Below are 67,042 nucleotides of genomic sequence, written 5' to 3'. Positions count from 1 at the left end.
TTTTCAGGTAATGTCAATAGTTTGGTTGCGGGTACCACTTGGCCGACCCAGCTTCCCCCAGGCTGGACCATCGAGTGGGATCCTTCCCCGGATGGCGAAGGAAGGAGTTTTTGATGTCATGATCGGCTCCGTCATGATGTCATGTATCGACGTTTAGCTTCCGCTAGTTTTATTTGACTTCGAACCTTGCAAATTTCGGTCTAATTTTCAAAAACTCTGATGTAATAAATTGTTGAACTATGTTGTCTTGATGGAATGTTGTAATCTCTGTGCTACTCACCTTCGCGTGAGCGATGCTTCTCGATCCTGTTATGTGGTTTATCGGAGGAAATCCGACGGTCGACCAAGTTGACTTGCTTAAAGTGCATAATCGCGTGTCAGGCGACTTCAATGCATTTTAGTCAGGTAAATTTGGGCGGTTCCGCCACAGGCGGCAGCCGCGCCTGGACTTCCCTAGCGACGACGGCAACAGGCATTCCCCGAGTTGCGGCGGCGGCAGGTCTTCCCCGACTGGCGGTGCCAAGTTTTCCCCTGCGGTGGCGCCAGGTACTCCCCTATGGTGGTGCCAGGTCAACCCCGAGTTGCGGCGGCGCAAGTATTCCCCAACCAGCGGCGGTGGTAGGTCTTCCCCTAGCAGCAGCGGCGACGCAGAGGCCTGTAGAAGGAGCCGCCAATGTCAAGTGCTCCCATCCGGCAAGTTCAAGATCGGCGCGGCGGGCAGAAGATGCGTCGGGTCATGACCGTTAGCGGCCTCAACGACCAATGGAACAGCGGCGTCCAAGATTTCCAGTTTGCCGGCGGTGAGTACCTTGGCCGGACTAGTGGAGGTGAGATCCGAAGTGAAGGGTAGGGTCGACGACCACCATGTCCTACGATGGAAGGCCTTGCCGACGATGATGATGATCCCCTGGCAGAGCATTACCCTGGCAGCGACGCTCCCTATGCATCCTTTGAGCACATGGCCAACTGCAATAATTTTCTGAATGGTATGGTTCTCATAACCTGTTATCCTAATTCGTCAATCAAATTCATGTTTTGTTCTTGGATCCTTGGTTTCTGTAAAGAGTTGAGGTAATTTTGCTAATGTGTTGTGATACGCCTCAAGGTTGTAGCTTAATTTGGTATTCTAGTATCATGTTGTTGAATGAATACTCATATGTCTGTTCCATTAAGCTGAGTACCAATAAGATCAGATGATGAAGTGCTAACATCTTGTCTGTGTAAATTAGTTATGCCAAAACCTGGATAATTCCAAAATCAGTGCAAAGTCAGGATAACTCCACATGACAACAAATCACCATTGCACCATTGTACCTTCATCTTCAAGGACCTAAAACAAAGTTGGTGCAAATATTCAAACCATTGCATTCGTTTGATTCAGTTTGTTGTAGCATCCATCATTGATTCAATTTGTGAAGTTTCCTGGCATTACCTGTGGTGCAACATAGATTGAAGTTCCACAAGTTGTGTGCAGCAATCCATCATCATGAACAAGATAGCAGTCATTACTTGATTTGCTGAGATAGCGCGCTCAGCCCAAAGTCAGAGACCTTCAGGTTTCCATGTGAATCGAGCACTAAATTTTCAGGCTATGAGTACCATAGGTTAGATTCAGAAATAGATTGTTGATTAAGGAAAAAAGCACACAAAATAAATGAGCTCACTTTTAAAGATCAGCAATTGCCTGCTTTATGAATGGCAAGTTTGTCAATTTGGATTGTTTTTTCATGCAAGAGTACTTTGATTAAAATTGCTAGTGCCTACTACTAGTCATTGACTGAAAACAGAATGCTCATTATTGTGAACCTGAGTTATAATTCAACATATGTACTAATTTTGCTCAATTTTATTCTGCAATCAAGCAGTTAGCAATTGTTCACCCAGAAGAATCAACAGTGAAATCATTATTGCACCCTATGATCTTACTGGTGCTGTCATTGTAAGTTTGTAACGCATACCTGGGCCATAGTTCACCTTCTTAACCATTTCCCAAAGGCTGAGAGTTCTTTCACTATAGCCGGTAGGATTGTGCTATTTGTGTGCTAAAAACAGCCCATTATGATTGAAGCCAAAACAGTGAAGATTGATGGATTTATTTTACTTTATTGATGGATTTTGCCAGAACAGAATAGTCCATAGGTGAACTATACATATGTGTGCCTCTGCTCATGAGTCCATGTCATATATGCTTGTGTTTGAGATGTCAAGGTTATATATATTTGTTTGCCATTTAAGCCTCATTACTACTGCTCTATGTGTTGTGTTCATTGAGCTTTGACAGAAAACTTATTAGTGATTATATGCTTGCAGGAAATGGATATTTTTCCAACATGATTATAGCAACACATATGCTGACCAACAGTCACAGGCAATTGAAGAAGTTCCAAAAGCATCAGCTGCGAGGCCAAACCATAAGAGATCCAAGAATTTCAGTGATCATGAAGATGAGGTTTTAGTTTCAGGGTGGCTTAATGTAAGCTTGGATCCGGTCGTAGGCAAAGATAAAAAAGGTGACAAGTATTGGTCTTGTATCTATGAGTACTTCAATGAACACAAGACGTGCCCCTCAACGCGTACCATGAATTCTCTCATGCACCAGTGGGAAACCATACAAAAATATGTGAAAAAGTTTTGTGGATTTCTATCACGGATTGAGTTAAGATGTTAGAGTGGTACTACAATACAAGACAATGTACTTACTCACTATGCAATGGATGTTTCGACTATTTTATTTTTATATATCATATATTAATATCCATTGGATGTTGGTGTGTGCATGCTGCAGAGGCATGTGCTTTGTACAAGTCCGAAGACGAACATCAAAAAGTATTCCAGTTCATGCATTGCTGGAATAAGTTGAGAACACAACCAAAATGGCTTGCTAAAATTGATGAATTAGCTGCTAGTAAAACATCTAACAAGAAGCAGAAGACAAGCTCAACTGCTGACCCGAGTGCAAGTTTACCAAGTGAAATAGGACAAGGTGAGGTTCAAGGCCTAGAAGATAATGCATTGATAAGGCCAATTGGTAATAAGAAGGCAAAAGCAGCACTGCTGCAAGAGAAGAAAAAAAGTGTGACAGCAACCTTAGAAAATATGTGGGCACAGAAGAAAGAAACTGATGGAGAGAAAGAGCTAAAAAAAGAGAGGAGAGGTTCAACAAAGCATTTGCTCTTGAACAGGATTGAGTTGAAAATGAAAAACTACTTTTTGAGATGAGGAGGCAGGAGGTCCAGTTGTAGAAAAGGAGGGATGAAAAGGAGGGTTGAAGAGCGGATTATGACCATGGACCTGACTGCCATGCCAGATGATCAAAAGAAATACTACATGTTCTTGCGGGCTGAGATCATGAGCCGACTATCAATGCCTAGTACTTAATTACTATAATGTTTGTGTTCTTTTAATTTAGGAATTATTTTGCAATTTCAGACTTGTTTTACTTTCTTTGACTATCTACCTATCACTTTAAACCTATCGAGATTAATAATCGATGTTGTATATATCGTTCATTTATATTCTGCCAATGATGATTTGGTTGTGTTTGATATTCATCACTACAGCATAACTTCTTTTCTCGACATGCACAACTCATGCTAGAGTATGAGAATGTAGCGGCAGCACAAGAGCTTCAGGTTCCACATGTATATAAAAGGGCAACCAATAAGTTTCAAGCATTTTAGACCAACATCTGTATCTTTGATGGTAAGAGTTGTAGTACACTGAACTCTTCCAACATCTTATAAATGATTTCTAAATGATGTATACAATTGCTGCCAATTAGAAATAAATTTATAAAGTAGCAAAAATTATTGAAAGTAACAATTACTATAAACTATAGGTAATCATTTGTAGAGGTCTGAACGATATTGCCACAGGTGCTCAATGAGGTCATCTTCAAGCTGATTATGAATATCTTTGTCCCTTATATTCTTGTAATTTTTAATAAACTCCTGAAGTTCAGGTGCTTCATCGTGAGAAATCTTCACCTTTTCTCCTACCCCATCATGATTTAAATATCTTCCTCATCGCGCTCATCCTCAACTATCATGTTGTGCATAATGACACAAGCCCTCATGATTTGTCCAAGGTTATCTTGATCCCAAAATTGAGCTGGCCCCCTAACGATAGCGAAACAAAACTGTAGAATCCTAAATGCTCGTTCCACGTCCTTCCTACAAGTTTCTTCAACAGTTGCAAAATATTTCTTATTGTTACCTTATGATTCAGGTATGCTCTCCACAATTGTGGCTCATGAGGGATATATGCCATCAGCAAGATAATAACCCATTATATATTCGTTGTTGTTAATGGTATAATTCAACTTTGGAGCTTGACCTTTAGCTAGCCGTGCAAATAAAGAAGACCGGTGCAAAACGTTGATGTTGTTGTGGGAACTAGGCACCCCAAAGAAAGCATGCCAAATCCAAAGATCTTTATCTGCAACAGCTTCAAGTATAATTGTAGGCTCATGCACATGCCCGGTATACATACCTTGCCATGCCGAATGATAATTTTTCCACCTCCAATGCATACAATCAATCGACCCAAACATACCAGGAAAACCTCTACTCTCTCCAATGGCAAGTAATCTAGCAGTATCATCTTCATTAGGTGATCTCAAGTACTCATCTCCAAAAACCTCAACAACAGCATTGACAAACCTTCTCAGACTCTCAATAGCAGCACTCTCACCAATACGGACATAATCATCTGTAGCATCAACTGCTGCTCCATAAGTTAACATCCGAAATGTTGTAGTAATCTTTTGCAAACTAGAAAAGCCAAGTACACCGGCAGCGTTTCTTTTCTACACGAAATATTCATCGTGTTCCTCTACGGCATTCCATATGCGTACAAACAGTGTACGCCTCATTCAAAACCTGCATGTCAAGAGTAATGAGACACATGTATAATATGAATCTTTTGAAAAAAATGATCCAAATAAATCTATTGTTTACATATCGTCATCTCAAATAACTATGTCCGTACATAGCATCATCTGAAAAATAATCTTGATGTAACCTTTGATGCCCTGCCTGTCTGTCTCGCCAAAGTACTCGATGACTTATGATAGAACCACGATGTTTTGTTTCATCATCGGACTCATCCGCATTCATGACCACATGAGTAACAGAGAGGAAGAAATTATCATCGTCATCATCTGATGACGAATCCAGCACCAGATGCATCGAAAGGCTTCGTCGACTCATAGCAAATCTTGGATGGCTGGCACCAGACGCAGGGGCTGCCGGCATTGCACGGCGCAGTGCGCAGGGGCCTTCCCTGAGCAGCGTGACTGGGAACCGGATAGAGACCCTACGTAGGGGCTGCCGGCGTTTGGAGAACGCCGTGCGCACCTGGGGTTTGGCGACGTGATCGTGACGATGGCCTGGGAAATAAAATGCTTGGCGACGCGAGGGTTCCCATGCTGCTTCGCAAAAAAACGGATTCTAAAATGAGCCCAATACGATGACGTGGCCTGATTTGAAATATTGGGAAGCTAGTTTTTAGCATTCTGCTGTGAGTTGATATGTTTTTGGAGGGAAACTTTTTACATAGCCCTCGATACCTCGTTTTGAGGGAAAAAAAATTCAAGAACTCTTGGAGTTCCTCTTAGGTAACATATTGCAATTACAAATAGGAATATACCTCACACCTGGGCATTATTCCCCCTCTCCCACACCCGAATGTTACCCACACGCCATCACGCATTCACGCGTCCTTGACCCCGAGATCGAGCCAACCACCGCCGCCGCCCTCCGGCTCGCCCCCCACCATCCCTGGCACCGGCGGAGGTTCACTGCCGTCCTGGCTCCGGCGAGGTCCCTGACTGCCTCTTCTTCCTGTTTCTCTACTTCCTTCTTCCTCAGAGCCGGAAGAAGCTAAAAGGATCCAAGCAATCGAGACAGAAATCCAAGAGAGAAAAGGGGAGAAAACAGTGGCGGAACCGCCCAAATTAACCTGACTAAAATGCATTGAAGTCGCCTGACACACGATTATGCACTTTAAGCAAGTCAACTTGGTCGACCGTCGGATTTCCTCCGATAAACCACATAAACAGGATCGAGAAGCATCGCTCACGCGAAGGTGAGTAGCACAGAGATTACAACATTCCATCATGAGAACATAGTTCAACAATTTATTACATCAGAGTTTTCAAAAGTTCAGACCGAAATTTGCAAGGTTCGAAGGTCAAAAGAAAACAGCGGAAACTAAACGTCGATACATGACATCACGACGGAGCCGATCATGACATAAAAAATTCCTTCCTTCACCGTTCGAGGAGGGATTCCACTCGACTGTCCAGCCTGGAGGAAGCTGGGTCGGCCAAGTGGTACCCGCAACCAAAACTATTGACATTACCTGAAAAAGATTAGCCACAACAAGGCTGAGCAACTAGTACTCAGCAAGACTGACCCGTCGGGTGAAAAGCTCTACCAAGACCTAGACATGCAAGGCTTTCTGGCTCTGGGGTTTTCTTGCCAAAAGCGTCTAAAGTCAGTCCTTACTTTCAACATTTTAGCTCATGTTCTACGTTCTTTATCTAGTCTAGATTAGCAACTTATACTAAACAAGCATGATTTCCAAGCAAGTACTTAACAAGCATCAACTTTAATCTCATAATCATGTTTCATCTTTACTCAGTGCGGAATAGCGATCAAGTAGTTCCAAACTGTGAGAGGCAGACGAATCGATTCGAATTTAATAATCATGCATGGCAAACCTAATCTCCCGACATCCGCGCACCACGAAGGGTCGCTTCATTTGTCAGCCGTCCCCATCGATCCCTTAGGCACGTGTTAGGGCCAACTTCCTTTGGCATGCAATGCTCCACAGTCCCGGCCTATTGCTGCACTGTGACCGCACTTGCACCCACATGATGCACCATGGGAACGACGTTCCAAGGACAGCCGGAGGGTATGCCACGCCCCAATTCAATCAGGTACTAGGCTTCCCCATCCCATACTAGGTATGAGATTAGTACTTTCAAACACTTGATCACGAACGCCGACACGTTTCGACCTTAGTCCATTTTCATTTCGACAGACGGGGCAATCCACCAAGTGTCGAACATAAGCCTGACCCCGTCCGTCGTCCTTATAGTTGCGACATAACTGAAACATTCAACTCCTATAACTCGCGAGTGACAGGAGATCACTCGACTTTTACCGCAACCTATTAAGCAATGCAACTACTCGGCCTTAGCAACTAGTATTCAAAAACAAGGTACTAAGTTTATGCATCTAAGGTTCCATTACAACTCCTCGAAACGTAAATGCGCAATCAAGTAATCAATAATATTGCATGAACTCAAGATAGGGATTTATGCTCCGGGGCTTGCCTTTAGGAAAAGCTTGCGGGTCTTCGGGGTCTTGCTCTGGTTCGGGCTCTCCTTCGAAGGGATGCAGTTCTTCGGCGGGGTCTTCTTCCGGTGCCGGGTGAAGCTCGTACGTTCCGTCGGCGAGATTCAACTCTACACGGAAATGCAATGCAGGGGTTAAACATTTTAGATGGTTATTTCAACACACTCATGTTTTAACACGGACACTTGTAGCAAAGCTACAGGAAAGGTGGGGGAGTTCAACTTCTGTTGGTGGAGAGCAGGATGAGAGGGTCGGGTTGGGAGAAACTTAGGGTCTGACCCTCAGGTTTAAGGAAAAACCGTACCGAGGTCCTCAGACTCAACACAGAGGAATTCCCGAAATTATTTCACCGATACCCTCGGGTCAAAGAAAAAGTTACAGCCGAGCCCTCGGGCGAGGCGGACAAAGGTTGGCGAACTGACAGGGTCGGCGAGGCGAAAGGAAGAAGGTCGGGCGAGATGAAAAGAAAAGGGGTCGGGAGAACCGAAACAAAGGGGTCGGCCTAAACGAAAAGGAAGGGTCGGGCGAGACGAAAAGGAAGGGTCGGGCAAGACGAAAAGGAAGGGTCGAGCGAGACGAAAAGGAAGGGTCGGGCGAGCCGGACAGGGAGGTTAAGTAGCTTACCTCCAGGTCTACCGGTGGAGCCTTGGGGTCGAAGGAGTAGACTTGGGCGGAAGGTTGTACGCACTAAGGCTTGGCGACGGCGAGGCTTCGACGGTGCTCCTGCGGTGGCGGAGCTTCTGGTGGATCACTGGCAAACTCTCTGGTACCGCGCGGAGGAACAGGCAGCTGGTGGGTTGGGAGAAGCGGCTTGAGGGTGGCGGCAAAGTCGCCGGAGTGTGGGGTGGCGCAAGGGGGTGAGCTCCACGGAAGCTCAGCGGCGGCGCGGGGAGAAAGCGGTGGTTCAGGTACGGCGGTGGCAAAAGGGTGGCATTGCCGATGAGGGGGTTCCCTTTTATAGGGCCGTGGTGTGGCGGAGGGTCGAGGCGGGGCTCCGGTGGGGAAAGGATAAGGTCGGGTGCGGCGAGTGCGCGGGCAAGACGGCCATTGGCCGGCGACGCCATTGGGCAGAGGAGGCGGAGCTCCAGGTGGTCTTCGGCGGCGATTAGCCTTGGGCGGCGCGCGCCTGGGGCTTCCGGTCTGTCGGGCGGGCGAGGCGGAAGGGCTACCGTGGGGGTTGGGCGAGCGGGCGGAGGCGCGGGACGTCGGGGGCGTGCCAGCTTTCTCGGTGGACGGGCAGAACAGGGTTGGCGGAGCAGAGCCGTGGCAGGCGGAAGGCGGCACGCGCGCGGCCGGCGGTTGGCTGGCCAGACGTTCGCTCCGTCCTGTCGCGGGCGCGGGTTGGGCGCCGTGGCTCTCGTCCTGTCGCTATCGCGCTGGTGATAGGGCGCCGGCGAGATGCCGGTGGCCGGCGGCCGCGCGGCGCGCGAGCGAACGTGCTCTGGCGCGCGGGCGTCAAGGTTCCCTTCGGGCAGCAAGCCCGACCAGCTTTGGAGCGATCCTTCTCCGAATCTTTCGACACAATTTCCGAAACTCCCTTAAACAAACTTGCTCAACTCTGATCGTTCTTCAACTTTGTTTAAGGTGTTGGTTTTGATTGTGAGAGGATTCAAAGATATTTTACGCCAAAGTTAGCCAAAAATCTGGAATTCCAGACTTAGGATTTAAGGCATCCGGGGTGAGTTGACTGGTTTACCTCACTTTGACCGGGATTTTGAACAAGTTCGAGTCCGATTTGGATCTGGGTCAGTGTGACAAAGTTGGAACACACTCGAGGTACTACAACTTTCATTAAGGCTCTGACTCGAGTTTAGATAAGGAAACGGGAGATGAAAGCTTGCAAGATGAGGGAAAACTCGAATTCCAGGACTAGATTTTCAGGGTCCTTTAGAAAAACCAGCTTTGGTTGCTGTTTTTGACTTCCTTCCACTCCGAATTAGTCAAAGTACCTTTAACAAAAGTTGTTGGAATTAAAAAGTTTTACAACTCTTATTTGGGCAGAAACTTAAGTTTGTATATAAAATTTTCAAGCTTTAATTCAAACTCCAAAAAGAGCTTCTTAAGTTTATAAAGGTCATTTCACTTCTTAACTTAGGGATTTTATTTATCACTGGTTTATAGTTAAAAGTACTTAATTTAGGTAGAGTTGTTACAGCCTACCCCCCTTAAAGGAATCTCGCCCCGAGATTCAAGTGCAGAAAGAACTAGTGTGGCTGGTGCGACGTACCTCCTTGATCGAAAAGAAAACCGCGGAAGTTCGCGTTGAGATATTCTTCCGTCTCCCAGGTCGGTTCGTCTTCCGTATGGTTACTCCACTGAATTTTGTACATCTTGACCATTTGCCGACGAGTATGTCTTTCCTTGCTGTCGAGGATCTTAACAGGATACTCCTTATATGATAAATCGGGTTCGATCTCCAATTCTTCCGGGGGAATGATTTCAGTTGGAATCCTGATGCACTTCCTGAGTTGCGAGACATGGAAAACATCGTGTATCGTTGCAATCTTCTCTGGAAGTTTAACTCGGTACGCTACGGGTCCACACGCCTCTACAATCTCATAGAGACCAATATAGCGCGGAGCTAACTTAGCCTTTACTCCAAAACGTTGTACACCTTTGGTCGGTGAAATCCGTAGATATACAAAATCCCCAACCTTAAATTGGATGGGTCTTCTTCTTTGATCGGAATAGCTCTTCTGTCGAGATTGGGCGGCCTTGAGATTTTCGCGGATGACTCTCACTTTTTCTTCGGCCTCTATGACCAGGTCAGGTCCATACACCGTTCGCTCTCCGGGTTGCGACCAGCTCAGTGGGGTCCGGCATCTACATCCATACAAGGCCTCGAAAGGTGCCATTTTCAGGCTAGCTTGGTAACTATTGTTGCAGGAGAATTCCGCTAATAGCAAACACTTGTCCCAGTTCTTGTCATAATGAATAACACAGGCACGTAACATATCTTCCAAAATCTGATTAACCCTTTCAGTTTGCCCGTCGGTCTGAGGATGATATGTGGAACTACGGATCAATTTAGTGCCAAGTGAAAACTGCAACTGCTCCCAAAAGCGTGCTACAAACTGACTACCTCGATCAAAGATGATCGTTTCAGGTACACCATGTAAGGAAACAATTCGATCAAGCTACAGTTCTGCATATTTCTGTATGGTGTGGGTGGTGTGTACTGGAAGGAAATGTGCCGTTTTGGTTAGTCGGTCTACTATAACCCATATGGAGTCATGCTTGCGGGAGGTATTGGGTAGTCCGACTATAAAGTCAATGCTTATGTCTTCCCATTTCCACGAGGGAATGGGCAGCGGCTGCAAGGGGCCAGCTACCCTCAAGTGGCTTGCCTTGACTCGCTGACAAGTATCACACTCTGAAACATAGCGTGCAATGTCGGGTTTCATCCCACTCCACCAGAAATTTTGTCGGAGGTCGTGATACATCTTGGTACTGCCGGGGTGAATCGAGAACTTGGAAAGGTGTCCTTCGTCCAGAATTTGTTTCTTAAGTTCGGGATCATTTGGAACTACCAGTCGAGCTTCATAAAGTACCATTCCTTTCCAATCCTGTCGGAAATGTTTATATCCCTCGTCCTTCTGTGCAAGTTTCCCTTTGATAAGGTTTATCTCTTTGTCCTCTAGCTATGCTAGAATGATTTGGTCAAGCAAGGTGGGCTCTAGAGAAATATGACTTAAGGTGCCGTGGGGAACAATCTCCAAGTTGAGTTTAGCCATCTCATGAAACAGGGTCTCGGCATAATTAACCGCCGATAAGCAGTTACAATCGATCTTGCGGCTGAGGGCATCTGCAACTACGTTGGCTTTTCCTAGGTGATAAAGCACTTCTAGGTCATAATCCTTGATTAATTCTAACCATCTCCGCTGACGCATGTTGAGGTCTGCTTGAGTGAATATATACTTAAGACTCTTGTGATCTGTATAGATGTTGCATCGGGTTCCCATGAGATAGTGCCTCCATATTTTCAGAGCATGCACGACTGCCGCTAACTCGAGATCATGAGTAGGGTAATTCAACTCATGTGGATGTAACGCTCGCGAGGCATAGGCAATGACTCGGCTGTCTTGCATAAGAACACAACCAAGTCCAGTGCTAGAGGCATCGCAATATACATCAAATGGCCTAGTGGTGTCGGGCTGAGCTAAAACCGGCGCAGAAGTCAATAATTGCCTCAAGGTGTGGAAAGCTTCTTCACATTTGTCGCTCCACACAAACTTACTCCCTTTCTTCAGCAGTTCCGTCATTGGCTTAGCTATTTTTGAGAAGTCAGGGATGAAGTGGCGGTAGTAACCGGCTAAACCAAGAAAACTTCGAATCTGATGAACTGAAGTGGGCGGCTTCCAGTCCATTACTTCTTGCACCTTGCTTGGGTCTACTGCTATACCATCTCCGGATATGGTGTGTCCCAAGAATTTAACACCGTCCAGCCAGAAGTCACATTTAGAGAATTTGGCATAGAGTTGGTGGTCTCTTAAGCGTTGGAGTACAGTATGTAGGTGCTCTGCATGTTCTTCTTCATTCTTCGAGTACACCAAGATGTCGTCAATGAATACCACGACGAATTTGTCGAGTTCGGGCATAAACACCGAATTCATGAGATACATGAAATAAGCTGGTGCATTAGTAAGCCCAAACGACATGACTAAGTACTCGTAGGTCCATATCGTGTAGAGAAGGCAGTCTTTGGAATGTCGCACGGGCGGATCTTGATTTGATGGTAGCCAGAACGGAGGTCAACTTTGGAAAACACTCTAGCTCCAGCTAATTGGTCGAACAGAACATCAATGCGGGGTAGGGGGTACTTGTTCTTTATCGTCACCGCATTGAGAGGTCGGTAGTCCACACACATTCGCAGACTATCATCCTTCTTTTTCACAAACAAGGCGGGGCAACCCCAAGGTGATGTACTTGGGCGAATAAAACCCTTTTTCAACAAATCATGCAACTGAGTTTTCATTTCTGCCAGTTCGGCTGGTGGCATCCGGTATGGTCTTTTTAAAATTGGGGCGGTACCTAGTTGCAACTCAATGGCAAACTCGATATCTCTCTCAGGCGGCATACCCGGCAAATCATCTGGAAACATATCCGGGTACTCGCACACTACTGGGATATCTTCCAATCGGGCTTCAAACACGGGATAGGCACAAGAAGTTTGGCACTCTCGGGGAGGTAAGTGTATAGTTGAGCGGCCATACTTGGGTGAATTTAGATGGATTGCCCTGGCAGGGATATCTAGGGTCACTTGGTGTCGGGTCATCCAATCCATACCCAAGATAACATCTATTCCTTCTATCCCTAGGGTAAGCAGGTCTTCCTTAAGAAGGGTCCTCCCTAACTGGATAGGTACTCTGCGGCTCATTTGGTGTGAAGCTACCTTTCCACCCGCGGTAGAGATGATGTAGGTACCTTTGGTGTGACAGAAATCTAACCCACACTTAGCACTGATTCTAGTCCCAATGAAACTATAAGATGCTCCTGAATTAAACAGAATAAGGACGGGTTGATCACAGATAGAAAAGGTACCCGTCATCACTGGTGCGCCCTCTGGAAGTTCAGCAAGGGTGGTGAAGTTCAGCCTGCCTTGTCGGACCTACACCTTTGGCTTCTTCCCCTTGTTGCCCAGTGTATTGCTCTGACCGGGTCGTTGATTCTGGTTGCGGGGGCAGTCCTTGGCGAAGTGTCCTGGGTTCCCGCAAGTGAAACAGTGGTTTCCAGTGACCGGGCGCAGCGACATCGGGAGAGCAGGGCGGGACCCTTACGGCTGGAAACCGGGGAAACGAGGTGCTGCCTACAGTGGAGGTCGAGCAACCCATCTCCCAGGCTGTGCGGGCCTGCGAGGTGCTTGTGGGGGAACCATTCTGTACTTCTGGGAAGGCGGGCTGGGTGCCGGCATTGGGGCCTTCCTTTTCATGTCGGCCATGAGGGCCCTCATGCAATCTTCCTGGGAAATTGCCAGGTTCACCAGTTCATTGTAGGAACCCATTTTGATGGGGTTCAGCCTTTCCTTGAGCTCCAAACTCAAGCCTCGGCGGAAACGGTCCCTCTTTTTCTCATCGGAGTCTGCATGGTAGCCTACATAGCGACACAGGTCATTGAAAGCCTGCGCATAGTGCAGGACATCGTGGCCTCCCTGGGTGAGAACCAGGAACTCGTCGAGCTTGCGCTCCAGGAGACCTTCAGGGATGTGATGGCCCCTGAACGCCGTCTTGAATTCCTCCCAACCGACGACGTGGTCGGCCGGCTGCATGGCGTGGTAGTGATCCCACCACAGGAGAGCAGAACCACGCAACTGCTGCGCGGTGAACCGAACCTTGTTCTCGTCCGGGCAGTGGGCGGTGAGAAGAGAGAACTTGGACTCGATAGTGCGAATCCAGGCATCGGCGTCAAGTGGGTCCTCCGTCTTGTGAAACAGAGGAGGCTGGGTCCCCAGAAAATCCTCATAGCAAGCAACATGTGGCTGATGATGGGCCCTTCCTCCCTGGGGCTGCTGCTGCTGCCCCTGAGCGATGTGCCTCAGCAGCTCGGTCTGGGCTGCCAAGATCGACTCGAGGGTGGTCAGAGGCGGAGGTGGGGGAGGCACCTCGCTGCCACTTGGAACAGAGCTGGAGCGTGTGCGATGTGCCATCTGCAAGATTCATCTTTCCATTAGTTCCATAACCTCAGAAGTATTCCAAAAATGTGGGAATGTATGTGTTAAATCCGCAAATGCAACTCTTGCAACACAACACATATCCTTATTAGGAGGTGCACATATCTTAGCTAGCAACTAGCCCGTTTCTGCAGCATCATTTTATCCTTGTTACCGATCGGAAAGGTATTTTGATCCACGTTTTGTAGGGTCCCCAAGATCCGGTTTCTCCTCGGTTGATCTGCACACACCCTTGGGTGAGCCAAAACCTAATCCCCGGGGTCCCACTAATTCCGACCTTTGGTGCCGGGGTCGGGCGAAATGGAGCTTCTCAACACGGGGTCGGACGAGGCGGAGACCTTTGAACACGGGGTCGGACGAGGCGGAGATCTGCCGCGAGGGGTCGGGCACATCCGACCTCGTGACTCGGGGTCGGTCAACTTTGGACAGGCCCACAGGAGACGGGTGTGTGGTCACAGCACCAAAACCCACACAACTTGGCATCCACGGCGTGTCGCAAAGGGTCAAAAGTCGAGTCAAGAGTGAAAGAAAAACAGGAACTGCTTTCACTAAGATCATTTCATTGCTGGTCTTAAAATACAGGAGGAGTACTCAACTCAAGGCTAACCTATTACATCATTGGCCAAAATATAGGTCGCCGAGGAGTAAAATCAAAAACAAAATAGAACCGCTCAACCTAGTTTGTCATAACTAGAAGTCGTCGAGGTTGCCCACGGAGGCAAAGCTAAGGACCGGAGAGTGAGCATCACCAACTGGAGGCTGCGGTGAGGCATTCTCATAGTCCATGCTCGAAAAGCCTTCGATCTCCTCATGCTCCTCCTCCTCCTGGGCCATCGGCTCATCCAGCTGCACCTCTAAGGCGTGGATGGCATTAAGCTCATCGTGATGCTCCTGCAGGTGCTCATTGGCGTTCGCCAGCTCCATGTTCACATCATAGAACTGGTCAGCCAAGATCTCCATATCGTGCTCCATATCCACAATCTCTTCCTCCAAACGAGTAATCTTGTCATGCATCTCAGCAATCTGAACATCCTTCTGTACCAGCTCGAGCGACTGGTCCACCATGCCACTCTGCACAGTAGACAAGGCAACCTGGTTAGCCACTGCCATCCCAATCACCGTAGCCATCGCTCGGCTCTGCAGCTCAACCATCCTGTAGAACACATTCAGGCAACGAGCTGAAACAAAAATCATGCGGTGAGGATCCATAAGCCCGAGCAAGTCCATATGCTTCATACGATCCAACCAGTCCGGGTCCCTCGTATCCCGGGCAGGGAACAACCCAATCGGGTCTAGCACGATCTCAAGAGGGTGTGCCCGGCAGAACTGGGTCAAGGTCTGCAAGGTTGCGAACTCCCAGGCGTCATGGAGCGTGTGTCCCTCAGCCACCACCTACAACGGCGGCCACTGTGGCTGATCCGGAGGCGGGGGTACCCGCACGTGTACGCGGCTCCGCGGAATCCCGTGGTCCTGGTACGCACGGCCCGCATAAACCGGCGGCGACTGGTACCCGAAAGAGCGCAGGGTGTCCCACAACACAGCTGGAAAACCCTCGTAGTGAAGGCACCATGAGTAGGTGGTGCCCTCTGTACCGACTGCCAAGTGCACGGGCTGCGCCATCTGTAACCAAGGGTCACGTGAGAAACGGGGTTAACACTTGGAAATCAAACAGATTTCTGGTAGTTAGAGAAAAGCTCATAACTCAGCAAGTATTCCTCCAAAATTTCTCAAATTTTTCCATCATGTTCTTTAGATAGCGCTTAACAAGTTTGGCATTCAAAGGTAAGGCTAAAACAGAACCTAACAAGGTGATAATCTCAGATTCCCATTAAGTGTACCTGCTGGAACTCTTCCGACCGAGTCAAGATAAACTGAATATATCTTCCAAACCAGAGACTTAACAAAACCGAAACTCTACCAGTAAATCCTTCACTAAGTTCTGAAAAACTTTGCTTAAAGGACTCCTCGCAGAAAAGGTCCTTAAGGTGGTCGAAACAGCAGAAACTCTACTGGTGTGCACTTTGGGCTAACAGCCAACAGGGGGTCACCAAACTGATCACAACTCTCAATCCAAATGGTAGTACCTTGTGGCAGTTTTACTTGGGAGATTTAACACAACTTTCTTATACAAAGTTTCTGGAGTTAGCATGGCGGAAAAAGGACAGCTAGACAATCCTTAACGCGGTGCATTACTTTTTACGACGTACTCGAGTTTGGTTTTATTTCTGAATGCATGCACGTCCTAGTCGTCCTCTCAACCAAAAATAATTGCCAAAAACCTTTGGACTTACGTGGTTAGTGCCGGTGGCAAGGCAACAATACGGCTCTCACTATAATAACTAGTCGAGTTACTAGGCATCGTTTCGAACGCAACGTTTGTTAGTGTACCTGCAGAAAAACACAACACAGCTTGAACCTTCCGTGCCAGCACTCACGAAAGCGTCCACAATCATTACCGTTCACTATAGAAACGGCACCCATGCGTTTAACGCTGCATGGACAGCGCAACAATCGTGGAAATAGGTTCCTTTGAATAGAATCCTATAACCCTTCGCATTCTCGTGATGCGGAATCATGCACACGTGTAACAAACGTGGGCGAACAACCGTGACGATAGGCTCGTTGGATTCGAACCATACCATCCTTCGCATATATTAACACACGGAACCTGCGCACGTATAATAGACGTGGGCGAAACAACCGTGATGATAGGCTCGTTGGAATCGAATTCCCATCACCCTTCGCATACTCGCGATGCGGATTTCGGCACACGTATGATAGACGTGGCAACAAGTACTAGAAGTTAGAAGATAACCAATAACTATTAGCCACCTTAAAAAAACAACCCCAAAATCCCCTAGGGCTCCTCGAACTAAACTCATCCTTAGCGAACTTATGAACTTCTCGAGTTTACTTCTTGCAAATTTTAGTTAGAAAACGAGTTTTAAGGTTTGTTGTTCTCCGTACCGTGCTTCGAGCTCTGATACCAGCTATGGCGGAACAACCCAAATTAACCTGACTAAAATGCATTGAAGTCGCCTGACACGCGATTATGCACTTTAAGCAAGTCAACTTGGTCGACCGTCAGATTTCATCCGATAAACCACATAAACAGGATCGAGAAGCATCGCTCACGCGAAGGTGAGTAGCACAGAGGTAACAACATTCCATCATGACAACATAGTTCAACAATTTATTACATCAGAGTTTTCAAAAGTTCAGACCGAAATTTGCAAGGTTCGAAGATCAAAAGAAAACAACAGAAACTAAACGTCGATACATGACATCACGACGGAGCCGATCATGACATCAAAAATTCCTTCCTTCACCGTCCGAGAAGGGATCCCACTCGACTGTCCAGCCTGGAGGAAGCTGGGTCGGCCAAGTGGTACCCGCAACCAAACTATTGACATTACCTGAAAAAGATTAGCCACAACAAGGCTGAGCAACTAGTACTCAGCAAGACTGACCCGCCGGGTGAAAAGCTCTACCAAGACCTAGATGTGCAAGGCTTTCTGGCTCTGGGGTTTTCTTGCCAAAAGCGTCTAAAGTCAGTCCTTACTTTCAACATTTTAGCTCATGTTCTACGTTCTTTATCTAGTCTAGATTAGCAACTTATACTAAACAAGCATGATTTCCAAGCAAGTACTTAACAAGCATCAACTTTAATCTCATAATCATGTTTCATCTTTACTCAGTGCGGAATAGCAATCAAGTAGTCCCAATCTGTGAGAGACAAACGAATCGATTCGAATTTATTAACCATGCATGGCAAACCAAATCTCACGACATCCGCGCACCACGAAGGGTCGCTTCATTTGTCAGCCGTCCCCATCGATCCCTTAGGCACGTGTCAGGGCCAACTTCCTTTGGCATGCAATGCTCCACAGTCCCGGCCTATTGCTGCACTGTGACCGCACTTGCACCCACATGATGCACCATGGGAACGACGTTCCAAGGACAGCCGGAGGGTATGCCACGCCCCAGTTCAATCACGTACTAGGCTTCCCCATCCCATACTAGGTATGAGATTAGTACTTTCAAACACTTGATCACGAACGCCGACACGTTTCGACCTTAGTCCATTTTCATTTCGACAGACGGGGCAATCCACCAAGTGTCGAACATAAGCCTGACCCCGTCCGTCGTCCTTATAGTTGCGACATAACTGAAACATTCAACTCCTATAACTCGCGAGTGACAGGAGATCACTCGACTTTTACCGCAACCTATTAAGCAATGCAACTACTCGGCCTTAGCAACTAGTATTCAAAAACAAGGTACTAAGTTTATGCATCTAAGGTTCCATTACAACTCCTCGAAACGTAAATGCGCAATCAAGTAATCAATAATATTGCATGAACTCAAGATAGGGATTTATGCTCCGGGGCTTGCCTTCAGGAAAAGCTTGCGGGTCTTCGGGGTCTTGCTCTGGTTCGAGCTCTCCTTCGAAGGGATGCAGTTCTTCGGCGGGGTCTTCTTCCGGTGCCGGGTGAAGCTCGTACGTTCCGTCGGCGAGATTCAACTCTACACGGAAATGCAATGCAGGGGTTAAACATTTTAGATGGTTATTTCAACACACTCATGTTTTAACACGGACACTTGTAGCAAAGCTACAGGAAAGGTGGGGGAGTTCAACTTCTGTTGGTGGAGAGCAGGATGAGAGGGTCGGGTTGGGAGAAACTTAGGGTCTGACCCTCAGGTTTAAGGAAAAACCGTACCGAGGTCCTCAGACTCAACACAGAGGAATTCCTGAAATTATTTCACCGATACCCTCGGGTCAAAGAAAAAGTTACAGCCGAGCCCTCGGGCGAGGCGGACAAAGGTTGGCGAACTGACAGGGTCGGCGAGGCGAAAGGAAGAAGGTCGGGCGAGACGAAAAGAAAAGGGGTCGGGAGAACCGAAACAAAGGGGTCGGCCTAAACGAAAAGGAAGGGTCGGGCGAGACGAAAAGGAAGGGTCGGGCAAGACGAAAAGGAAGGGTCGAGCGAGACGAAAAGGAAGGGTCGGGCGAGCCGGACAGGGAGGTTAAGTAGCTTACCTCCAGGTCTACCGGTGAAGCCATGGGGTCGAAGGAGTAGACTTGGGCGGAAGGTTGTACGCACTAAGGCTTGGTGACGGCGAGGCTTCGACGGTGCTCCTGCGGTGGCGGAGCTTCTGGTGGATCACTGGCAAACTCTCTGGTACCGCGCGGAGGAACAGGCAGCTGGTGGGTTGGGAGAAGCGGCTTGAGGGTGGCGGCGAAGTCGCCGGAGTGTGGGGTGGCGCAAGGGGGTGAGCTCCACGGAAGCTCAGCGGCGGCGCGGGGAGAAAGCGGTGGTTCAGGTGCGGCGGTGGTAAAGGGGTGGCATTGCCGATGAGGGGGTTCCCTTTTATAGGGCCGTGGTGTGGCGGAGGGTCGAGGCGGGGCTTCGGTGGGGAAAGGATAAGGTCGGGAGCGGCGAGTGCGCGGGCAAGGTAGCCATTGGCCGGCGACGCCATTGGGCAGAGGAGGCGGAGCTCCAGGTGGTCTTCGGCGGCGATTGGCCTTGGGCGGCACGCGCCTGGGGCTTCCGGTCTGTCGGGCGGGCGAGGCGGAAGGGCTACCGTGGGGGTTGGGCGAGCGGGCGGAGGCGCGGGACGTCGGGGGCGTGCCAGCTTTCTCAGCGGACGGGCGGAACAGGGTTGGCGGAGCAGAGCCGTGGCAGGCGGAAGGCGGCACGCGCGCGGCCGGCGGTTGGCTGGCCAGGCGTTCGCTCCGTCCTGTCGCGGGCGCGGGTTGGGCGCCGTGGATCTCGTCTTGTCGCTATCGCGCTGGTGATAGGGCGTCGGCGAGCTGCCGGTGGCCGGCGGCCATGCGGCTCGCGGCGCGCGAGCGAACGTGCTCTGGCGCGCGGGCGTCAAGGCCCCCTTCGGGCAACAAGCCCGACCAGCTTTGGAGCGATCCTTCTCCGAATCTTTCAACACAACTTCCGAAACTCCCTTAAACAAACTTGCTCAACTCTGATCGTTCTTCAACTTTGTTTAAGGTGTTGGTTTTGATTGTGAGAGGATTCAAAGATATTTTACGCCAAAGTTAGCCAAAAATCTAGAATTCCAGACTTAGGATTTAAGGCATCCGGGGTGAGTTGACTGGTTTACCTCACTTTGACCGGGATTTTGAACAAGTTTGGGTCCGATTTGGATCTGGGTCAGTGTGACAAAGTTGGAACACACTCGAGGTACTACAACTTTCATTAAGGCTCTGACTCAAGTTTAGATAGAGAAACGGGAGATGAAAGCTTGCAAGATGAGGGAAAACTCGAATTCCAGGACTAGATTTTTAGGGTCCTTTAGAAAAACCGGCTTTGGTTGCTGTTTTTGACTTCCTTCCACTCCGAATTAGTCAAAGTGCCTTTAACAAAAGTTGTTGGAATTAAAAAGTTTTACAACTCTTATTTGGGCAGAAACTTAAGTTTGTATATAAAATTTTCAAGCTTTAATTCAAACTCCAAAAGGAGCTTTTTAGGTTTATAAAGGTCATTTCACTTCTTAACTTAGGGATTTGATTTATCACTGGTTTATAGTTAAAAGTACTTAATTTAGGTAGAGTTGTTACAAAAACAACAGCAACAAGCAACAGATCGAACAAGTGCAGTACTAGCAGTAGTATTAACGATGGACAGGGCTCAGATACAGGAAGAGGCCATGACGACGCCCGTGGACTACTGCTAAACTAGAGTTCGATCTAGGGTTCAGATAACCAGCATATCCTCTCCCAGGGAAGGTGTCCTGCTATTACAAGCCATCCGACAGCAAAGCAAAAGTAACGATACAGAGTTACTATTTCCGATCTGTTAACCAGGTGAAAAGCTACAGCTATTACAGAAACAATAGGAGCCGTCCGATGCGCCATCGACACTTCAAAAGAATCCCGTGAAATGACCACTTCAGCTGCCGACTTCACTTGGACGCCTGAAACGTTATCTGAATGGCACATTCAGAGCTTGCTGCGTACAAAGTCCTGACAGGAGCTCGCCCCACCGCCTCTGCCTCCGACAGGCTCCAGCAGCGCCACCGCCGCCTCCCGCTGCCTCCTCGTACCGCAATTGCGGTGGCGGCGGCACGTCGAAGCGGACACTGTGGTTGACGGTGCTATTCCTGAAGCGCTGCAAGTTGGCCATGACCTTCTGGAAGTAGAACTCCGCGGCGTCCAGCGTGTTGCTGAAGTACATGAGCAGCGTCCGGGGCAGGTTGTCCGGGACATCATAGAGACAATAGAGGAGCAAACATAAGCCCCGCCTTATCATAGAGGGCCATCATAGGGAATGGCAGGATATCAGAGTCGGATGCTTCGGAGCATCACGCAATAATGTAATCACATCACAGTAGGATAGACTGATTTAATACTTACGAATGCCGACTAATCGAACTTACAGAGTTGGCCGCACAGTTCTTGGACGAACTCGTACTCCCTAAACTTAATACTTGATAGTGAAACTCGGCTAAACATGATAAATGAAGAGCTATTTTGGCACTCCATTTAATTTAAGATAATCGAATCGCCGCCCATTGAAAGGACTGCAGTGAATATATGTTTTGTTGTCATCCGTAACGTAGACGCAATTATAGGGCTTAAGTTCGGGAAATCCTGCGCATTAAGCATGAAGGAGGGTTGAAACCAATGAAAAGCATGTGGACACTCAGGTTTTTTATCTGAACAACTTTTTGCTCAGCAAGATCCACCGTGTGAACCGTTACTTTGTCAACATCTATAGGCTTGCAATTGGAAACATGGGCTTAGAGCTTGAGGTCTTGTCTGGGTTCTGGCCCAAATAGACTTCTATATCAATACTATCTAAAGTTTTCCAGCCCAGTTCAGCTGCTACAGGTACAGGGCAGAGCGGCGAAGGAGGCAGGCCTAGCAGAGGAGTGGCAGCCGCAGATCGGCTCGATGCAGAATTGCCGACGCCATCGGCGGGCAGAAGCGGAGTGGGATCGAGTCATCGAGCGAAGAGGTTGACGAAGAATCGGGGATGGGTGGGAGAACTACAGATGTGGTTCGACTAAGAGATTTGCATCTGTAGTGTTCCTGTGATTCAAGTTCGTGACCATCGCCTTCATATTCAGGATTCTTACAAGCCTGCCACACCCTCCGCAAGAGACGAGGTATGGAATGGGCATTAGAGGCATTGAGACATTTGGGCACGGGGAAGCACGGTGTGCCCACAATGGCAGGTGTACTGGTTTACTCCCAAGTGAAGAAGATGACGCAACAGCAAACTAACTACGCGCTGGTAATAGGTAACGTCTTACCCATCGGGGCAACGACTCGATGCGCGCGAGCTGCGGACACACCACATCCTGACGCCTGCCAAGCGCCACCTTTTCCCTTCCGTGGTCCAGCTTGGATACTTGTTTTTGCTGTGATTTCTGCTCACTAATTAGCCACGTGCAAAATCAGCAACAACGGCTGTTGCAACAGCTTTTTACCATATAGAAATGAGCGCAGGTTCCAAGGGGACAATACAGACTTTATTGCTATACTTTCCATTGTACACATCAGCAACTTTGCCTACATGGAAAAACCACAAACCTTGCAGTTTCAGCACCGTTCCGAAAAATTCCTCAGACTTGTCATCGAGACAAAGAAAAGGAAAAGAAAGAAAGAATGGGCCCCAAAAATTCTTTTCACGACTGCATGTGTCGAGTATCCACAACATGGTCTGCGTCCGGAAAAAATGTCAACCGATAGCAGCACTTGCTTTGCCCTATGTACTGTGTCAAGTCGCAAGCAGGAAACACACTGGAATCTCATTCGATTTCCTTAACCACCCTCTAAACCTGTGTCCAGTCACCAGACTGAATACATCTTGTCTTCTGCCGTCATGTTTACGCGAGCTTCTCCATGAAACTGCCCAATCACAACAAGGAATCTGAAGAGGCACGGCAAGGATAAACCAAGCAATGCCGAGCCAACTATGTGGCATCATTCTGTAACCAACAGATTTCCAATGGCAGAAGCAACCTGCCAACAGTTGTGACGATCTCTCGATGACATATGTGGATTTCCATTTAACGTATACGAAGTATAGGCTGAAGATCAAGGCTCATGGTACCATGACTATGAATCATATCGAACTCCAGATGTGAAAGAAGAGAAAAACCCAGCTGCTGGTCCAGGAAGAATGTCACTTAGCTTACCGACCTGACCATCAGAAAGCATGGACCCCCATCTCGATGTGTTCTCCCCAAATTTGCTCCCGACCTGATAAATAGCAGACATGAAGATACTTAGGTGAATATTCATATCAGTTAAAGAAGCATTCCAGGTTTAGGTTGTGTCAATAAGGTTCGCGAATGGGTGTTGACAGAACATCAGAATTTGAATTTCGTTAAAAGAAAAAAAATGTCTTCCCATTTCCAAGCTCAAGGACTACATGAAAAAAGTAAAGACAGGACAATGTTGACTTCAAAACGAAATGTTATGTCCTAGTGATAAGAACAAGGTATAGAGCAGTTAGTGCTCGATTCATTTTGCCTGTTTCGCTAGGATAGTTTCCTAAGCATTTCCTATCATAATGACCAAAAACTTCCCAACCAAGCGGAATGAATCTTGATGGACAAATTTCATGATTGTTGATTTGTTTAGCTTATGAATTGAAGTTAAAAGTATATGAAATTGTAGCCAGTTACTCACCTGGGTAACAAATGACTTAAACAATGGAGCAGCACCAACAAGACTTGCATTATCGTCAAATTCTGGTGCAGTAGATCTATCACCATTTGAATATGATTTCCAAGGACCTTTAGATGCGTTGTCACCAGAGGGTGACTGTAGTGATGTTTTGTGTGGTCTTGATGATATAGCTGGGGCACTGCAGGCAAAAAGACAAATAAGAAACTGGTTAAAATCAACAAACTAGCTAATGCATTCTTCTTCTTCACAGGCCACCCAAAATCCCTCTTAGAAATTAGAACTCCTAACATGGGTTCCTAAACGAAAAGACTGTCTTGGCATTTAGCAGATTAACGACTGCTATCAAGATCACTGCCTGTTACATGCTCCAGAATAATGGCATAGAAATACATCAAGTTTTACTACCATCCATGAATATCTTATCAACAAATAATGTTAAGCAAACTTTTTCTTTATTACTTTATCATAGATATTTCCGCTGATTGCACTGGTGGGTACAAAGCTGATAAGTTAGTTTGAGCATGAAAGTAGCATCTTTCAAACTTGCCTAAAGAAACACGCACTTAGCAATGATATAAATCTATATTTAGTTACTTATACATGACACTGATTATTTACCTGATCGGTAGGTACTTGAATCTTGGAACCTGAGAGCACCTCATGATATTCGAATCTGTATTTGACTTTGTTGGTAATTTTTGTACAGTACCAGTGTACATGTGATTCAATTGGACCAAAAAACCAAAAAGAACAACATAGCGCTTGTAAGATTGCTTCTCGTTCTCCCACAGGTAAGGTTCATACCTGTTTCAAGACATTTTGTTTCAGTTGGTAGGAATCTAATGCAGGAGTCTTAGTTTATATCTCACATATTTTGATGACTTGACAGGTATAACAATTTAAAATGGAAAAGTTCTTACGTGGCCCAGTCTATCGGATCCAGTCTCTGTGAGAGCTTATTAATTAACTTGTTTATAGGCTCTATGGCAGCTGAATCTGCCTGTGATTGTGACTGTTTTCTCCTGAAGGAAGACTTGGAGATGGTGCTTGGTAAAGAATCCTGTTTTGTCTGTGTTTCAGTAGTGATGGTGGAAGAATTTTTGCCTCCAGATAGGACATCACCGACGAAACGGAGGTCTAGCAGTATTTGCAGAACTCCTTTCTCTGAAACCTGAGAATTCCCAGATTCAATAGACACAAGGAAATTTTCATAAATATTGATGACCTGCATACATTTAAATAAAAGTTAGATTCATTGATCATGTTACTTGAAAGACCTATACTGCCAGGTTCATATGGAATCAATCATCAGCACCAATTGAGACTGTGTCGTCTAAAAATCAAATTCACTTGGAAGATTTATGGAGCTCAAGTACTCATGCCGTAATACCTATTGTCTAGATGAAGGCACTAGTTCCAGTTTGGAGATAACATGGCCATCTAAATAGAAGAAGATTACTATTTATATTTTAAAAAAAGAAGAATTATTTCTTAAATTGCAATAGTTTGACTAATAATCTATTCCAGTACTGGACAAATACGAATTAGACTTTCCAGGACAAATAACGGAACAAGCCAAAGAATTTTGTTTCTTTTTATGTGGCAGTGTTGTTGTAAATTTATCATTCTAGTGTGAAACATCTAAAATCCAACATTCATCATGCTGGGTTCCTGGATAAAGAATCAGCAGATAAAGTTATAACTTCCAAAAAGTCGATTGTAACAAATTAGACCAGCTAAGAAGCTATTTTGTGGTTTATGAAGTCCCAAGAAGAAACATCTTAATTACAAGTAAATCAAAGAATGAACACTTGGATTATGACTAAAGGTTTGATAAAATCCTCCAGTTTTTGTTGCACCATAACTGTTTGTGGACTGTAACGGGGACATACCTTCTGCAGTAGCTCCCATGCAAAATTATGCAAAATAATTCGGTCCAGGATGTGCCCTCCAACTTTATGAATCTCCAAACATGCTTGATAAAGAAATGATATGATGTAAAATGAAGGCATTGATGGAAGAGCTATTTTCATCTCCAAGGGACCCTCAGTTGTTTCCTCTTGTTTGATGACTGTGACCTCCCAACCCTGACAAGGCAATCAAACCAGAATTGAAACCACTAGAATTCCACAAAACAATGGGATTTTGGTACACTAAATAGCTTGAGATTGATGGTGTGGCTAAAATAGTGAAATTTTGTAATTGACTTAGGCAAGTGCACACCAGTGGTGCTAAGCACCTGATAGCTCCTAAGCAGGCATAGCCACATAGGCAGGCTAGGTGGCAATTAAGAGATATGAATGATGGTATTGCGCCTAGTGATCTAGTCATTGCCTAAGTGGGCAAGGCGGCAGCCTTTTAAAATAGTGGCACATATTTTTCTATCTCCTCAATCAAACTCAGAGAAAGGTGCACCTTTAAAATTCACTCTTGGACATCTCATGGGACTTGCTCCCAAAGTTGCTGTTCGTCAGGCAAGACCAAAACCACATAAACTAAGGGGGTGTTTGGATACACCCCCATAAATTTTAGTACCCGTCACATCGGATGTTTGGATACTAATTAGGAGTATTAAATATAGTCTAATTACAAAACTAATTACACAGATGGAGTCTAATTCGCGAGACGAATCTATTAAGCCTAATTAGTCCATGATTTGACAATGTGGTGCTACAGTAACCATTTGCTAATGATGGATTAATTAGGCTTAATAGATTCGTCTCGCGAATTAGTATAGGGGTTCTGCAGTTAGTTTTATAATTAGCTCATGTTTAGTCTTCCTAATTAGCATCCGAATATCCGATGTGACCCCTCCTAAAGTTTAGTACCCCGCATCCAAACACCCCCTAAACCTACCTGCTATTTTCCTTAATTCCCCTAGTCTTTCTAGGAATCTAGGTACAATGAGATATTGCCTTCTATCTGTTCAGAGATGTCCAATAAGCTACACTAGATGTCCTTATCAGCATCTGTTGATGTCTTAATGATAATATGAATAAAATGCAGTTGTGTAATTCAACGCTACAGTGTAACTCTAACAATGATCAGAACAACCAGCAGGTTTGAAGGCATACCCTCAAGGGAGTTGAAGAGGATAGTGAGTCATCTTTATTGAGATCATATGAAAGAATATGAGATAATTCAGTGGACACCCATGCTATCCATACACTATGAGCCATGATGCAAAGTGACTGCAGGGTCTTGTTGAGTTCATCGAGTCTTGGGTTGGATCTATCCTCAGCTCCAAACAAAGATATGGCAGCAGCAATAGTTTGTCTCCTGGGGCTATCCGAGAATTGCATTCCAGGGCTCCTGGGACTATCAAATGTGCGCCTTCTGGGGGTAAAAGATGAAGAATCAAAAGATGCCCTTGAATGTCTTGGTGTAGGTGATGATAACCTGGCAAATGCTGCACCACCAGCCTCCTTCACCCACTCCCTTGGGGAACCTAGTATTAGAGGTACATGACTTGAGTGGTATCTCAATGCAAACAAGAGACGACCAATGAATAGAGCCCTCTCCGCTATAATAGATGCTGCAGGTATGTCATTATCCTCCTTTTTGGTCCCCAACAAAGCCGAGAGTTTTCTGAGCTCAGTTTCTAATTCTTTCAGCACTCCGGAGATGGTCCTGTAGCATTTCTCTTGGAGGTATGGCACTAATTCCTTTAGTCTTGGGGCTGAATTATGTGACTCCACAAAGCATAACAGATCATCCAGAATACTCTTGCATTTGCTGTCAATTGCATTCCTGATCCGACTAACTTCTGGTCCAAAATATGAGGTTAAGCAGCTGTGGAAATCATTCTCATCAGCAATTGGTTTCAAGTGTGCCAAAACTCCTCCTTTCTTGATCTTGGACTCTGAGAACCAGAAACCACCACCATTTGAAGATTTTCGCAGGTATGAAAGGAAATCTCCAGCATCCTTTGGATCAGCGTTGGCACCAATAGCATCAATCGATTCCTTCACATTAACACTAGCACACAAACTATCAAGGTCTGAATGCAAAATGTCCTTCATCCGCCGCACAAATGCTTCCTCCATCCAGTCCTCAAAAATATCCTTGCCGCCCTTCAAAATCAACCCACGGATCTGATCCCATGGCGATTCAATCTCCGACCCAAAGACGCTCTTAAGCCACTGTTCCAAACTCCCCTCCAATCCATCCCTCCCATCTAGCGCATCACGTACAAGCCTTTGCACTGATCCAAGTAGCTCCCCACTCCCAATAGCATCAACCAACTTTTGCCCCGCAGCAATTACACCAAAAATTTCAGCACAACATTCCTTGAGCCAATCTGTACAGGCACATGCTATGACATCTGGTTCAAGCAGCACCATTGTAGCCTCAAGCTGGTTCATGTGCTCCTTCCAAAATTGTGATTCCTCGTCAGGGTCTGGGAGGCCGCCAAACAGCTGCTCAGGCGGTGTCTTCTCAAGCACCGTCTTGAAGAACAGCGGCATATCACTGAGTGCAGGCAAAAACAACTGGCCAACGTGGCCAAGCGTGATACGCACGATCCTCGCTACATCGCACAGCACGGAGGTGTAGGATGACAGATCCGAGGCGAGCCCGGTTAGGGCATGGGTGATCCAAGCGCGGCGCGAGTTAAGGAAGAGCAGGAGCGCCTGGGGCGGGGCGAGCAACGGGGCGTCGATCGCAGCCACGGCCGCGAGCGCGTCCGCGTGGGCGGCTACGGGAAGGCGGCGGTCGGCGAGGCGCTCGCGCGCGCGTTGGGCGATCTGCGGCCGGAACGCCTCCACGAGCTGCGCCTGGTGCGTGAGGAGCGGGAACCGCGCGGCGGCCGCGGCGTCGCGGGAGAGCCGCCCATGCACGACCTGAGCCCGCAGGTACCGGCCCGCCGCCTCCAGGAGGAGGCCCTCGTCGAGCCGGCCCCAGATGTGCTCGGGCGTGTCGACCAGGTACTTGGCGCGCGCGGCAAGCGCGTAGAGCCTCGCGCGCCCTCCAGCGGACGGGGACGGCGAGGCGGCGCTTGCGGCGGGGGACGTCTCCGGCGGCGGCGAGAGCGACGAGAGGGAGCCGGAGATGCGGGAGAGGTTGTCGGAGATGGAGTCGGAGGACTGCTTGATGAGGAGGATGGAGTCCGCGGAGTCGAGCAGGTCGCGGTAGCTGCGGCCGACGAGCTGCCGGAGCTCCTCCTCCTTGGCGGAGATCTCGCGGCGGGTGGCGCCCTCCGCTGCGCGGATCTCGGGGATGCGCTTGGTGCGGAACAACTCCTCGGCGTCGGCCGCGCCGCCGCCGCCGGGGACGGCCGCCGCAGGCATCGCGGCCGCGCTTGCCTTCGAGCGCGCGGCGAGATCCAAGAGGGGATCGGGAGGAGGGGTTGGGGAGGGAGAGACTGACTAGTGAAGAGGCACGTTCGTTTGAGTTAGCAGGACGAGGTGGGAAGGAAGGTGTTTGGTGGGGCCGATCATTAGTCAAGCGTGGGCCCCGTAAGTCAGGGAGCAAAGGCGTGGTGGACCGAGTGCTGGGAGCCTAGTGGATTTGTGTTGGGGAACGGTGGGGCGGTTTGTCAGTGGGTGAGAAAGTGGCCGTGTTGGTGCCTACTGCCTACGTAGTTGGGTGGGCCGTTAGCATCAGGATTTTGAGTCGACGGTAAAAAGAGCTTCAGGATTATAAGTTATGTTTTATAATTTACTTCTTTATGTATTTTTTTCAGAAAAAAGGTTGTTTAACATTTTTATATAAGTCTCAATAAACTTAAGATATTTTGAGATAGAACAAACTGAGAAGTATTAATATTAGGAGCAACATGACTGCATGAGTACATTCATGTCCGACCAAGTGCCACATGAAGGAAATGATGGTTCGATTACTGACACGTGGGCATGACACCGTCACGGACTCACAGTGTGTCACATAAGATCGATACTTTCATAACCTACTTGAGGTTTCAATCGTATATGTGAAAGCTAATACCATGGTAAATTTTCAAACGGAATGGCATATAAGACGGTACGATCGAGGCTTTTATTGGTGCACGATTTTTCTCAAAAAGAAAAAAACACGTAGAGTGAGAGTATACATTACCTAGACAGTGTTAAAATACTGAAGACTTGAGACGGAAGGACCCTCCTAGTCTAGTTAATGCTCTCGTTATGCTTGTACAGCATGTGATGCAGATGCAGCTCCAAAGTCCAAACCATTTCCCTGAGAAGATTGACTTTGAACGTGCAATTTGCTTCAACATTAAGATTCATGGGCGTCAACTTTGGGAAAGTCCTCTTTCGTCTCTGAATTTCCTAGCGCATCGAACTTTTTATCCATGCATAAAAAAATTGCAGCATTGGGAACCTAGAAAACAGAATAGTTCACCATTTAAACCGTAAAAACCATGAGCCGGTGATGCTAGCTGGTGCAATTGGACCACTGCGAACCGGTTGGACGGCAGATCTTATATACTAGGTGGAACCGGTGAACCAGTTATTTAGTGAATCAATAATTAGGGGGTGTTTGGATCTTTAGTCTTGACTAAAATTTATGTCACATCAAATATTCGGAGACTAATTAGGAGGACTAAACATGAGCTAATTATAAAACTAATTACACAGATGAAGGCTAATTCACGAGACGAATCTATTAAGCCTAATTAATTCATCATTAGCACATGTTTACTGTAGCATCACATTGTCAAATCATGGACTAATTAGGTTTAATAGATTCGTCTCGCAAATTAGTCTCCATCTATGCAATTGGTTTTGTAATTAGCTTATGTTTAATACTCCTAATTAGTATCTAAACATTTGATGTGATAGGAATTTTAGGAGGTGCTAAAGAAACAAACACCCCCTTAGTCCGATGTTTAGACATTAGATTAGACTTTGGACATTGGAAAAAGTCACAGGTGGACATGTACTCCCTCTGTCCCGCAAAGAGTGCCCATTTAAGTTTGTTATAAGTCAAACTGTTGTAAGTTTGATTAAGTTTACAATGAAGAATATCAATATTTATAACGCTAAATATGTATGCTATGAAAATATATTTCATAACGAATCTAATGAAACTCGCTAGACATCAAAAGTATTGATATATTTTTATATAAACTTGGTCAAACATAAGATGGTTTGACAAACTAAAGAGATACTCTTTGCGGGACGGAGGGAGTACATGCCAAACAGCTATATCACGCGCAAGTAAACAGCTGGAACATTGTCACGCAGACTAAAACGCTGGGTGCTCACACAATGGGAGGAATAACCATGGGAGTAATCAAGCCATCTAGACTATGCTTGGCATCGACAACGGAGAAGCGCGGGCACAACCACACTAGCATGGACACGAATGTCGTAGCCGGTAAACTCCTACATAGCTCGGCGGGCACGGTTCCGACGCTTCGCCCCGGCACGCATAAGCAGAACCCCGGGAGGGCGGCGCGCGAGAGGGGCACGCCTGTTGTCGACGTGGAAAGTGCCCACCGACTGACGCTAGGTCGTCAAGCCCCTCGTACGCGGGCACGATCGCTTGAACTCGGGCGTGTGGTGCAAGACGCGCCCGAAAATGTAGACCATGAAGACTCCGGAGCGATGGCGCACGAGCACCAGCCTGTTAGGATGACGAATGATCACGTACATACGAGAAAGATTACACATCATGGGCGAGCGCGGAGGGCAAGTCCATCTGCATACCTTTGAATAAATCTAGCAAAATGCAAGTAACAGTGCCGAATCAAGGATTCTGGTGGGCAGGCTCTACCACAAGGAACCTTACCACTTGCACGCTTAGTTCATGTATGTGAGCGTATTTGCGATTATCTTTTAAAGTTTAACTAAAAGTGAGAAACATGTTAAAAACATCGTGTTCACATTATCAGGAGGATATGTAAGGTACAATTTAGGATAACTTAAGCAGCATCGATCTCCGACCATTTTTTATCAATTTGGAGAACCTTGAGAGATCATCCTCTCTTTGCTTGCCGAACATCCAATCAAACTCGAACTCTTCCTGCGAAAACAATACGTACCTGTCTAATAATCCATCGATCCCTACAACTACAAGGCCCCTGCCCCACCCGTCATTGACCCATCAGCGCAACCAGCCAACCACCACCCGGCGTCCCCGTCCCTTCCTCGAAGCCGAACCACACACGCACCGCGTCGGCTGGCTCGGACCGACCGACTCAACCCCACCTCCCCCGCCCGCGGTTAATAAAAGATCCCTCCCCCCACCCGCTCCCGTCTCTCGCCTCTCGCCTCACCACAGCGCGAGCGAGCCCAACACGCAAGCGGAACGCTTCCCTCTCGGCCCTCCGCCTTATCCGATGGCGTCCCTCACCACCACCACCACCTCCTCACCGGCCGCCCTCCCGGCGGCCACCACCGCCCCCGCGGCCTCGTCCGTGTCCCCCCACGCCGGCTCCAAGCGGCCGCTCCTCGCGGGCGACGACGCGCCCTGGCGCGCCACCGCTGCGGGGGGCCAGGGGATCCGGCCCGTCCCGCGCATCCACCACGCGCCCGTCCTCCGCGTCGCTGCGCAGGACGACTCCGCCGCCTACGCCCTCGCCGTCATGAAGGTACGTGCGCACCCGTCGTCGCCTGGCTTGATTGCGGTTTGGTTTGGGTTAAAGTTTGGTGGTGGGGAGGCTAATTCTGGAGGCTGGTTGGTTTCTCCGCAGCATCCGGATCCGATCGGGGAGGGGCTGGCCATGGAGGCGTTCGCTGAGGCAGCCGGGCCAGAGTGCATCGTACCCGGGCAGCAGGCGCCACTAAGGCTCATGGGCCTCAAGGTACATCTTGCTCCTAGTATGTTAGAAATTCCACCGTGATTCATATGTGATCGGTGTAGATATTAGTTATTCGATGGTCTTAAGGCTGTTTCGTGATGGTACTCGCGGCTGATTTCGCTCAATTACGTGCCCTGCTTGGAAGCCCTGACCTTCTGGGCTTGTGGTAGATCGTTGATTTCATCGTCAGTTGTCATTGATCTGATCATCAACTGACATGCCTTGCAACCTCGCTTGCTATTGGACAGGTGGTGTGGTCGATTTTTGTTGTTTTCGTCATAGTACATATAACGAGAAAGAAACGCATAATATAAAGCATTCATGGAGTCATGTGTCAGTTTATTTGGTTGTGGGAAACTACCTTCCTTGTAACTGATAACGGTTGATACTTGGTACAGCTTCGCAATTCTTCATAGTGTACTGTAGTTATTCTAATTCTATCTTAGAGAATAGAAACCTTAGTCCTGGGGGAGATTATTGAATGCTGATCGTGCATCTCACACTTTCATGATCATGTTTATGAAACCCGTCTTTCATTATCGAAGGGTGCTGTTCTAATTAGTAAGAAAACCCTGTTGTTCAGAGTGTTAATTGGCAAGTACATGGGTCATGTGAACTGCATTAGAGATGCAAAATACATTCTATAAATCAGTTCATATTATGGTGTTTGAGTACTGGAATACATTGCCTGTCCAGCCTTTTACATTTGATGAACTATAAATTTGTTATACATTATTAAATACCTTTTTTTCTTTATGCAGGTTTGGCCCCTTGATATAGATTTGAAGTTCCTAGAGCCTTTTGGACGGGAGTTACATTCTATGAAAAAGGTAAGACATAGCAGCAGACTTTTCCATACGTTTGTTTCTTTCTACAAATGCACTATTTGTTTGATTATTAAATACCCGTCTACAAAATCTGAGTTCGTGCTAATATATGTTAGGTCACTCTATAATCTTCTAAGTCTTCTAAATCGTATAACCTTCTAGTCCTCCCAGAGCCTTCTGTTCAGTATTTTCCTGTGCCTCTTACAGGATTCACAATGTGTAGGCACATGACAACTTATTTGCAATAACCCAAGAAAGATAAGTAGGACATGTAGTTATCAATGAGGTAGATACTCCATCAGAGCATTTGTGCAGTTGTACGTTAAGCATTGTAGGTATCATACATCGTCCTTGCGTGTTCTGGTGTTTTCAACATCCTGAGTAGAACAAACTTGTTGAGTGCCACGATGTATAAACTGGTCATGTCCTTCTATCTAGCATTTCAAGAGCCTTGTTTCTAATGGTATTTGCAAATTTGGGATTTAACTCTCATATGTCAAGTATTGATCGTGGTTGGAAAAGCCCTACGTATGTGGTCTTCGGCTCTTAAACTGTTGGCTCTTGTTGGGCCCATGGTCTTGAGCTCATCCACTGTTTGGAGTTGGCTGTGTATCATTTGGGTTCTTCTACCTCTATTAGGGCATATGCAGACCTGTTTCTGTTAATCAATTTTGCAATGTTGAATTGGATCATATATGGTCTTATGCTCTACTCAAATTCATACCCAAGGAGACAGTTGCAACGTCAGATGGTAGTTACTGTCTTCCTGTGAAAAATGAATCTTGATTCTCACCTTGTTATTATTGCCTATGTCAAGAAGTTACAATGTTACATTGGTGATTCCTTCCCTAATTTAGCTCTTCTGCACTTTTGCAGTTCATGGACAAGTCATGCAGTGTTATGGACTCATCTATGGCAAACAATTAGGCGCATGGCAGATCAGTTCCGTCCAATGCCAGCTGTTGTTGCATCCTCCTGCTTGCTGAAGTTACAAGACCCGAATGATAGGAAATCAGAAGAAGATCCAACGAGAGAAACCACATTCTTTTGCCTATCTCGAGCCACATCGCCTGATGGGACGAGATATGGCATCGGGGGCACGGTAACGATTAGTGAGTAGTAGTTCTGCACGGAGCCCGGGCGCAGCCTCCGCCAGTGTAAGTGCTTTGCGTGTAATACTTCTTTAATGATCATCAAACGTTGATCCACTGAGGAAAAAAAAGATATCCACTGAGGAAAAAAGAATATCGTCAGGTGCCAAGGAAACTGGTTAAAAAAAATCCTCTTTACGACAGTTCACAATCTGTTCAGTTGCTAGATCTGTTTATTTTGTTCTCACTTTTCAACCGCAAGCCACATGTGGTGGCGAGTTATCGTCGGAGTTCCTTGTTTGCATCTGGTTCTGCGGGGGGAGTTTGTGAACTTGTTTGCTCCCCTAGTCCCCTGTAGTTTCCAGCCAAATGTTCGTGTAAGATCTGGATGCCCTTGCGGGAGGCCCACACAATCTTCCTGTCGCGTTCACGCATGGTATCGCGGCGGATCGCGGGCAAGCATGGAATCGATTGCTAAACGAAATCTAACAGAGATGGCGTTGCCTATCTCGGCTGGACATCGTCCCGACCTGGCCACACAACTGGCACCTCTGTATCCGGAGCGTGCACGGTGCACTCACTGAGCCGTGCTTGGTGTTGCTCGCAAGCATTGCAGTTCCACGCCCGTCGCCCATTTCGCGTTAGGACATGGCAACCCGAGGCCGTGGAAGGAGGGAACGCTCGCGGAGGCTACCCGTTTCAAACGTGCTTAGCACTGGAGGTTAGCGCCTCAACTACGATTAGCATTGGAAATCTGTGGGTGCTTAAACCAACTCATATAGCCGTCTCCGTTACATTCCATTGTACAAGCCCTTAGATGAGACGTGGGCCGCAACGAAAATGTCGAGACCGGCGCATGAATCCAGGGAAAATCTCGCACCAATCCGCCCTTTTCAGCTCTGGATTTCAAGGATCAACGGTGCTTTGCTCCCTGGCAAAGGCCGCCGATGTTCTTAGGAGTATATTGTTACACAAAGAGGCGTAATCGAGTGGAGGGCTTGACTCTTGACCTCCACCATGTCCATGTAGGTAGATGCAGCTAAGAAGAGGAGACCGGACGAGCCCGCCTCCTCAGCTCTTCAAAGGCGTGCATCGCTTCACAGTCGAGCCCTCCAGCAAACTACAAAACCATCATATATAGAAATTACTGCATCCATGATTCTCAGACATCAAAGGGTTTGAGAAAGATGCATGAAGAGCGTGGCGAACCTGGTGGACCCTGTAGATGAAGCGCACGCTCTGCGCGACCAGAGCAGCCTCGTTCCCAGCCGTATCCCTGCCATCCAGTTCCTTGAGGACCCTCTTCGTGTACATCTTCGCCAGGTTCACCGATGCCAACCTCATCTGCACAGCGTAAACATGTTACTCCAAGTCTCCAACCCACCTGATGGGCTGTCACTGATAGTTCATTCGCATATGTCACAACAGAAGGAAAGGGAGACTATAGCCAGAGCTTGACAGAGGACCTTTGCAGCAACCCCTGAATCAAGCATCCAGTAAGTCGGGATCCTCAGCTCCTTGTAGGACGGCATCGCCGAGCTCCTCAGATTCACCAGCCTGCTCATGCTCTTCTCCAATCTGGAAAGCAGCAGATCGTACCGTATCTTGAACTGGTTAGCATTAGCGAAACATTTGCACATCAGTGCAGAAAACTTCTGTTATTGCCGTAGCCATGCGTACTTGTCTAGCAACATGGAGATCTTCCTGAGAGTGGCGTCGCAGGGTGAAGGGCTGCCAGCGTCGTCGTTCAAGGAAGAGATGTCTGTTAGAAGGCACTTCAGATGCCGGTATTCGGATGCTGCTTCCCGGAGCGCATCGGCTTTCCTCTCTGGCCAGTTGAAGTGCTTCAAGACGGCTGTCTCATCAGACTGCAAAATTGTGGATAATTTGGCGCATAGGTTACATCGATAATAAGTCACTGAAGAACAAAAGTGGATTCATACATTGCATTACTACATGGAGAAGGAAATGCGAGGGCATGCAGCTTTGCTTTTTCTCAGAAAAACATACCAGAGTAGAAAGTTGTTGATCCAGCCAGTCCACAAAGGTAAGCACTTGCTCCACGTCGGTGTAGGTGCTAGTGTGGATTTTCTTGATGAGATCTTCAATGAGCTCTGCTTTTGTTTCGACATCTGCTTTGATCTAAGAAAACGACAATGGTGGTAAATTGCCTGAGGAGCGAATTCAATTTCAGAAAACCAAACGATGGTGACGCACCGCTAACAGGTGCCTGGAGCGGTTCTGCAGCTCCCCAACAATGCTGCTGTGGTGATGATGGCTTCTGCCTCTGTCTATTTGCTGCTGCGGCTTCTTGTTGCTGGTCAGCGAGTTGTACATGTCAACCACCGCAGTCGCCTTGCTCACCGGGCTCGTGCTCGGAGCTGAAGGGCCTTGCGGCTTTTTCTGCCGTGGTGGCGGCGGCGGCGGCGGCGGTGGCGGCCGCGCAGGGACTCCCCCGGGAGCCTTGTTGGGAGGCTGTGTCCTGTTGGTTGCAGGATCATGTTTGTCTTGCTGCTGCTGTGGCAGATCACTGCCGCCGATGGCCTTGCTCTGCCCTCTCTGAGTCTGAACAAGGGCCAGGTCGGCGTTGAGACGGAGCAGGCGCTGCACCTCCCTGCGCAGGGCCTCCACCTCTCCGCGCAGGCGCACCACCTCCTCCTCGACCGTCTCCTTCTTGTGATCGGGCTCCTCTTTGTCCTTGGCGCTCATGACCCTCCTCACAGGCACAGGCACAGGCACGGGCAGCTGCCTCCTCGCTGCTGCCGCCGCCATGGTGGAGGAGGTGGTGGTTCTTGGCCTGGCCTTCGCGCCTAGAGCGGCAGGAGGTTGCCTGACGTTGGGCGGCGGCGGTCTTGGTGCCCGCGTTCGTGCGGCCGCCGGAGACGGCGACGGCGAGCTGCCGTTGCTGCTCACGACCTGTTGCTTCATGCTGGCTACCGGCGATTCTTGGGTTGGTTGATGCGATCTAGATTCAGCAGTGCAGTAGCGCTACCTCTGCTGGCGATGGAATGCAAATCGCTGAGCTCCTCCAATGAGCTAGAAACAAAGCAGCAGCGGGACAGGCCGTTGACAAGGACCGGCCAGACTAGCTCTCGCTGGATGCGCCATGTGAGGGAGAAGCATATTTTACTTCGCTGAGCGTTTCGAGTGACTGCTCGGCTGCTGTCACCGTGATATTCAACTATATGCACTGCAGGTCAATATTCATAACAGGAAAAAAAACAAAGCTGTTCATTTTGCGATATAAGAAAGGGTAAATTGGGTGTAAATCTGCAGTAATGTACAGGCAGCATGGGCGCAATCAACAGACAAGCCACGAGAGCTCTGCTGCCGACGAAGGGAACAGAGCAACATGAACATGAATATTCAGGTCCAGCAGCCATGGTCATGAAATGAATGCTTGCTTGCTTGCTGGTAAAAGCATGGCCCAGCATTTATGTGAGATTGTGAAATGGAATTGGGAGGGATAGGTAACTATAACAGAGGACATCCATTCATGGTACCTAGGACTCCATATGCAAGTAATCAGATCAGATCAGATGGATGCATATCCTACATCTGATCTACATATGCTAGTAAATTATCAATCAATTCGCACCAATTTGACAATCTCACCCATATATACACAGACAACACACCACTTTCAGAAAGATGGACAGCCAGTTAATGACTGCTACTTAGGCGGTTACCGAACATGATTGCTAGTTCTCTTCTGATTAATTGCCAAGATAAAAAAGAAGTAAGCTAGCTAGGGGCTCTCCCTTGCATTCATAACTGACAAAACAAACTCTTTCGATCAACTCATAAGAGTAGTTAGAATTGTACTTTAAGCAATGGCAAAATCATGAAACATGCAAGCATGGTAGACCAACCCCATTCGCTGAACTGAAAAATCATCCTCCAAACAAAAATCTGCATCAGGTCTCAACCACCCTTGCTAGACCTATTAATTCATCATTGAAACAAGAACCAGGAACCAACTACTTTTGGTCTTTTGCCAAAAAGAAAAAAGAAAAAAAAACAAGAACAAGATGAAGAAAAGTTACTCACAAGAGATGGTTCATATTCGATCTGCAAAATTGTACAACAGGGAAGAAGGAGGCAGGCAATTGGATTTTGTGGAATGCGAAGCCCAGCTCTAAACTATGGGAATCAGTGGAGAATTGCCTTGCCTGGTGCTACTTATAGCTGGCAGCAAACAACAAAGTTAGCTGTTGGAGACAGTGGGAAAGTAGGTGCGGCATTTCGATGGAACAACAGAAATCCCTCCATTCACAGCACTACTGATGGCTCAACCATATATCAACCCATCGAAAGCTTAAACAATTCGGAGCAGTTTTTGAGCAAGAAAACGGCACGGCAGTCTTAATTATGTGTTGCTTATTTGTCAGTACTCAGTACAGGTAGCTGAATCCCGACTTTGTAAGACGTCTCTGAAAGATGCCCTAGCTTCACTGATTACTGTTCTAGATAAAAAAAGATATAAAATAAAGCTAGCAGTACAGCTAACCTGAGTAGCCTGTGGTTAGTGTTGGGCATGAAAGTTGCCAAGATAGATCACCTAAATGTTGTGATGGTTCAACTGAAAAGGCACTCAATTGAACATTTGTGATGTCTAAGGTTTCCTGCTAATCACAGGAAAGAAAATAATTATGCACATATCAGCACGCGCTTTGATCTGATGTCATGAAATTGTTAGTGCTTTCCTAGGCACATGTTATGCTGACAACTGAAAAAAAAAACTGATGCCACTATCAGCTCATACATTTTCAGCAATGGCCATTGACCAATATGTTCTAGGCTTCTGTTAAAAAATAGATAAAAATAGAAAGTCCAATTTCAACTCTAGCGATCTCAAAAAAAAGAAAAAAGAAAAAAAGAAATACTGATGGATACGTCTGTATTGTTATATATCATGCTGCAGATTATGCAACTCTTCAACTTTATGCAATGCTGTTGGGAGTCTAGTGTACCTACTAGCTACCTTATCTTGCTGTTCTGAATGTATGACAACAGTATGTAACACTATCTGAAGCAAAGCTGAACACCATATATGAGTGGAAGAAAGTGCATAGGAATTTCAGGGCGTACCACATCCCTTTTCTTTTAGAGTTGCATAGACAGCTAGGTAGTTAGGTGGGTACATGTAGGTATTGTTAGTGGAGCAAGTAAACAAAGATGGAGAAAAATAAGGAGGGAGTGGTATTTGGTGATGAAGGCTTTTCGATTAAAGTTTGAACACATGTAGAAATTCTGTCTCGACAGCTGCTAGCCTCGAGAAATTAACTAGCACAAGTGCATATCAACACAATTAGGAACGCACAAAAAGAACTCTTTAAGCAGGCTTTAGAATAAAGATGAAGATACCTTACTCACTTCCCTCTACCAGCCAAGCCTGCTCCATGCCTCCACCAGTCCTCGTAGCCTCCTAGAATCAGTTGGAACCAACCAACCCAATTACAGCAACAGAGCACCCCAAAATCAATCACCATGGAGTCCGTTTATTGAGATTTCCCTTCCCTTTTTATCTGTACAGGCTACGCTGTACACGCAGACCAGCAGCTAAAACAAAACGACCATGCATTCATTAGTTGCTCAGCTCAGTCGCCCATAGGAGGTTTTTTAGATCAATTGGAGGCAAAACAGTACTTGCATTACAACTAGCAGCAGCTACATCTACTCTACTGAGTGAACAGTCAGGGTGACTGCATGAGCATCCATAAGGATTACTTAGTTCCCAGTTCCTACTACTAACCGGAGTACCATACAAATGCCCTAATTATCAATCAACATACTTCATACATCCACAAACTTAGTCAGGCTAAGGCCTGACCGCCTGATTCTCTACCTTTCTAGCTCTCTAGCTGCTACTTCATGTTTCCAAACCATTCCTTCTATGTGCGCACAAAATGCAGAATCCAGACCAGGGCTGCCCATAACCAGTGGAGCGGCTTGATTGACCTCCAAGCATCGCCCGTGTCAACTGCTCCTGGGATGTCCGGGCCAAACTCGGATGGTTCTGAAAAGCCTGTCCCGCTAGCATTCAGCACTGGTGATCCAGAATCGGAACCAGATGATGATGGCAATGGAGTGGTAGTGGTGGCAGGATTGTATCCAACAGTAGAGCTGCAAAGATAGAACATAATATTCACATATCAATGCATCGTTGCCACAGACACATGCAAAGGTTCCATGCTATCACAATGCAGCTATTCAAATTTCACCTTGATAAGGATGGAAAGACACAGCTCCCTGAGCCTACAATGAAGAGATAGCAATAAAATCATTGAGAACACTAAATAGAAAAAAGGAGTACTCCAATATGATTTAGCTGGAACCAAGAGAAGAGGAAGTTATTCCTACTTGGATTAGCAGTGACGAGCATTGCCGTCCCCCCAAAGTCACAGCTTGAAGGTGCAGGATTCCTCTGGTAATAGGAGTTGAAAGCATAGGAGGCATGGGCCTGGAGAGTATTTGGATAGTAGCAGCTCCCTGATGGCTGAATCGCCGAGCAATCTGCTTTCCCAATGCCGCATGCGTAGTCCAGTGCATTCTGGAGTGCAGCTTCGCTTGAGCCAGCAGCCTTGACCACGCACCAGAATTGCTGGCCGGACACAGCTGGAGCTGTGATTATTTGAGCAGGAGGCGGTGTCGGGTTTAGGTTGGTGAATGGTGCCGATGGAGGGAAAGTGGACGGCGTGGTTACAGTGGGATTGGTGACCGGCACAGTCGGTGGGGAGGTGGTCGAAGGCGTTGGCAGTGGATATATGACTGGAACCGGCGGCGCTGTGGAAGGAGGGTTGTCGGTGATAGGTGTGGGCAGAGGGTTCAAGGAAGGGATGGTGATGGTAGGATTTGTGGAAGGCACGGTGATAATCGTGGGCGTTGGGTTCGTGGAGGGGACCGTTGTGATGGGGTTGGTCACCTGGACCGGATTCAGGTCATCATGGACAATGTTTGGTTTACCTGCACAACGCAACGATTGCACTTGAGTTGAATTCAGTCAGCCAAGAATCACTCATGGAGTTCAGTCAACCAAGTATCACTCATGGATATCATCAATCCAGAAATAGCTCAGCCCAGAAATACAGGAAGAGATGGGATGTTCGCCCATTTCTTTTCTTTTCTTTTTCTGAACGTGTATTGCAAGTATTGCCCAGAAATACAGGTACAATTACTGAATTACAGAGACCGTCCTCTCGCAAAAGAAAAAGAAGGTTTAAACAGGAAAACGAGCGACCTCAAACCTAGAACAAGAAGTACACTACACATTCCCAAAACAAGATGGCACTATCATGAAAGGGAAACAGAGGAATCTCCCCAGCAAAATAAATACCACCGAATAAAATGCCTGTGCCTGTAACCAATTAAGATTCGTGCGCAACAGACACCAGACAAGTAGTTAAAATGCCTGGATGGTAAGTGTAGTAATAGCAACACGAAACAAGTATTACGTGGACTGAATAATTAAGATCCGCGCGCGGAGAAATTGGAGCAGATAATCAATTAGCCTACAACCTAGCTAGCTGCACGGTCGATCCAGTTACACAATTCCGTTGCAGACAGGTGGTGGAAGCAGGCATTGAAATCTTCAGAAACAAAGAGGGGTTACCTGCAGCAGCAGCCGTCGTCTCCTCTGCGAAGGGAGAAAGGAGGATGTGGAGAAAGAGCAGCGCCGCCATCGACGCCCTGGCCATACCGCCAGCCCCAGCAAGAAATGCCCTCTTCTTCTCCTTCTGCTCGCCGCCGCCGCCGCGAGTGCTAGAGCAAGCTCGGCCACGAGATGGTCCTTCTCTGCGGGAGGCAGGGAGGGGTGGAGTGGGACTGTGTCTCAGTCAGTCAGTGGGAGTGCGCCGTCTGTGTCACTGTGTGCCCGCGTGCCGCGTGCGTCTTTTGCACAGCCCGAGGGACCGAGGGATGGCGGAGAGGACGAGAGGTGCTCTCTTTTACTTTCGCTCCGTTCCGTCAGGAATGGCACCGTCGAGACTTTCGTTCCGTACCGGTATGGTTCCGGTCGTTCCCGTCAAGCGTCAATCCCTGACTCTTGCGGATGCAACGAAAACAAGAAGAGACCGGTTGAGGTTGCAAGCAAGAAATCGATCAAGCAGCAAAAGAGGGGGGGAAAAAGAAGGAAAGGAGGGGAAAACTAACTAGAAATGTCAGCTACGGAGCTGCGTACAATAGAACAAGGGACAGCATCACGTAACAGCGTGGCGGTCAGCACTCAGCACTGCCCGTTCAGCCGTTCAGGTGCGAGAGGACAGGGAGTGGCGCGGCCGGAGCACGTTAGCCAGGCAACGGCGCCGGCGCGGCGGCCGCCTCGCTCGCTGGGGCGCCAGGGGGAACGAGTCTCCCCGTGCGGCGTTGGTGCGTGGGCTCCATGGGCCTGCTACGCATTGGGCTGCTAATGGTGTTCATTTCTGAGGCCTCGTTGACGCGCAAAAAAAACATGGGAGAATAGAATCGGGCCAAATTACCCGGTGGGCTTTCGCAACAAAACACTCTTCTTATGTTGAGGAAATCAACAAACTCGAGGTGACTTCCTGGATTACATTTCCATTTTTAGACTTTCCCATTCTAGCAACAGTTGCGATGAACACCGATCAAAAAAAAAAGAAAAAGGAAAACAGCTGTGATGAACAGCAGCCGGGAACTAATCGAACCGTGCAGACGGAAATCAGCGGTGCGGCAGCCTTCGTCAAAATACTGAATGCTGAAATGCAGCATCGCGCCAGCGCCGCCGGTCAGAATGCGGCAGTGCGGCACTGTGCCTGGCGCCGGGCGGTGGTCACGACACGACCCCACTACTCGGAAACGGACAAGAGCGGTTGAACGAGGGAGCACGCCGATTGCCCCACGCTATGCTACCATTGCTAGTGCTATGCTGCTATCGATCTAAGGGGTGTTTAGGAGGTATGGGTTAAATTTTAGTTCCTGTCACATCGGATGTTCGGATGCTAATTAGGAGAACTAAACATGAGCTCATTATAAAACTAATAGCAAAACCCCTAGGCTAAATCGCGAGACGAATCTATTAAGCCTAATTAGTCCATGATTTGACAATGTGGTGCTACAGTAACCATTTGCTAATGATGGATTAATTAGGCTTAATAGATTCGTCTCGCGATTTAGCCTAGGGGTTCTGCTATTTGTTTTATAATTGGCTCATGTTTAGTTCTCCTAATTAGCATCCGAACATCCGATGTGACAGGGCTAAACTTTAGCCCCTGCTATCCAAACACCCCCTAGTCGTCGAGCGAGTGTCCTAGCAATGCCAAAATCCTCTCGCAGAACGGCAGTGCGGCGGATGATGGTGAGATGCTGGAGACAATCGTGTTGGGTGTAACTTGGCGGGTTGTGTGCACGCCGGCATGGACCGAACAAAAAGGGCACGCATGACTACATATGACACACCCTACAACACATAGGTTGGATGGACTTGGACAGCTGCGGTGTACACATAGGTTGAAACCTTGAAACTAAAGTAGGTTTCCACCCCCAACTTTGAAATGTGCAGCGTCTGAACTAGTACGAGAGAGGGGGAAGGGAGTGAGACCTCTTTTCTATTACGCGTAGAAACTGCGTGACAACTTATGTAGCCTAACCTATGGATTATCGGCGTCATCTCGTATAGGGATTGTGGATTTGAGCCTCCTGTGGTAGGGTATGACGCCCATATGTCAACCAGGCAAACAACATCCGGCGCGCAGGACATTTTTTCCGAAACCGGAGATGCCTCCATTTTCTAAAAAAAAAATATCACCATCAAAATGTTTATAAAAGAAAGAAGATTGCTTATGCATGTATCGCATTCCCAAATCAAATCGCAAAATTTAATACGCAGGGAAAAAATTCCTTCACAATCTCCAATCCCTAGAGATTTGGCACCCCTCCCTTCCTTGAAATATCAAATAACTCTATCAAACATCACTCTCACCTCTTAACTCCCTCTCCTCCCTGCATGCGTGTTCAAACCACGGACCACTCTCCCCTCTCCAAATTATTTCTTGGCACCTCGGATCAGCATATTCCATTCCTCCTCTCCATCGCTCCGTCTCCCCCGCACGCTTTGACCCTCTCCGAGCGCGCGATCGGACACGCGATCCCATTCCCGTTCTCTCATCCCATTCCAGTCCAGCCTCCAGGAAGCCGCGCCGCCAGGCCAAGGAGCAGAGCACGCAACTGCGGAGGAGGCCCTCCCGCCGCTGCCGGGAATGGGACGGCACGGCGACGGCGTGGGCCGGGTCGGCGCCGCCGCGGCGCCCGCCTGGGCCGCCCTCCTCCTGCCGTTGCTGCTGCTTGTGGCCGCCGCTCGAGCCGGCCTGACCAGCGAGTACCGCCGCCACCTCGGCTCCGCCATCGACATGCCGCTCGACGCCGACGTCTTCCGCCCCCCGCCCGGCCAAAATGCGCCCGAGCAGGTACGGACACCGCAGGATAGGATGATCCCGTCACCCGTGTGGCCGTGTGCTACGGTACGGTCATCACGGGTGCTTTTACTTTTACAATTCCGCGGCCCCTCCCGCTGCATGATTCGTATCCGTCGTTCTGGGATGCTGCTGGCGCCCTGTAGCGCACGGTTTTCATGCTGGCCAGTCACCGGAGTCTGGACTCTTGACACCGGAGTGCCATGTTTCCTGTCTGCAGCATCCTTGATTCTTCCAGGAATCTGCACTTTGTTTTGTCACAGTGTGGTTGATTATATTCCGCGGGTGTCGTTAACTCCGACCGACTGCATTTGATATGCTTCTAATTCCTCATTGTTGCTAGTCCGGCGGCATTATATTTTACATGTTCAGCCTTGTGATGTAGCTAGGGTGAGGCGAGAAAATTAATTTCCGGTACACGTGCAGTTGATTACTTTTACTTGTTGCTGAATTTCTATAAACAGATAATGATCAACTTCTGTTTTCTTATCTTCTTACTTGTGCATTTTACAAAGGCTAACTTCTATCCTTCTTTTATCTTCCTTCTAATTCCGTAATTTTTCTTATTCTGTCAACAGAAAATAAATATGTGGGACTAAAGATAAGATGCCAATTTGTCTGTTAGCGTTTGGTTGGCCTTTTCTATGTTTTTGACACATTTTGACTGGCCTACTTGGCTATCACGAATACAAAGTTATAGATTTACAGTGCATCCCATGATTGTAAAGGATCGGTTGCAGACCTTTTGTTTTCAGTCCTTTTTATATACATTTTACGCTTTTCAAGCTACTTTCCACTCTTACTGAATCCGGTAATTCCAGGCCACAAATTAGAGATTCGAGCTCAGTGCTCTTGAGTTACAAATACTACTTCCGTTACAGCCTTTTCGCTAATTTGTTTTGTTTTAGTCGTTCTTAAAGTTATCAGCAACTCTTGTAATGGTCGTCCATCATATATCTGTGTTTGACTGTTTCTTATGGACTGTAGGGTGCCTTTCATGGGCATCTTTGTTCTCACTTTTTTTTGTTCTTAATCTTATTTCACACTCCATAGAATTAAATATTATGATGCCTTTTTCCATGAGATTGATGTTCATTCCTTTTGTGCTATGCTGTTGTGCTCACATACAGTCAGTGGGGTATCTCCACTCTGACGCTGATTGATTTTGTGCTCTGGAAGGTTCACATCACACAAGGCAACCACGATGGCACAGCCATGATAATCTCATGGGTAACAACAAGTGAGCCTGGCTCGAGTACTGTGGTCTACGGGACTTCAGAGGACAACCTCAACTATACTGCAAATGGAAAGAATACTCAGTATACGTTCTACAACTATACCTCAGGATACATTCATCATTGCACAATCAAAAAGTTGGAGGTAACCAACTCATCGAAATTTTAATCAGATATTTGCCTTTTCCCCCTTATATGGAAACCCAGATACTTATCTTTGTTGCAGTTTGACACAAAGTATTACTATGCTGTTGGAATTGGGCAAACAGTGAGGAAGTTTTGGTTCATTACCCCTCCAAAAAGCGGCCCAGATGTTCCATATACATTTGGTCTCGTAGGTACTTCCCAATATTCAGAGGCTATAGCCTTATCGATCATCTCACTAAGCACAGTCTACGCATATCTGCTAGTTTGATGTCAGAACTCAAATCCTCCATATCAGAATGATTGATGTCGCTGAAACTATTTCAAATTTATGCAGGTGATCTGGGCCAGAGCTTTGACTCAAATGTTACGCTTGCTCATTACGAGTCCAATTCAAAAGCGCAGGCAGTGCTATTTGTCGGAGACCTGTCATATGCAGATAACTACCCATATCATGATAATGTGAGGTGGGATACGTGGGCAAGATTTGTAGAGAGGAACGTCGCTTACCAGCCATGGATCTGGACAGCTGGAAATCATGAGATAGATTTTGCTCCTGAACTTGTAAGTAGTCTGTTCACTGGATGCTTTTAACAATTTAAAAACGAGAGACTTCACGACCTATGCTATGTCCATTCAGAAGTTCATTCAGCTGTGCATTTGCAGGGTGAAACAAAGCCATTCAAGCCATACAGCAACAGGTACCCCACACCTTACAAAGCTTCTGGTAGCACGGCACCTTACTGGTATTCCATCAAGAGGGCCTCTGCTTACATTATTGTCTTGGCATCATATTCATCATATGGTACGTGTATGTTCCACTGATGATGTTTTAGTTCTTTGTTGCAAATTACCGAACCGCAATTAAAAGTTACACTATGGTGGTGAGTAGATGTAAAAATGATTCCGCCATATGCTTCATTTGGGTGATTGTGCCAATATGCACATGTGTGCAATTTGCTAGTAGCTACAATAAAATTAGGGCTATTTATCTTTAATTTCAATTTCTCCTTTTCCAGGAAAATACACTCCACAGTACAAGTGGCTTGAAGCTGAGTTTCCCAAGGTCAACAGGAGTGAAACACCCTGGTTGATCGTTCTCATGCACGCTCCATGGTACAATAGCTACAACTATCACTACATGGAAGGTGAAAGCATGAGGGTGATGTATGAGCCGTGGTTCGTCAAGTACAAAGTTGATCTTGTGTTTGCAGGACATGTGCACGCCTATGAGCGGACAGTAAGCAGCTACCCTCAAAATTCTTTTTTCTGGAAATATAACTCTCTCTCAGAGTACTCATTTCTAGCTGTTCTAGAAAACTATGCTAATCACATGAATCTGCTTTTTTCATTTTGTACTCTGCTACAAAGTTATGAGCTTATCTGTATCCAGTAAAAGCTGTTTTCAGTTCCATGGGCATGGCATGGTTTCAGTACTCTGCTTAGAAAATACCACAGTCCTGAGTTTCTGAATTCTTACGTGGAATAATGTTCTCTGATTGCAGCACAGAGTATCAAATGTGGCATACAACGTTGTGAATGGCCTGTGCACTCCAGTTCCTGATCAATCGGCGCCAGTCTACATCACTATTGGCGATGGAGGGAACCAGGAAGGACTCGCCACCAAGTAAGCGACGCTGCACCATTTCTAGTTTCTGAGCTTTGAGAAGATGGTTTACGATATATTCCCTCGTTTCCTGACCGAACAATGCGTTGGCTCTGCTTGCGAAAATTTGCAGCATGTCGGAGCCGCAGCCGAGGTACTCGGCCTTCAGGGAGGCGAGCTTCGGGCACGCCATCCTGGACATCAAGAACCGGACGCACGCGTACTACACCTGGCACCGCAACCAGGACGGCAGCGCGGTGGCCGCCGACGCCATGTGGTTCACCAACCGGTACTGGCAGCCGACGGACGACTCCGCCGACGCCTCCCAGTGAGTGAGGAGGCGAAGGCTGCAGGCCTGCAGCTGCGTCTTCGCCCTTGGTTCCTCACGATCAGTAAGCATCGCCTCGAACACACGGTCGCTCTATAGTAAGCTCTCATCGTTCGCTGCTCGTGCTCCGTTGGAAGAAGAAAGAATGTGTGAAACGTGAACCGGAGTGGCTCTACTCTGATTGTGTACATAAGAAAATTTCACCTGCGGCAGCATGCGCTGCCGATCGCAGTATATGTGAAGACAATGTTGGAATGTGGATTGTGGACATGCGAACTGCCGAGCTGCGTGTACTCGTATTGGGATACTCAACAATGAGACACTGGTTTCGCAGCATTGCAATGCAGCCTCAATCTGAGGATTCGCGGCGTTAGGCGAGCAGCGAGTTCTCTTTCACCAGAGATCCGGCCGATGTCCATGCCGGCAAGCAGCCCTGGAGCGCGCACCCTGCCGCTTGCCCGCTTGGATATGCCGGGCACCTGGGTCGTGCTGCAGAATCGCGTGGCTCTTTTACGCGGGAGGCTCGAGCCGTTGCCGTTCCGCGCGCGGAGTAATCCTGCATCACCCACCGTTCTCGACTCTCGTCCGGCATCCGCACGCCCGTAGCACGCGGCGCGTCTGGCCCCTCGGGGGCCGATGCAACGCGAACACGAAGACGCGTAGCCGCGCGCGCATGGCGCTGGTCGGGTACAGACTGCTACATAGTGCGTCGTCTGTAAATAATATTGCACTGCCGGTCTCTCGCCTTTGCAGATTGGAGAACAGTCTGATAAAGATGAAAGCACCGTACTGGTACTGCTTTTGCTAACACAAAAAGTTGGGAGTTGTGCTACTTAGGGCCCGTTTGGCTCACCAGTATTAAAGTTTAACACCCGTCACATCGGATGTTTGAATGCTAATTAGGAGTATTAAACATAGGTTAATTACAAAACTAATTGCACAGATGGAGTGTAATTCGCGAGACGAATCTATTAAGCCTAATTAGTACATGATTTGACAATGTGATGCTGCAGTAACCATTTGCTAATGATGGATTAATTAGGCTTAATAGATTCGTCTCGTGAATTAGCATAGGGTTCTGCAATTAGTTTTATAATTAGCTCATATTTAGTTCTCCTAATTAGCATCCGAACATTCGATGTGACACCGTTAAAGTTTAACACCTCGTATCCAAACACCCCCTTAACCTTGGATCCACATACATACAGAGTTGACCATGAGCTAGAGCCAATCAACACCAAGTGATACGGTCCAGCCGTTCAGGTTGCTGAATTGATCATCAATGTATGGCACGCCACTGAATTGCTGATACAGCATGCGCCTGCAAAGTTGCGATGCAGCGTGGCACCATCGGAGTTCAGACCAACTCCGGCGTGCGCACCACCACAAGCAAGCCTGACACCGGGAAGGTTATCCCTATAATTATTATCCACTCTCTATCCTCCTTAATCCCGTTTATATTCAATAGATAATTAATTTTATACTTATATATACACATATCCAATTAATTTTTCAATAAATATATAATTTTCTATCCATACCTTCCCGTTTCGTCGGTTTAAGGAGAGGGTATCAGTGGCAGGTGTAGAAATAAACAACCCACTTTTTGCCAGCTCACCGCCCGTACGACGCCCGGCCCGAGTGCTCGAGATCCAAGGCCCCGCCCCGACTCGTCTCCGATCTCTCTCCCCGGGGCGCGCGCGAACGACACGCCGCGCGGCCGGCGAGACGGAGGCGATGGCCGCCGCGGACTCCGCCTCCGCTTCCGCCTCCGCTTCCGCCTCCTGCGGCATCGCCACCTCCTCCCCGGAGCGCCCCGCCGCCCCCTCCATGCCGACGGACCCGGACTTCCTCAGCTGCGTCCTCCAGCCCCCGACGCCCTCCTCCTCCCGCCCCGACGCCGACTACGCCGCCCTCCGCCGCCTGCTCCTCCGCCGCAAGCCGCCCTCCGCCCTCCAGCACCGCATGGTACGTAGGCGTCCCCTCCTCCTCTCTGCTCCCCCCCGCGCTTAGATCCCCTCGTTGGCACCGCATTTAGCTATGAGGAATGGATGAACCGAATTCATTGGTGCTCCGGGCGTGCTGGTTGATGCGCGCAGGACTGGCGGTGCAACGGCAAGGGCTACGTCGCCTACCGCAACTTCCTCCTCCGCCGCATCGATGGCGGCAGCGCCCACAGCACGCCCAGCAGCAGGTTGGTGCGCCTTAATTTTCTTTTTCGGTGTCTAGTTACCTGCCCTGCCCTGCCGCTGCCTGTACCTAACAAAATGAGAACAATGTTGCTGTGCTCCTGCCTCCTGAGGCGTGCTCTAATTTCCTTTGTTAGCTTGTGGCCATTCTTGTTCACTAGAAGTGGTATTTTCCTCTCAAGCATAATCATTTGAACATGATGCATGATATGAAAGTTAATTCGGTGGAATCTAACAACGTGGTTATTTTGCAATTGAGCAGTGGAAGGTGGGCTCCTTCTCCTGGCCCTGCACTCTCCGAGGCAGACAGCTGGGGCTCTATCCGGGTTCGTGCCATCTAACATTTTCTCTCTGTTTTTCCTCATACTTCAAGTTTCATATTGTTAGAACCTACACCAAGAGATTGTTGTGCATAGCTTCACGCAAGACATGGCTACACATGCTGCTTTGAATCCTGATATAACATGTTTCATGCAGGACTTGAGAACTAACAGTGGGCTAAGCCGCACTGTAAGTATCAGCTCAAAGCAAAGTGATACGGAGCGCCATGTCAGATTCGCTGAGCCCGCATACTCATTTGTTGGAATGCATTGCATTTTTGACAGCTGCAAAACCTCAGGTTATTTCTTATGGCCATGCTATGCATTTCTCTTCTTTCAGTGATCACCAGATGTTCTTGTCTGATTGATTGGGTAGAGTTCTCATTTAGGACTGTTTTTGCTCTTGGCAGTTACGGTATTGAAATTTGGCCGGGCAAGTTCTGATCTGCTTGCGTATGGTGCGGCAGATGGCAGTCTGACAGTCTGCCAGGTTTCTGAGCCACCATCTGTTCTTCAAAAATTGATAGGACACTCTAAAAATATCACAGGTTAGATTACACATAATTGTTCTAGTATAGCTATTCTCTTGTATTTACCTTTAGTTACCACAGTGAAAGTTAACAAAGGCTTCACATGCACAAATATTTCCCATCCCATTTCAGAAAATCGCTAGTTCAGTGAATGCTGATTTCACACTATTAATAATACCTATATTCCTGAGCATATAAATTGGTATGCAGAAGTATACATATACTAACTGAATTTTGGATTATGCCATAACTAGGAAAGGTATAACAGATGAAAATATCTACTATATCAACGTGAAATGGATTACACATGATAAATTCAAACTTCAGTTTCGTATCTATTCCTTCATTATGTATCTTGTGTCTCGTGATTTTCAAATTCTGACCACATTACAGATTTTGATTTTTCCTCTAATAACCAGTACATAGCTTCATGCTCCCTGGATAAAACTGTGCGAGTATGGGAAATCTCTAAAGGCACATGCATTAGGGTTGTATATGGAGTTTCTTCCCAGCTCTGCATTTGCTTTCATCCTGTAAGTCCTAACTTAGCGCAATGCATAATTGTTTCTATCCCTTGTACTTATTTCACTGGTGCTATCTCCCTATATCTCTGCTGCTAATAGTTCTTTGTGTGGGAATCACCATGAGTTATCTGCTGTATCACATTATGTTTTACCATGTTCTCGACCTCTTTGTTGCAGGTAAACAATAATTTGCTTCTAGTTGGCAATGCAAACAAGGAAATCAATGTAAACATCTTCACCTTTTGCTCCCTAAGTTCAACAATTTATATTCTGTTATTTGCTTTTCGATAGGCCGTGTTGCTTGGTCCTCTAATAGCAGCGGAAAACAAAATATATGTTCTTCCTCTTCCATATTTTTCGCTATAGATGATGTGCCCTACTGTATAATTACTTAGCTAATATCATGTAAAGTTGTATAATTATCAGCGGTTTTCTCTTGCATTCCAGTTATTTTTACCCACCTTATGATCCATTTATCTTTGTAAACTAGGCAATAAATTTTAGCACTGGGAGAGTAATCAGCAAACTTAACTTTGATGATGCGGTTACAGCTTTGGATATTGATCACACTGGGCAGCTTATTTTCGCTGGTGATGCACAGGTATCCAATAATTGAACTAGTCAGCTATTGAGATGATATATGGTGTTCATATTTTTGAAATGGTGCTTGAAACGCGCAGGGTTACATATATACTGTTAGTGTGAACTCACATACAGGGTCACTATCTAGAACTCACAAGAACAAGAGCAGTAGGAGCAAATCTCCTATTTCAACCATCCAGTATCGCACCTTTTCTCTGGTAGCACGTTGCCCTGTACTTCTTTCTTGCGCTCAAGATGGAAACCTATCTTTCTTCAGGTGTGTTAACTTCATATCGTTCCATTATGTGGAAGACTTTACTTTATATAACCATTTGTGTTATTCACATTTCAGCATCGCAACAGATGCTAAGGGATACTTGACTCTCATATGCTCTTTAAAACTGGCCTCGCGGGTGCAGACTATTCGTGCTTCCTTCTGTCCGCTTCTTTCTCTTGAGAAAGGAGAGTTCATAGGTGAGTGGGAATCAAAACTTGCTCTAATGTTTGTAGCTATTCCCTGCTGGTTACCTAAACCTTAAAGCTGTTGGTGACCCAGTGTCTTAGGAGTATGTCTGTATTCTTCCTGCCGCTAGCACTAGAGTGCTGCCACACTTTCCTTTTTTTTTTTACTGAATCGCAGGAGAATTGCTTGTCGTTTATATTAAGAAATAAAAATAGGGTCCAAGTCCAATTACAATGCCGTTGTAACGGGGCTTACAACCTTGTTTGTAGTTCAGCGCTAAGACAATCACTCATCACACTTGATTATAAGTTTTCTGGAACAAATGTTAGTCATTTTTTTAGAATGTCAGATTGAAGATTGAAAATTGCAGAGAAACATGATGTTTATCTTTTAAGTAATAAAAGTATCTCCTCTTGTGGTTTTGAAAAGATTGTTACTGACACATTTTCTTCTGAACATGAAGTTACTGGTAGCGAAGATGCAAATGTTTACTTCTATGATTTGGCACGACCAAAGAACTCGTGTGTGAATAAACTGCAGGTATGTGCCATGCTTAATATATTTGCCAACATGTTAAGCTTTTATTTTTCCATCATTGAGGCACCAACGAGACCGTTTGTACTCCTGAAGGGACATGGTTCTCCAGTAATTGGAGTTGCCTGGAGCCATGGGGAGAATTTGCTTGCCTCCTCTGATTCAGATGGTACAGTTATTGTATGGAAGCGGGCGAAAAATAATTAGAGAGAGCGGTTCCATGTCACGGAGGATGCTTTTATGCAGCAAACTGTTGATTCTGCTGCATGATTGAATCGAAGGCATTGTTTTCCTTTTTTTATGTACATTGTACGCCCATCGCATTGTTTGTAACATTACCATGCAAGGCTAGTCAGTGAAGATCGACCGGTCTTGATTGTAATACAGAAGTATAGGTCTCCCCGTAGAGTGTAAAGCATTTCGCACGGTATATCCTGTATCATTTGTTTTAGGACTGTACTTTTGTATCATTCACGATTGTCACCCAAACATGTTTAAACTTGTTCACATGTGCAGTGCATGCAGCATACTTACTGTCCAAACTCCAATCCAAAACTCATGAGTTGGATCTACTAGTTGACTATAGTTTAAGGTTCACAGGATTTTCACTCCGTTCTAAAAAATGAGCGTCAGGCTTGTTCTGGTGGATACAGCGGTGCGAGGAGTCGAGCACATTTATCTGCTTCTGGACAATCGTGCGTTGCAGCAGCTGAGGCACAATTTTATTTCTGATGGTGCGAGTACAATAGGCCACCCCGCAATTGTCTATAACAACAGGCGGATAAATCCCTTAGATAAAAATGTTTTGTAAATGGAACTGGACAATGTTCTTTTACATGATAATAGCCTATTGGTTTTGAGTTTTGACAGCAGTTCAGATCTTATGGAAATCACTAGGTGTACGAATCGTAGCATGACCAATATCACTATGCTCATACTTGCACTGCTGGTCGTGGTCGTATGGATCTGGTCGGCACTATTGCACTTGTCTCTGACCATGAGCTTGCCCGATTCTCTTTGTGATTTCAGCACATCTTTGCGGCTTCATCCGGTTCATATAATGATATAGTGACGTGGAGTGCTTAGTAAGAAACGCAACGCGATTTCGGTCATCAAAGATTCCCCCGCTCTGACTGAATCCTTGATATAGCTGCTCGTACGCATGCAGCATGATTTATTATTTTTTAACAAAATAGGGCGTTAAGCACTTAAGCTAACACAATCTTTATGGTCTGCGGGCACCAAGGATCATCGTGCGCTACCAGCACTGCAACTTTCACAATACATGCACGCTCGTCGTGACCCGTGAGCACTGCAACTTCCAGTGCAGATAGCACTGCACTCTTCTAGCCTGGATGCTGTGCCGCCTACCTTGGCTTGAGCTCCGAAACCGTGAGGCCGTTCTCCGACACAGGATCGGTCGCGGAACGACGCCCGTACCGCACTCCATTTCCACGCGACGAGGCGGCGCTCATGGACCTGGTCCCGGAGCAGAACGCCGGGCGGGAGGGCCTCTGCTGGATGGCCGAGTGGCCGTCCAGCATGAGGACGACGGCCGACGCGTCGGGCCTGGCGCCGGGGTCCTTCTGCACGCACAGGAGCCCGACCTGCGCGCAGGCGAGCGCCTCCGCCCGGGCGTACTGGCCGCCCAGCGACGCGTCCACGATGTCCGCCACCGACCCGCGCCTCCACTTCTCCCACACCTGGGAAGAGCAGGACTGTGTAAAACACGGTAGCCAATACAGAGTTGAGAATTCTGACGAGCCGGGCGGAACTCACGTAGCTCAGCAGATTGTTGCCGCTGCCATCTTCTTCAGCTGATGATGGGCTGGTGTTCCTTCGACCGGTGAGGATCTCGAGGACGATAACCCCGAAGCTGAACATGTCCGATTTGGTCGAGACGTGCCCGTAGTACGCGTACTCGGGCGACAGGTACCCACTGCAGCAAACTGAATTGTAAGACTTGTAGCAGAGCTTTCTCTAGTCTTTACACTACAACTATGGCCTGACTGTCAGGCTGTTAAATTACCACGACACTTACAGGGTTCCGGCTGGTCGCTTCGTCACCTCTCTGGTCTCGTCTCCCCAGAACGCCCTGGCCAGCCCGAAATCGGAGATCTTGGGGCTCAGATCCGAGTCGAGCAGGACGTTGCTGGGCTTGAGGTCCCGGTGGATGATCCGCAGCCGGGACTCCTCGTGGAGGTACAGCAGGCCGCGCGCGATCCCGCGGACGATCGCGTATCTCCTGCCCCAGTCCAGCGATTCCCGCCGCGGCCTCCCTGCATCTGCGAGATACGCGGACACAGGGAGACACGTCGTGTTGCCAAGTTACAGTGGGGATGCGAACTGGATCACTATTGTGTCCAGGCAGGGAGCTACGTACCGAAAAGGTTGGTGTCCAGGCTCCGGTTCGGCAGGTACTCGTACACGATCAGCTTCTCTGAGTCCTCCAGGCAAACCCCGAGAAGTTGCACGAGGTTCCTGTGCTTCAGCTTGGTGGCCAGGATCAGCTCGTTCTTCAGCTCGTGGAAACCCTGCTTGGAACCTCTCGAGAGCCTTTTTACCGCTATTTCCTGCCCATCCTGAAGTCTGCCCTGCAAGAACATAAGTTGCAAACTCATGATCAGTCATCAGAAGAAGAATCGTGCCCTATCAATGTTTGGATGTGTATTGAGTTTTTCCTTCTCTTTTTGTCTCGGATACCTTGAAAACCTGTCCGAAACCTCCCTCTCCGAGCTTGTTCTCTGCAGCGAAGTTGCCAGTGGCAGCCATCAGTACCGGCAGAGCGAATTTCTCCGGATAAACATAGGTGCAGGTGCTGTCGCTATTGATCCTTCTTCTGTCCCGGAAATACGGAATACCCGGTGATCTTTTGTTCACTTCGATACTCCTCCTCCTTTGCAGGCAAACACATGTGACCACAAAGGCTAGGATAAGTAGCGTTCCAAGGAGAAGGACGCCTGCGAGCACGAAGACATTTGTTGATCTCCCCTTTCCTGCATGGTTTCAGGCGATCGCAGTCAGCAGCAACGGTGCATGCACCAGGAATTCAATCGGACAATCACTGTCAACCCCGGACTGTGCACGGGTCTCGACGGACCGACGCGGTAATGCAAAGAACACTAGAACAGTCAAGAGTCATCACTCAACACGTAGAATATCTTCCAGTGTACTCGTCAGAGTTCACACTCACCGTTTGTTTCATCGGCAGGCGTCGGCGGGGAGATCGCCGGCGGCGGAGGTTCAGCGGGCGAAGGCGGCGGCGCGTCGAGCGCCAGGTCGTAGTACGTGTATATCTGGATCCGCAGGTAGCAGTTGTAGGCCAGCACCACGCCGCCCTGCTGCCCCGAGCAGCACTGCGGCACCGACCGCTGCAGGCACTGGTCGCAGTCCGCCGCCGTGATGTCCCGCATGCACTGCACCAGCCCGTACATGGTCCCGTCGGGCTCGTCGCTCGCGTACTGCGCCTCCCCGGTGGCGAAGAACGGCCTCCCTGCCTCGCCGCCGCCGTCGGACGCGCGCGCCACCAGGCGGCTCATCAGTGCGTTGTATGCCTGCACGTAGGCCCCGGGGTCGGCGACCGTGCGCGTGTCGACGAGGATCCCGGTGAACCCCTCCTCGCGGGCGGTCGATGAGTTGGCGTCGGCGTAGGTGACGTAGGCCTTGTCGAACCACACGGCGGCGCGGCGGCTGGCGGCGCAGCTCCCGCTGAGGTTGCGGACGGCCTCCTGCAGGTCGGCGAGGCACCGGGGCGGCGCGGAGTCGCCGCGGCACAGGCCCCGGACGAAGGCGCGGTCGCGGCCGGCGCCGAGGGAGAGAGACGCGAACCCCGTGGGCGCCGCGGCGCGCGGGAGCGCGCCCAGGAGCGAGAGGAGGTTGGCGCGGAATGGCGCGCCGCCGCTGCCGTTGACGGGCGCCGGTAGTGGCGAGGGGGAAGGGGACGGGGATGGAGGCGATGCGCCCCCGTCCCCGCAGTCCAACCATGTGGGCTTGGCGTCTTGCGAGGTGGCGACGCTTGCCGTGAGGAGGATGAGGAGGAGTCGGAGGAGAGGCGTCGCCGACGGGGACTTGAGCTTCGCGGACGGCATGGCGACGGTGGACGGGTTCAAGTGATGGGCTTCATCACAGCGACCTCGGGGGTTATAGGCCATGGAAGGAACATGGCCGAGGTCGGACCGGAACACTGGAAGTCTGGAACGCGCCGCCGTCGAATACTCGTCACGGCGACCCGGCGTCTGACTTTGTGGGTTTTGCTGGACTTTCTCTGCTGCGCACGCGTGCGGGTTGTCGCGCGCTCTGCAGTCGCAGCCTCGCAGGAGAACATTCAGGCAGGTGCGGTCTAGCTGTATATTTTGTATACACCAAATGTATAAATATGAGTAATTCAATTTAGCTAAATATATAAAATAATTGTGACCTGCATTTTTAATGTGGTGCCTACAAATTTAGTTAAGAGGTTTCTCTAAAATATGGTGGATTTTGAGTTTAGTAAACTTTATATTTATCGAACAATTGTAAATTCTTAAATCAATTTAACCGTCCACAGACGCCATAAGTCCTCCTATTCGATCACGTACGCATCTCTTCTTTTTCTCCAAATACGACCTCCTGACCCTTGCCTTGAGCGAGCCCGGACAACCACCAACATCCTTTCCTATCCTGCCCTACTCTACACACACAAAATCCTACATCCCAGCCTCTTTATAACCAATCTTAAACCGTTATGTCTCTTGAGGGCCGTCCATCATAAGAGCACCGAAATTGAGATTTATCTCCATTCTCGCTCCCTTAATCTTTATTCTTGCTTTCCTCATCACCTTCTCCCATCCTTTTCTACAGCACTTTGGACAGAGTGCTCTCGCTTCTTTGATATTTATTCGTGTTATATTTTTTTTAAAAAAACGGATGTAATAATATAGCAGATTAATAAACAATAAAAAGGAGCACAGTTGTGTTCTTACTTTTTTTTTCCTTGGACAAAGTTACCTAGTAACCTGGAAAAACGAACGAAGCCAGACAAAAAGGGCAAAAACGTAAATAAAATACGGAGTCAAATCCTCCTTTCGGGAATCCTCGCTCCCCAAGGCCCCAGCAGCGGGCAGCAACAACCTCCGTCTCCCCGTCCTGGCGTCCTCCCTCCCTGCGGCCTCCTCCTCGCATCCGGCGCCCGGCTCTTCTCCTCCGTCATGATGGACCTGGATCCTCGTCTCTACGAGAACGTCGTACGCTCACTCTCCACGCGCCCCCTCTTCCCTCACTTGTGCAATCATTGTGTTCGTTTTCCTTGTCTAGGCAGGCGCTTCCATTGTACGTAGATTCGTTACTTCTTTGCGTTTGAATTCGGTGTTGTTCTGCGTTCATCTATTGGATTCGTCATATGGGAGGGTGGTATGGTGGCTCGGTTATGTTTCGAAGAGAAGATTGCTTGGATTTTGGAGTGTTTCTGTGTTTGGACTGGGGGATGCGCTCGTGTTAGGGTTTGCAAAGGAGACTGGAAATTCTTGGGTAGATGGCGTCTAGTGAGAAAAGATTGGAACTTGTGGATCGTGTGGTTCTGTAGTGAAAAAAAGTTTGGAACTTTGTCACTGGTGTTGGTTGGGATCCAACGGAGTCTTAATGGGCAATTCTGCCTCTTGGCGGGGGACAGCAAGCTCAGTTGTTTTGTAGTGGATAAATATATTGGGAGCAATGCTGCTGGCAACCCGATTGTTGTTTGATTATCGTGTATAGTGCAAATAGTTGAACCACTTTTACATCTGTTGTGTTAATAAAGGAGTGGAGTTGGTAAATAGTTATGCCTTTGTGGTAAAGAAGACGAAAGAACCTAAACGCCAAGGCTGATGAGCCTTATCCTATCTCTGGTATTTCCCCACAATCCATAAATCTATGTGGCATCAAAAGTTGGCCAAACACCTGTGCCACGTCTTGCCTGAATTGTGTTGCTGGCCTGCATTGATCCATTTTACCTGTTTATGGACGTCCTTGCCGTTGTGTATCTCGTCTAGCACCATAAGATGGTTCATCCACACTGCCTTTTCCCCAGCTACCACTGCACTGGTTTACATTACCTCAAAGTCACTGCTCACTACCACTTTCCTCCTATGTCACTAGATGTGTGCCTCATATGGGCATATGGCTCCGCCCTTCCTGTTGAGCCAAAGATTTTCTATTTATGGTGTAATCATGCTCTGCGCCAACTTTACCAACAGCTTCATGTTCTACCCTTTGTTGTCATATTGAATTAAGGGGATTACTTACTACTGCCTTTTGTTGGATAAGCGGATTAATACAAACGATATCACCATCTTTGTTAACCTGTAGTATGCTATTGACATTTTTTTCTCGCTACTGCAGTCTGTCAGCGACAACGATGTCCGAAACATTGTGCTATCTTATCTTATGCACAACTGTTTTAAAGAGACGGCAGAGACATTCCTATCCAGCACCGGGTTGAAGTTACCTATTGACTATAGTGTGAATGTGGATAAGCGTAAAGGTATTTATTTGCAGGTTAATGCTGAATCTTTTGTCTACATTATTTAGGAGTGTATGTTATTTGTCATATTGCATGCTGAAGCACTTATGGTATACTTTGATAAATTTACCAGAATATTTCTTTGGCCAAATTGCCCCGATACCACTATTTTGAACTTTGTTTGGAAACATACCATCAATTCCACCTAGATTACTAATTTACCACAACTTAGTTTCCAGTTTTTGCTCCATCCAGCGCTGAGCCACACAATTGATAAGGAACAGCTTAGATCGTATCTGGATCCGCTCAACCAATTTGCTCCGTTAATTGGTTCTTCTGGTGTCTTCCTCCCATCTGGCAGCTGGTAAGAACTCCTGGCTGAGCGTAACTCCTCTCCCCTAGGGTTTGCTGCACTTTTTGACTGATGCAGCAGAGGACAACCTCCCGCATCTGAGACCTACGCCTCCAGCTGTGTAAAGGGTTCTCGATGGAAAACAGGCCAGCGGGGCATGGGGACTCCGTGGCAGGAGGAAGAGGTCTGTGCAATGGTGCAGCTGGGGTTAAGTTAAAGCCGTTCGCGACGGTGGATATGCTATGCCTTCGTGTGGCTGTGAAGGAGAGCTTGTCTATCACCTGGATCTTGTACCTCACTTGGATTTGATGGTGCTGCTCTTCCGCCTGACATGGGAGCCCAGCCCAATCTTGCCCAACAACGGGGAACAACCTGCGGGGAAGGGAAGAGAGAAGATAATGTTGGGGAGGACCATGTCTGATCTGAGTCGTTGCATTTGAATCTTATGACATGGTTCTATAACAGAGCAAAGACAGGGAATGAATCTGTGGTAAAATAGTATTCCGGAGCTAGGGGTTGGTATATTTGCAAAATGGTTCATGGGCAGTGCTATACAGGCAATTTGGTCTTCTTTATTTTCCCCGAACACCAAGCTTGTATAAATCGACTGACCAAGGTCAGCCAATCAGAGTACAACGGAAACAAACTTAGAAAGGAAAAGGCAGAACAAGACTAAAACTGAAAAAGGAAACAAAAGGCCAACTTACCTAACTAACCTGTACAGGGAAGGAGGAAAGGAAAGAGAATTACAAAGAATCCAGCCAAGCTAAAAGTAGAGCAATAGGATTTGTTGCGCACCAGTGCAAAATGCTCGTTCAGCTCAAAATTTACCAGAGCAATAGGATTTTATTGAATCAATAAAGTGGTGTAAGATTTTGTTTTTTGTTTTTTGTGCTAAGGTGCGTTGGACCTATGGGTTAGGTTGTCCTTTTTTTCTTAGCGAGTAATAGTAACTCATATTATAATATTATTATTGCAAACTTTTCTCAATTTTCCTTCCTGGCCACTTTGAGATTAGCATATAGTTAATTGCTGCTCTTTCTTTGAAGCTTTAACTTTTAATTGTTTGTTCTTTAATGTGAAATATTTGTGATTTAAACGGATATGGTGTTGTGTTTCATTTAATTCATTGTAGGCCACGATAGTATAAAATCACAAAAGTTTCATATTAGAGTATTTCTATTCCCATTTATCTGATGGTTGCACCATTTTGTGTCTAATAGCATTGAATTTTTTTCAGCAATTTTTAATTTTGTGCTAGAAGGGAATGCCCTGAAGGCCATAGAGCTGACAGAAGAACTGGCACCTAACTTGCTGGAGAATGATATGGATCTACATTTTGATCTTTTAAGTCTTCACTTCATCGAGCTAGTTCGTTCCAGAAAATGGTGGGTTTGCAAAATTTAATTAGGAGGGAAAAATATTGTTGCAATTTTTTTTTATCAACCTGTCTGTTTTGACCGACAGCACAGAAGCTCTCGAGTTTGGCCAGAAAAAATTGACGTCGTTCGGGAAGGTTCCCAAGTACGTTGAGAAACTAGAGGTACTTTTCCCTTAAACCTACATGTCTCAGGACTGCCAGTAAAAAGCAAATTTTCTTTTAACAAAGCAGACCAAGGGACTGATTATGTGTTTCGGATGTTTTAGAATCATATTAATACCCATCTTTTCATTGTATAGGACTTTATGGCCCTCCTGGCTTATGAAGAACCTGAGAAGTCACCTATGTTTCATCTACTAAGCCCAGAGTATAGGCAGAATGTTGCAGATAGCTTGAATCGGGCTGTCCTTGGTATGTTTAAAGACATCATGGCTAGCTCTTGAAATATTAACCTCATTTCTCGTCTGATTATGATCTTCCTCTGTGATCAATGACAGCACATGCTAATCTGCCAGCATATTCATCACTGGAGAGAGTGGTGCAGCAAGCAACTGTGGTTAGACAATACCTACAGCAGGAAGTTGGCAAGGTAGCATCTCTAAGTACTTGTCGGCCTATGATTCTGTATCATATCCTTGTTAAAGCTTCATCTTTAGTTTGTGCTCATTGCATAATGTCCCTACTGATGTTATGATGTTCATTTGAGAGGACTGTTTATGCATCTTTTGTTCTCAGAAGTTTTTTCTTCTCACCAGTTCACTTGAATTCAGATTTTACTATCACTATTCATCACATCTTGCTGCATACATGACATTTGGAACTCTTTGAGCAGGATTCTTACCCACCATTTTCTTTGAAGGCCTTTCTGAGCAAGTAAAGGCGCAACTGGTCAATTCTTCAGAAAGAGTACCACCTCTCCAGGCCATTGTGATTTTGTGAGGGCCCTACAGAGTGCATAGACAATGAAGCACTTATACAATTCACAGAACAGTCTTCTTGACAAATGGTGTGGTACTTTGAATGAGGGATGCTGTATGTGTTCCGTTTCCTTCGTTTACAATCTGTTTCCTGTGTCCCCGCCTTAGACTGTTAGACATAGCGAAAGCATGTACATATGACCCGTTGAGCTATTCTGTGCGTTCGTTCTGGAAGTTCGGTTTGAGCAGGTTTGTTGTGGACTATGGGTGTAATTGGTTGCCTTGCCGCATATTCAAGCAGTGGAGGGGCCAGTGGTAGGCTGAAGCTGAACGGATGCCGAAGGGTTGTTTGGTTGCCTGTGTGAGGACATACATGAAAATAACTGTGCAACGAAAGTAATAAAACTGTGTTAACTTTTTTTTGTAATATAGTGCAATGTATCTTACTGTACATTAGCTGAACTAATCTACTTTGAAATACCATAATAGGACACAGTATGCACCAGACAATCGCTAATGAGGTCTCTAGTAGCGCATGGTTTTTTAGCACCGGCTGGCCTGGCTTAGCAGTGAATTTTAAATTAAATTTGAAGTGATCTGCTAAATTTGAACTAAATACCAGAAAATCATTGACGAATTGTATCTGCCCGAACGGTCCCCAAATCTTATTGTACTAATTTGCCAGCATTTTCAGTGTAATTAAAAACCCATTCCTCGCCAAGGAATTTTCCCAGAAGAGTAGAATACAACAGAGCGAAAGGAGCGATGCGGGCTTCTTTAGCTGTGCATCGCGAACGTGAACACCAGGACAGGACTGATGCAAAGTTGATAGTAAAAGTAAGAGAAAAGTGACATCTGAGAGCGAGCGGCCGCAAACAAATTGCTTCTTACCGGCGTGGCCCTCCCCGTGAGTGAATGAACCGAGAGATTTCGGTGATCACCCAGGTCAGCGAATCGAGTTCTTCTGTAGCTTTCAGGCTTCTTCAACCGTCAGTTTTGCTGCCACTGCCAGCTTGAGAAATTGTGATGCCTGCTCTTTTTTGTCTTCCATTTCACATGTTCCTCTATAAAAAGGCAGGCCGTTGTCTCTAGTCATCCTAGTGAGCTCGTCACCAGGCACTAGCTGGTACAATCTTAATTCTCTCTGTCAGGTGTTGGGGGCTTTGTTTGGACAACGGAACATGGTACTGCCTCCTTCCTGTTTGTTACTGAACTTGATGTATTTCTGTCTAATGTTTGGCTAATTGCTCGTACGCCAAAAGGAACTGAATTATGTACTCTGTTTGTCGGATGGAATTATACAGGAGCATGATTTAGCGTTTAGGAGTGGTGTTCTGGAATTCTCTAGGATCAAACTTAGCATGCTCGCTTCTTTATCTCCGAATTAGGATTTCAGTTGCCTGATCTGGCTACACTTTGAGCAACTTGGTTGTTAGAATGACATCTGAAACAGAAATTATCTATCCTAAAATTTTTATTTCGTTCCACCGTACCACATCTGATAGAAAGATTTTATTAGGGTTCAGCTACATACATCGCATCATCTATATCTAATTGCTTAGATGTCTACAGCTTGACTGAAGTTAGTATTGAATTTCCTTTTTGCGCAACACCTGGAGAAGGATCACTGCTTCCTGCAACTCAAGCATCATAAAAGCATTTATATTCTTTCATGAAAAGTTGCTTGGAAAATTATACTACAAAATATACCGATTTGAAAGATCATGGATGTCATAATTACATTATTCTGTTCGTGTATCATGAGTTCAACATTCAGATTTTTGTTCCCTTTATCGTCTGGGACAAAATCTCAACCTGTCCATGTTCAATAGAGCTTCGGAGGCTTAACTGGAAAGAATTCAATGACGGTCGGGCCATGGGGAGGTTTAGGAGGAGACCCTTGGGACGATGGTGTCAACTCTGGGGTACGCCAGATCATCATCACTCATGGTGTGGCCATCGACTCCATACTGATCGAGTATGACCTGAGAGGTGGCGCAGTCTGGTCAGAGAAGCATGGGACTGCGAGTGGAAACTCAAAAACCGATCAGGTTCGTAGTTCTTCAGTCAAGAGTTGAGCAGAATGCTACTCTTAGCACTTAACACTTTGCTTATTCTGAATTTTTACCCTGTTTCTTTTGAAACGCAGAAAATTTACTAATACAATGCTACTGCAATTCTCCCACTAAAATTGTGCCTTTCCAACAGCTGAAATTTGATTACCCTCAAGAAGTTCTCACATCTATCAGTGGCTACTATGGCGCAGTGGGAACTTCAGTTGTCATAAGGTCGCTAACCTTTAAGAGCAACTGCTCCAAGTATGGGCCTTTTGGCACCGAGCAAGGGACATCCTTCTCACTCCCGGTGTCCAGCAGCAAGATCGTCGGCTTTCATGGGCGATCTGGGTCTTGCCTGCACTCCATAGGCTGCCATCTCAACAAAGAGACTAACACTAAGCTGTCAAAAAATGCGCCATCTGCGCTTCGGAGCATCACAAGATCATATGACAGGAATGGTCACAGGTATGCAGATGGCAGCGCTGGGTACGACATGGTTCTTGCAGTGAAGGACAGAGGTGACAACTACAATGTCCTGACCAGCAGTCTTCCGAAGGAGCAGTATCCTCATCCATCTCAGATGAGCAAGGTATGACCAACTGATCGTTGTTAGAAACGTTCTTAAATGGCTCCATTTCCCAGGATATTTATTTTCTAGTTATAAAATTAGCTGCAAAGGACATTCAGATTGTGAATTCTACATTGCAGATGGTATCAATTCCTAGTTTCTATTCGGATAATGGGACCATGACTATAAGCACCCCAGTGAGATTTGGTCCATGGGGTGGAAACAGTGGAACCATATTTGATGATGGAATTTACACTGGTGTCCGACAAATCAACTTGACACGGGGACTAGGAATATCTTCCATGAAGGTTCTCTACGATCGAAACGGGCAGGCAATATGGGGCGATAAGCGTGGAACAAGTGGGGGATCTAGACCTGAAAAGGTGATGCAATTTCATTATCAGTGTTGTTTTGGTCTAGAAACTACAAACTAATTTTATTAGTTGTATATGACATGAGAATTTTGTTTATCAGGTAGTATTCGATTTCCCGTCAGAGATCTTGACTCATATAACCGGTTACTTTGGCTCGACAATGATCATGGGCCCGACGGTGATCAAATCACTCACATTCCACACGACGAAGAAGAGCCATGGACCATTTGGGGATGAACACGGCACGTTCTTCTCCAGCTGCTTGACCGATGGAAGGATAGTAGGATTCCATGGCAGGGCAGGATGGTATATCGATAGCATTGGCGTTCATGTTCTGGAAGGCAAGGTGTTATCGCAGAAAGTTCACACAGAATTAGCCGACACAAGCCCATCTCTTCAGTCCGATATGCTTGCACTAGCACGGAGGGAAATTGGAGACGAGGTAACCAATTCCTTTGGCTGAATTATGTCTGGAATGATAATGAAAGAAGCGTCAGTACTGATGGAGAACTGTGTTTGAATTACCCCCTTCTTGTAGGTTACATATGGTGTAGTGAAAGAACCAATACCAATAGGGCCGGGACCGTGGGGTGGGGATGGAGGCAAGCCATGGGATGATGGTGTCTACACAGGCGTTAAACAAATCTACATCATGAGAAGTGATTTCATCGGCTCTATTCAGATCGAGTATGACAGGGGTGGACAATCCATCTGGTCTACCAAGCATGGAAATGGTGGCCAGATAACACACAGGGTAAGTTGTGACTACTCAATTACGCTCTCCAAGATCACGAAGCCACAATACTTTTTTTCTTTGCACTGAAAGTTCTTTTTATGTGAAGTGCCATCAAATTATGTATAGTTTCTCACCATCAGAGTGCACATTGTGCAGATCAAGCTTGACTACCCACACGAGGTCCTGACCTGCATCTACGGCTACTACAACACCTGCGTGGAAGAAGGGCCCAGAGTCTTGAGATCGATCACCCTCGTCAGCAGCCGAGGGAAGTACGGCCCGTTCGGCGACGAGATAGGGACCTACTTCACCTCTGCTACGACGGAGGGCAAGGTGGTCGGCTTCCATGGCCGGAGCAGCCTGTACCTGGACGCCATTGGTGTGCACATGCAGCACTGGTTGGGAGACGTGAAAACTACTAGCGCTTCCAATTCCAATTCCAAGTACTACATCTCCAGGTATCTGTTCTGAGCCCGGTTACTCTGAGACCTGGTCTGTGAACCTATTACAGTTTGCACTTTGTTTTCTCTGTTTGCGGCAAGTTCAGTGAGCAGTTCTGATTTCTGAATGACGAGGAGCATGGTCTATTTACCAGTAGCATGTTGGTGTATTCAAAATTTGTGTGATTTGTTTGTCTGATTTGGAGATTGAGCGTTGTCTGAATTGATGTATTTGACCATGATTTGTTAAAAAGATTTGCTCAATGCATCATCTTGCGCACTTGTCACTTGCTCACTTGACATCAAGCGTGCCATCATTCAGTGTCCCGTTCGATGTTCAGACAGATCAGCACGCAACATGAGATGTTTACTATCATAGTCAGAGCTAGTACTATCAATCCTCGTAAACATGCTCCATTAATCTACTTATAAGATCACCATTTGGTGGTGGCAATCTCCTCCAAGCTCATCGAGGTATTCCATGGCAGACAGCCTGCAAGCATTAAGCAA

At 47.2% G+C, this 67,042-nt stretch overlaps 9 protein-coding genes and 2 pseudogenes across 10 annotated transcripts in view; 5 read left to right on the top strand and 6 right to left on the bottom strand.

Moving 5' to 3' along the window:
• LOC111257360 (protein INAPERTURATE POLLEN1-like) overlaps positions 1-1,986 on the bottom strand; it is a 15,634-nt gene extending 13,648 nt beyond the window's left edge. The window contains exon 1 of the mRNA XM_022826730.1: positions 1,959-1,986. Coding sequence (XP_022682465.1) covers positions 1,959-1,986 — 28 coding nt within the window. The remainder of the gene's footprint in view (positions 1-1,958) is intronic.
• Positions 1,987-4,009: 2,023 nt separating this feature from the next.
• On the bottom strand, positions 4,010-21,299 carry LOC101783553 (annotated as a pseudogene).
• Positions 21,300-22,492: 1,193 nt separating this feature from the next.
• Positions 22,493-29,068, bottom strand: LOC101785810 (conserved oligomeric Golgi complex subunit 1). The gene is made up of 6 exons (XM_004970109.2): positions 26,764-29,068; positions 25,582-25,776; positions 24,610-24,914; positions 24,308-24,493; positions 23,690-23,867; positions 22,493-23,257 (listed from the first exon to the last, which is right to left on the bottom strand). Exons 1-6 carry the CDS (start codon positions 28,975-28,977, stop codon positions 23,114-23,116), a joined length of 3,222 nt encoding a protein of 1,073 aa, XP_004970166.1. The 5' UTR covers positions 28,978-29,068; the 3' UTR covers positions 22,493-23,113.
• Positions 29,069-31,883: 2,815 nt separating this feature from the next.
• Positions 31,884-34,575, top strand: LOC101784875. The gene is made up of 4 exons (XM_004970108.3): positions 31,884-32,222; positions 32,325-32,435; positions 33,194-33,262; positions 34,136-34,575. The coding sequence occupies exons 1-4, from the start codon at positions 31,971-31,973 to the stop codon at positions 34,184-34,186; spliced, it is 483 nt and encodes a 160-aa protein (XP_004970165.1). The 5' UTR covers positions 31,884-31,970; the 3' UTR covers positions 34,187-34,575.
• Positions 34,576-35,090: 515 nt separating this feature from the next.
• On the bottom strand, positions 35,091-38,758 carry LOC101784206 (protein CHUP1, chloroplastic). The gene is made up of 7 exons (XM_004970105.4): positions 38,401-38,758; positions 36,568-37,540; positions 36,361-36,492; positions 36,031-36,218; positions 35,817-35,928; positions 35,560-35,694; positions 35,091-35,470 (listed from the first exon to the last, which is right to left on the bottom strand). The coding sequence occupies exons 2-7, from the start codon at positions 37,276-37,278 to the stop codon at positions 35,390-35,392; spliced, it is 1,359 nt and encodes a 452-aa protein (XP_004970162.1). The 5' UTR covers positions 37,279-37,540; positions 38,401-38,758; the 3' UTR covers positions 35,091-35,389.
• Positions 38,759-39,913: 1,155 nt separating this feature from the next.
• Positions 39,914-42,266, bottom strand: LOC101783794 (annotated as a pseudogene).
• A 2,107-nt stretch (positions 42,267-44,373) lies between these two features.
• On the top strand, positions 44,374-48,426 carry LOC101781775 (purple acid phosphatase 2). Its single transcript, XM_004970098.4, has 8 exons — positions 44,374-44,771; positions 45,957-46,157; positions 46,239-46,350; positions 46,494-46,720; positions 46,823-46,961; positions 47,176-47,396; positions 47,662-47,783; positions 47,896-48,426. The coding sequence occupies exons 1-8, from the start codon at positions 44,565-44,567 to the stop codon at positions 48,092-48,094; spliced, it is 1,428 nt and encodes a 475-aa protein (XP_004970155.1). The 5' UTR covers positions 44,374-44,564; the 3' UTR covers positions 48,095-48,426.
• Positions 48,427-49,687: 1,261 nt separating this feature from the next.
• On the top strand, positions 49,688-53,780 carry LOC101782172 (WD repeat-containing protein 13). Its single transcript, XM_004970102.4, has 12 exons — positions 49,688-50,058; positions 50,190-50,284; positions 50,542-50,605; positions 50,757-50,898; positions 51,010-51,147; positions 51,523-51,662; positions 51,831-51,878; positions 52,144-52,254; positions 52,334-52,512; positions 52,588-52,709; positions 53,162-53,238; positions 53,329-53,780. Exons 1-12 carry the CDS (start codon positions 49,828-49,830, stop codon positions 53,437-53,439), a joined length of 1,458 nt encoding a protein of 485 aa, XP_004970159.1. The 5' UTR covers positions 49,688-49,827; the 3' UTR covers positions 53,440-53,780.
• A 536-nt stretch (positions 53,781-54,316) lies between these two features.
• LOC101783395 (putative cysteine-rich receptor-like protein kinase 35) lies at positions 54,317-57,508 on the bottom strand. The gene is made up of 6 exons (XM_004970103.3): positions 56,426-57,508; positions 55,936-56,228; positions 55,616-55,826; positions 55,274-55,517; positions 55,012-55,171; positions 54,317-54,935 (listed from the first exon to the last, which is right to left on the bottom strand). Exons 1-6 carry the CDS (start codon positions 57,381-57,383, stop codon positions 54,600-54,602), a joined length of 2,202 nt encoding a protein of 733 aa, XP_004970160.1. The 5' UTR covers positions 57,384-57,508; the 3' UTR covers positions 54,317-54,599.
• Positions 57,509-58,294: 786 nt separating this feature from the next.
• On the top strand, positions 58,295-62,786 carry LOC101781372 (glucose-induced degradation protein 8 homolog). 2 transcript variants are annotated; one of them, XM_022826836.1, is made up of 7 exons: positions 58,295-58,454; positions 59,587-59,728; positions 61,300-61,447; positions 61,527-61,602; positions 61,740-61,851; positions 61,938-62,029; positions 62,300-62,786. In XM_022826836.1, exons 1-7 carry the CDS (start codon positions 58,419-58,421, stop codon positions 62,315-62,317), a joined length of 624 nt encoding a protein of 207 aa, XP_022682571.1. In that variant the 5' UTR covers positions 58,295-58,418; the 3' UTR covers positions 62,318-62,786. The 2 variants fall into 2 exon arrangements, with proteins under 2 accessions (XP_022682571.1, XP_004970154.1); XM_004970097.3 differs by having other exon boundaries at positions 62,273-62,786.
• A 625-nt stretch (positions 62,787-63,411) lies between these two features.
• Positions 63,412-66,814, top strand: LOC101780963 (jacalin-related lectin 3). Its single transcript, XM_004970096.3, has 7 exons — positions 63,412-63,541; positions 64,190-64,408; positions 64,566-65,003; positions 65,123-65,365; positions 65,457-65,798; positions 65,895-66,110; positions 66,249-66,814. Exons 1-7 carry the CDS (start codon positions 63,539-63,541, stop codon positions 66,561-66,563), a joined length of 1,776 nt encoding a protein of 591 aa, XP_004970153.1. The 5' UTR covers positions 63,412-63,538; the 3' UTR covers positions 66,564-66,814.
• Positions 66,815-67,042: the final 228 nt, after the last annotated feature.

This window comes from Setaria italica, chromosome V (genome assembly GCF_000263155.2).
Source record: "Setaria italica strain Yugu1 chromosome V, Setaria_italica_v2.0, whole genome shotgun sequence".
Classification (NCBI taxonomy): domain Eukaryota; kingdom Viridiplantae; phylum Streptophyta; class Magnoliopsida; order Poales; family Poaceae; genus Setaria; species Setaria italica.
Note: the sequence above shows the minus strand (reverse complement) of the source record. Positions and strands in the feature narration are given on the sequence as shown.

What these genes read in the sequence shown, in the direction of transcription:
- LOC101785810 (XM_004970109.2), bottom strand. Translation starts at nt 28,977, where the DNA reads ATGCCTGCGGCGGCCGTCCCCGGCGGCGGCGGCGCGGCCGACGCCGAG. An exon ending in CATGGGAGCTACTGCAGAAG is followed by an intron (nt 24,915 to 25,581) that starts GTATGTCCCCGT and finishes AAATGTATGCAG; the next exon opens with GTCATCAATATTTATGAAAA. An exon ending in TTCAAGTACCTACCGATCAG is followed by an intron (nt 23,868 to 24,307) that starts GTAAATAATCAG and finishes TTTTGCCTGCAG; the next exon opens with TGCCCCAGCTATATCATCAA.
- LOC101780963 (XM_004970096.3), top strand. An exon ending in GGGGATCTAGACCTGAAAAG is followed by an intron (nt 65,366 to 65,456) that starts GTGATGCAATTT and finishes TTTGTTTATCAG; the next exon opens with GTAGTATTCGATTTCCCGTC. An exon ending in GTGGCCAGATAACACACAGG is followed by an intron (nt 66,111 to 66,248) that starts GTAAGTTGTGAC and finishes CACATTGTGCAG; the next exon opens with ATCAAGCTTGACTACCCACA.
- LOC101784875 (XM_004970108.3), top strand. Translation starts at nt 31,971, where the DNA reads ATGGCGTCCCTCACCACCACCACCACCTCCTCACCGGCCGCCCTCCCG. An exon ending in TAAGGCTCATGGGCCTCAAG is followed by an intron (nt 32,436 to 33,193) that starts GTACATCTTGCT and finishes TTCTTTATGCAG; the next exon opens with GTTTGGCCCCTTGATATAGA. An exon ending in AGTTACATTCTATGAAAAAG is followed by an intron (nt 33,263 to 34,135) that starts GTAAGACATAGC and finishes GCACTTTTGCAG; the next exon opens with TTCATGGACAAGTCATGCAG.
- LOC101782172 (XM_004970102.4), top strand. Translation starts at nt 49,828, where the DNA reads ATGGCCGCCGCGGACTCCGCCTCCGCTTCCGCCTCCGCTTCCGCCTCC. An exon ending in CCGCCCTCCAGCACCGCATG is followed by an intron (nt 50,059 to 50,189) that starts GTACGTAGGCGT and finishes TGATGCGCGCAG; the next exon opens with GACTGGCGGTGCAACGGCAA. An exon ending in TCTGCATTTGCTTTCATCCT is followed by an intron (nt 51,663 to 51,830) that starts GTAAGTCCTAAC and finishes TCTTTGTTGCAG; the next exon opens with GTAAACAATAATTTGCTTCT.
- LOC101783395 (XM_004970103.3), bottom strand. Translation starts at nt 57,383, where the DNA reads ATGGCCTATAACCCCCGAGGTCGCTGTGATGAAGCCCATCACTTGAAC. An exon ending in AAGCGACCAGCCGGAACCCT is followed by an intron (nt 55,172 to 55,273) that starts GTAAGTGTCGTG and finishes AGTTTGCTGCAG; the next exon opens with TGGGTACCTGTCGCCCGAGT. An exon ending in GCAACAATCTGCTGAGCTAC is followed by an intron (nt 54,936 to 55,011) that starts GTGAGTTCCGCC and finishes TGCTCTTCCCAG; the next exon opens with GTGTGGGAGAAGTGGAGGCG.
- LOC101784206 (XM_004970105.4), bottom strand. Translation starts at nt 37,278, where the DNA reads ATGAAGCAACAGGTCGTGAGCAGCAACGGCAGCTCGCCGTCGCCGTCT. An exon ending in ATCTCCATGTTGCTAGACAA is followed by an intron (nt 35,929 to 36,030) that starts GTACGCATGGCT and finishes GCTGCTTTCCAG; the next exon opens with ATTGGAGAAGAGCATGAGCA. An exon ending in TCATCTACAGGGTCCACCAG is followed by an intron (nt 35,471 to 35,559) that starts GTTCGCCACGCT and finishes ATGGTTTTGTAG; the next exon opens with TTTGCTGGAGGGCTCGACTG.
- LOC101781372 (XM_004970097.3), top strand. Translation starts at nt 58,419, where the DNA reads ATGATGGACCTGGATCCTCGTCTCTACGAGAACGTC. An exon ending in GAATGTGGATAAGCGTAAAG is followed by an intron (nt 59,729 to 61,299) that starts GTATTTATTTGC and finishes AATTTTTTTCAG; the next exon opens with CAATTTTTAATTTTGTGCTA. An exon ending in AGTACGTTGAGAAACTAGAG is followed by an intron (nt 61,603 to 61,739) that starts GTACTTTTCCCT and finishes TTCATTGTATAG; the next exon opens with GACTTTATGGCCCTCCTGGC.
- LOC101781775 (XM_004970098.4), top strand. Translation starts at nt 44,565, where the DNA reads ATGGGACGGCACGGCGACGGCGTGGGCCGGGTCGGCGCCGCCGCGGCG. An exon ending in ATATACATTTGGTCTCGTAG is followed by an intron (nt 46,351 to 46,493) that starts GTACTTCCCAAT and finishes AAATTTATGCAG; the next exon opens with GTGATCTGGGCCAGAGCTTT. An exon ending in GGCATCATATTCATCATATG is followed by an intron (nt 46,962 to 47,175) that starts GTACGTGTATGT and finishes CTCCTTTTCCAG; the next exon opens with GAAAATACACTCCACAGTAC.